The 70,185-nt window shown below is 51.9% G+C and overlaps 2 protein-coding genes across 2 annotated transcripts in view; one reads left to right on the top strand and one right to left on the bottom strand.

The window, feature by feature from the left end:
- The window catches only part of KCNG4 (potassium voltage-gated channel modifier subfamily G member 4), a 14,689-nt gene extending 9,405 nt beyond the window's left edge, over nucleotides 1-5,284 (bottom strand). The window contains exons 1-3 of the mRNA XM_032389854.1: nucleotides 4,827-5,284; nucleotides 4,230-4,436; nucleotides 2,447-3,209 (exon numbers count right to left, since the gene is read on the bottom strand). Of these exons, the coding sequence (XP_032245745.1) occupies nucleotides 2,447-3,209; nucleotides 4,230-4,231 (765 nt within the window). The 5' untranslated portion in view covers nucleotides 4,232-4,436; nucleotides 4,827-5,284. The remainder of the gene's footprint in view (nucleotides 1-2,446; nucleotides 3,210-4,229; nucleotides 4,437-4,826) is intronic.
- Nucleotides 5,285-40,933: 35,649 nt separating this feature from the next.
- On the top strand, nucleotides 40,934-67,387 carry WFDC1 (WAP four-disulfide core domain 1). The gene is made up of 8 exons (XM_032389913.1): nucleotides 40,934-41,019; nucleotides 41,444-41,633; nucleotides 54,530-54,713; nucleotides 58,903-58,986; nucleotides 59,614-59,754; nucleotides 63,907-63,948; nucleotides 65,455-65,525; nucleotides 66,922-67,387. The coding sequence occupies exons 2-7, from the start codon at nucleotides 41,478-41,480 to the stop codon at nucleotides 65,511-65,513; spliced, it is 666 nt and encodes a 221-aa protein (XP_032245804.1). The 5' UTR covers nucleotides 40,934-41,019; nucleotides 41,444-41,477; the 3' UTR covers nucleotides 65,514-65,525; nucleotides 66,922-67,387.
- The last annotated feature ends 2,798 nt before the right edge of the window (nucleotides 67,388-70,185 follow it).

Raw genomic sequence — 70,185 nt, 5'->3', positions numbered from 1 at the left:
TTTAGAAAGGGATAAAACTTGCCCGAGTCTCAGTTTCCTCGCCTGTAAAATGGGGGTGGTAGTAGTACCCACTTCCCAAGCTGTTGCAAGGACTAAGTCCATCCGTCAAATGCCAGCCTCGTGAAGGGCACGTAATAAGCCCCGGTTCTTTCCTCCCTTTGGGGATGAGCTCTTCCAAGGAAACCAGAAAAGGCTGGATGCACCTGGGAGGTGCTTAAGAATTTGGCATGGTCCTTCCTGTCTACACCGCCTCCTCCCTCCTCTATTTTAATTTACCAACCTCCAGTGCAGACCCTTCTCCCCAGCTGCCAAGTTTACTCCATGGGAGGTCACTGGAAGAAGGTAGAAGAAAAAGCAAAAGGAAAGCTGTCTCTGCCAACCAGCGTGGCACCGTGTCTGATGGGGGAGGTCTGTGGGTCCCAGCCCTGGCGTGTCTGTCCGCCCACGTGGCATTGATTCATCTGAGCAGATGCTGCTGGGCCCCCAGGCCGACATGGCCCCCAGGTCTCCTAGCTGGGCCTGTCCCCAGAAGCATCTGGCCAGCTGAACATCCCCAAGGGCAAATTCGAAATATCAGACACGCTTGGTGCTGGAGAGAACATTGTCTTTTTATGTAAATGAAAGACACAGTCTTGAAAGAATGAAGACCGCCTCCCCAGCCTCCTGGCTCTCTGAATTACCACCTAAACAGTTTTTTTAAGGGCAGCGTCTCCCAGCCTCTCTCCAGGCAGCAAGCACACACGAAGGTGGTTTCCACAAGGTGAAAACGCAGAGATGCACCCCGGGCGTGGGCATGGCCCCTTTTATCCTAGGGGCAATTGGCAGCCTGGCTCCTGAGCCCAGACTTGGGGCTGCTGGTCCTGCGGGCCTCCCAGCGACCTCTGATTTGATCTCCTGGGTCCCCTGTCAAACCAAGCCTGGGTTCAAATCTTGGGTAATTTTCAGAGCGTTAGGTTTTGAAAAGACCTTGTCCCTCTGCACAGTCTAAATCCTGGCTTCTGGGAAATCCCCGAGAAACAGGTTTATGGAAATCGAGGGGTCCTTCCTCAGCAGCTGGGATCAAGGGCACGCTTCTGGGGGCAGGGGACCGAAGCCACTTATTTTGTCCTAATTTTTTACTGCAGTGTCCAAGTGTAAACATTTCTGTGAACAAGCAGGCTCTTAAGTCACATGATTTGGTGCTAAAGGATAAAACAACGTCTGGATGTTTTGAGCTATAGTCCTCCCCCTTGGGGAAAAAAAGCTGTTCCAAAGTCGAAAGTCGAAATGTTTTGGTTGGTTTGCTTTAGGACAAAACATTTATAGGTTGCACAAGATACATTTTATTCAATAAATATTTATTGAGAGCCTACCCTGTGTAAGGCAGGGGCTGGCTCTCCATCTAAGTCCCTTCTTTCTGGAAAGTTCTCTGATCCTACCATATTGCCCTGGGATATATCCTTAGGGGAAGGGAACTTCTGTGGACTGACAACGATTATGGGCCATACACAGGGTTCATTATCTTATATATGTGTTCTATTTATCAGCTCCCTCCGTCTGCCATAATGTAAGTTCCATAATTAAGGTGATGGGGAGCAATGGAGGAACGTAGAGCAGGACAGGAGCAACATTTTCAAGTAGGAAACAAATCCAGTTCTCAGTTTGAAGCTCTCCAATAAACTTCCCAATGAAATATTAAGCTTTTATCTCATTTCTCAGACTCCCTGGCCCCTGGGGGTCTCCCACAACTTCCTGGAAAAAGAGGGCAGGAGTGGGCAAGAAAACCTTTCTTCTGTTGCTTCCTGGGGCAGAGTCACTTAGGAGTTAACTCATCTCTGAGTTCCCCATGCAGTGAGACTGGCTGGGAGGCTCAGGAGCCAAGTACCCAGCAGGAATCTTGGCCCTCATCTGCATCTTTGCTCTGTTAACTCCAAGAAAGCTGAAGGCCCTGTACCTCACTTTCTCCACCTGAACATGGAGCGGGGATGCCCACGAGAACGTTGGCTCAAGAAGGCAGAGATTTGAGCCAGGAACAGTGCATGGCACAGAGTAGCTGCTCAATAAACACACACTGGGTGTGTGAGCCCTTACCGCGATATTACCCATTTTACAGAGGAAGAACCTGAGGTTCAGAGGGGTGAAGCAATTTGCCCGTGGTCACAGAGCTGGGAGACGCAAGCCAGGCCCGCCTGGCGCATGAGCACCAGGGGGTAGCTTTGTTAATACCGAGTCCCCTATGAGGCAGAGCCACCTCATGACTTTTGTGGGCCCTCGGTCTTTTCCTCCAAAAAAAAAAAAATTAAAATTAAAAATTATCTTTCACAACTGCACTGATCTAAAAACGCATCCAATCCACGCTAGACAACAATCTCTTTTTCTGTTGTTTTAAAAGCTACTTAGACATTTTCACAGGCCCTAGGTCTCGGGGGCCCTGGGCCCGGCCTGGGGGGGTTCGGGGGCCACTCACCTTGTCCTCCTCGGCCCTCAGGTCGGGCATGGTGCTCACGCACAGGCTGACCGCGGTGGTGGCCACGAAGAGGATGGACAGACAAGCAAAGACCTTGCCAGGGAGCCCCGAGCGCGGGTTTTCCACGGTCTCGCGCAGCCAGTGCATGAAGACCCCCCAGCGCGAGGGGTCCCCCGCGGGGCGCCGCGCCTCCCGCAGCAGCGGCAGCGTCTCCCCGCGGTGCAGCTCGGCCAGTCCCTCCAGCTTGCGGAGCAGCTCGCCCAGGCAGCACTTCTCCAGGCGGGCCTCCTCGATGCCCCAGTAGACCAGCTCCTCCCGGAAGGACAGCGCGCACATCTCCCGCAGCAGGGCCAGCCTGCCGGCCGCCAGGAAGCTCACGATCATGCCGAAGGCGCTGGGGCTCCGGTCGAAGAAGAACTCCTGCTTGTCCTCATCATAGTCGTCGCAGAGCTGCGCGATCTCCTCGTGGTTCCGGCACAGCTTGAGCTTGCTCAGGCGGCTCAGGGGAAACTCGTCCAGCGTGCTCCAGGGCAGGACGTAGCGCCTGCCCCCGACGTTGACCAGGATCTCCTTCCTCAGGTCGGCGGCCGGGGAGGCGTCCAGGGCGCCCACCTTGCGGGCCCTGCGGTAATACAGCCCCTTGGCAGAGGACGGCGGCAGGCGGCCGGGCAGGAGCTGACTCAGGGGGCTGCAGGAGCCCCGGGGGCGGTGTCCGGGAGGCAGGCCCCTGGCTCTGGAGGGCATGGGCATCGCCGGAGATGTCCTAAAACGGGGCGGGGGGGCGTGGGTAGGAGAAGAGAGGGCAGGACAATGGGGAAAAAATTCACTCTCTTTCACTTTGCTGCAACTGCATCTGTATCCTTCATTTTTCACCTCTTCCACCCAACACAGATTTACTGAGCACCCATTATGCGCCTGGGATCTATCCGTGACCAAAAAGAGGATGGCATCCCTTCCCTGGTCAGAGCTGTGCCACTCCCAGGCTCTGTGGTCTCGGGCATGTGGCCTAACCTCTCTGATCTCAGCTTCATTCATGCCAATGACAAGACTTGTACCAATCTTACAAGGTACGGTTGGTAAAATAGAGCTTAGGAGTGTAGGAGTTTCTCAAGTTCACTGCCAGGTTCTGATCCCTTAGGGACTGCCGCCCCGGGTGGATTACTCAGCCCCTCTGAGCCCTTTGCTTCATCTGTGTGGGCTGGGGTCGTTTGGGAATCCACCTCACTGGGCACGGTGAAGGTTACATGTGGTAATATACATGAAGCGTTTATTTGGAACGCTTCTAGATGCTTCTGAGGTGCCAGGCACCAATCTACATGCTTCCCCTATATTAACTCACCTCAACACCTCCATGAGGTAAACATCAGTATCCCCACTTCACAGATGAGGAAACTGAGGCACAGAAAGGTTAAGTAACAAGGAACGTGACAGTGCTTGGCACAGCGTCTGGCTCTCAGGAGCAGCTCCACAATGATCTTATTTCCTTCCTCCTTTGGAGGACTTTGCTGTCCCCCGTGTTCACGGGGTGCTTGCCTCAGCCACCCTTGCTGTGTAACCTTGAGCCAGTTACTCCCCCTCTCTGGGCCTCGGTCTTGTTATCTGCAAAGTGAAGGGGCCTCTAATGCTCTCTCCGTTTCAGACCTCTTTGAGGCACCTGAGTGAGAATAAGAGTTTTAGATTTAGCCCATGCATTTAAGCCCCTGTCCTCCTCGGCACCCTGCAACCACTTCCTACGCTATTCATTCCAGCAGAGCTGTTTCCAGAGCATCTATTATAACCTTACATTCCAATAGGCACTCCAATCAACGGAAGAACTCGGCAGCTGAATGGAAATAAAAGTTCCTCTCAATTTCGGAGCCAGTTGGATTCCGGCAGGCAGCAAAGAGGTGAATCACAGCCTGTGCATTTCACGCTCGCTCACCACGCAGCGTTCTGGTACTCCGCATGCATGACTTCCTTTACAACGTATGGCCAGAGGAGGAGGAGCAGCCTGCAGAGAGAAGACTGTTTGGAAATCTGGGGAGTCCCTCCCAAGTGTTCTCATCTTCCGAGTGCAAGCCCCCAGACCCAGAGAGCTGAAGTGACTCCCCCAAGGTCACACAGCGAATCCAAATCCAACCCAGGACTCTGTCTCCCAGCCTGAGGCTCTTTCTAGAGCACGCCCCCCCCAAAAAAAACACCCTCTGCCCTGTCTGCATTCAATGCACAAACCCAACTTTGCGATCCGCTGTCCCCCTGAAACAGCCGGCACACAAAGCTCCCGTCCCGAGCACGGGAAAGGTGTGCATTCAAGACGGCACTTTGGACAAGCCTGTTCAGTGTCCTGCGAGCCCCCAGCCCTGCAGCAAACACTAACTTCTTCCCCGAAAGTTTAACTCACCTTCCTGTCTCAGGGAGCCCTTTTCTTGCTGTTTCTCTGCCGGGCCAGGGGAGCCCGTGTCTTGATGGCCAGGGAAGAGATAGGTTCGTGGTGGAGATGAAGGAGAAGAAAAGAAAAATTCCAAACACGGCAGTTTCTGGCAGAGTTAGTTTCCAACCTTTCTTCCCTTGCCTCCTCCTGAAAGCAGAGGTACATTCATTCCGCATCTCTCTCTCCAGCAGCTGCGGAACAGCCCTGGGGCACTGGGCTGGGGTTTGTACAAGGACCCGGAAGCCTCTTCCCCGGGGAGAGGTGACAGTCCAAGGGGTTCGTGCTGGGAGGGAGCCAGCCAGCTGTCCTGCCTCAGCAGCGGGCTCTGTGCTCCGAGCCCCAAGGGGACAGCCGGTGTGGTCCTGCCAGAGAAGCGGGGGCGGGGGGTTGGTGGTGGCTCAGAAATAATCTCTCCATCACCAGGCTGCTGCGAGCAGCCGCGGCAGCCGCTCTGCCAATGGCCTGGGAGGCAAGGAGAGTTGTCCTTCCCTCCCCTCCAAGGAGGAGCCTAACTCGGAAGGAGCAGAGGGCAACTTGGGGCCGGGACATCTGCAGCTACCTGTCCCCGCACCCTGGAGGCTCCCGGGGGTGGGGGGGGTGCCGATGATGGGGAGGTCCCGCTCAGGTAAAGGCTGTCGGAGGAGCTCTCCTGCTTCTCACCAGCCCGGGGACAGGCTCGGTCAGAGAAGCCCAGCATCCGAGCGCTGGCTGGGAGCTCCAGAGGCTGCGTGCTGGACTAGGAGGAAGGGTGAGTGTGGAGTCACACACACCCGGATCCCCTGCTCCCATGTGAATGGCTGGGTGACCTTGGGCAGGTGACTTAGTGCCTCTGAGCCTCAGTTTCCTTGTTTGTACGATGTGTAGGAATGAGAGGGGTTCGGAGAGGGCAGACCAGAAGCCAAGAAGAGGCTCCTACTGTGGGTTTGGCTTCCGGGTTGGTGAAGAGGAGGGGGCACGGTTCCGAGACCTGGGTCCTAGCCGCGGCTCCGCACCACCTTGCTGTGTGTCCTTGGTCAGGCCCCTCACCTCCCTGGGCCTCAGCCTTCTCACTGGTCAGATGAGGACAGTGGGGGCCGTGATGGCGCAGACCACAGAGCTGTCTTCCCCTGTAGGTGCTCCATGTACATCGGCTCTTCTTAATTTTCTTAAGAGGTTCTGGGGCCCTGTCTCTTGGCTTCCAAAGGTGAGTTATCATCAGTTCCATTTTGCAGACGAGGCCCAGAGGTCCAGGAGAGAGGTTCGCTCAAGGTCACCTTGCTAGTGGGAATCTGCGCATGACAGAGACTTCGAGTTCTGATGCAAGGGTTTAGGAGGGGGGACGGTCCGAGCGTGGGCCTTTCACAGCTGCCTGGAAGGGTGGCAGCAACCGGTGGCCTCAGTGGGCTCTCCGCGGCCCGGCCTGTGGGGATCAATCCGGGCGGGAGCAGAGGATCCAGAGGAATAGAGGTGGCCGAGGGTGGTGGCTTTCACATTGCATTGTGTGAAACCCAGGTGTTCTGCAGCAATGATCACGGGGTCTGGAACGAGGGTGACAAAGGGTAGGACATGGGGATAAGACTCCCTGCCTCAAAGTGGCGGCTTCTCTCTGGCTGGTTTCCCATAGTGAGTGTGACGCCAAAAATGCCAGGGCCCCACATGGCCCAGTCTTCACACACTCGGCCCACTCAGGGAGACCCCAGGGCACCTGTTAGTGATGGACATGCTCTACCCCCATCCCCTGGCTCCCCAGTTCTCTCAGACCCGAGGGCTGCTCCCATACCTCTCATAAACCAGACTCCAAAGTGATCTTTCCAGCTCATGTTGGTTTTTTTCCCTTCCTCTTTCTGTCTCCCTACCTCCTCTAGCTCTTTATTATTGATCTCACCTTAACCTCTGACTAATTGCCCCCAGCCTGTCAGTTCTCTTTGCATCTGGAGTGCGTGGGTTCAAATCAAGAATTTATTTATTTCATTTATTATTTTTTTTTTTAGAGAGGGAGGGGAGAGAGAGGAGAGGAGAGGGGCAGAGAGAGAGAATCTTAAGCCGGCTTCATGCCCAGTGCACTGTCTGATTCAGGGCTCGATCTCACAACCCTGAGATCATGACCTGATCAAGACCTGATCATGACCAAATCAAGAGTCAGATCCTTAACTGACTGAGCCACCCAGGCACCCCCAAATCAAGAATTTAATACTTCCCTGCTGGGTGACCTTGAGTAAGTTTTTTAACCTCTCTGTGCTTCAATTCCCTCTTCTGTGAAATGAAAATGGTAGCCCCCCCACCCCTCCCCCCACTGATTTGTCGTGCGGACTGAACAAGTGAATTTTCACTTATAAGGTGCTTACAAGAGTGCCTGGCGTGAAGGAAGTCCCATTTAAGCTCTTGCTCTTATTATGAGTATTATCTTAACTTCTGTCCAAGTCACACAGGAAAGATTTTGTTTGAAGACAGGAGTTTGAAAAGAAGTTTTAACTGCTGTTAAAAAGGTTTTTTAAAAGAACACCGGAGTACAAGCCCCTCAAATCTCATAGAGGGGACGAGGGGATCACTGTCTGAGCTCTCAGGGCAAGGGAATAGCAGAGCCAGGCTCAGTTAGGACTCACAGTCCAGTGCTCTTTCCACAGCCCCAGTGCCGTCTCTCAGGGCTGTCACTTTCCCAGGGCTAGAGGACTTTTAACTTTAGCCTGGTCCCCAAGCCCACCAGCCCCTGCCCCAGAGCACTTGCGGAGTCCTTCCATGTGGCTTGGTAAAGTTCCAGTCACCTTTTAACTTTAATGCCGCTGCCTTCCACCCCCTTGTTCCTCCCTTCTGTGTAACCAGGGAAGGTAGGCTGGCCCTGGCCTTTCCAGCATCCCGCCGGTCTTGGATATAGGACCGCCTATGCAGCCCGTCCTCTCTCTCTTCTGAAGGCCTGCGACCTGCCAATTTTTTTCTGATAAGGGATGACCCACAGTGGCCACGTGTGAGTGAGTCTCCCAGGGCTGCTGTAACAGAAAAGATAAGCACCGTGGCTTAAAACAACACAAACGTATTATCTTGCAATTCTGAGGACCAGAAGTCCAATATGGGCCTTCAGGGGCTAAAATCAAAGTGTTGTCAGGACTACATTCCTGCTGGGGGTGATGGGGGAGAATCCAGTCCCAGGGGCTGCCCACATTCCTCGGCTGGTGGCCGCCTCACTCAGACCTCTGCTTCTGTCCTCACGTCTCCCTCTCTGACCCTGCCACATCCCTCTGATAGGGACCCTTGTGATTACATTGAGCCCACTGGATAATCCAGGATCATCTCCAGATTTTAAGATCCTTAACTTAATCGCATGTGCTCAAGTTCCTTTTGCCATGTCAGTAACATATCTGCAGGTCCCGGGGATTAAAATGCAGCTATCTTCAACTCCAGCAACTGGTTCGCGTCCAGATCAGTGAAATCTGAATTTCAGTCTTTGGGGCCCTACTTGTAGGATGGCTTTGAAAGCTCCCCATGGTGATTTTATCATGCGGCCGGGGGTGGGAATGGGTGCCTGAAGTCGGGAGTGACATGATCAGGTGTGCATTTTCCAGAGCTCACTTGAGCTCACTCAGGTATTGCTAGAGGCAGTATAAATCGGGACAAGCCTCGTCAAGGGTAGTTTGGCCCTATTGATCAAAATAAGAAATGCAGGTGCCCCGTGACCTACAACCACTAGGATTTATTCGGCAGAGGGGCACGTGCAAAGATAGACGTATAAAGATATTTTACAGCACTGCTTATGGTAGCAAAGGATTGGAAGTGACCGAAATATCCCTCGTTGCGGGACTGGTTAGGTAGATGGTGATTGTGAAGGCAATAGAGAGCGCTGCAGATGTTATAAAGAACCTGGGGGGTCTGCACAAACCGACGTGGAAGGACCAGCGAGATGCGTAAAGTGCAAGGTGCAGAGCAGATCATACTGAAGGCGCTAGTTTGTGTAAAAATAGACAAGAGGAGCGTGTGTGTGCATAGAATATGTATTTCTCACAAGTGGGTAAAACACTGGAAACTGGGGTTGCTGCTGGAAAGGGAAACCGAAAGGTTTGGAGAAGGGATGAGAAGAAGAGGGGATTTCCTTTTCTCTCTATATCATTTTGTATTGTTTAATTTTTTTTTAAAAAAAGATTTTGTTTATTTGAGAGATTGAGAGCATGAGTGGGGGGAAGGGCAAAGAGAGGGAGAAGCAGGCTCCCCACTGAGCAGGGAACCGGACGAGGACGAGGGGCTTGATCCCAGGACCCTGGGATCATGACCTGAGCCGACAGCAGACGCTTAACTGACTGAGCCACCCAGATGCCCCTGTACTGTTTAATTTTTTAAATCGATGACATGTGTTGATTTAAAAAAAAAATTTTTTTTTAAGTTAAGAGGCATCCTGGTAACAGTGGGGGTTGGGGAGGAGCCAGCCTGGAGGAAATCATTTATTCGACCTGGCAGGAGGTGATAGGGGGGTGAATAAGGCAGTGGCTGTGGGGCTGGAGGAGGGGGAAGGCCAGGAGAGTAGCGAGAATAGACGATGGAATCACACGGAAGGTGCTGAACGAATGGCAGCTGATGGGCCCTACCCTGCCAGCAGCTGTCTCAGCCTCTGCCATACCCCATCAGGGAGATTTGGTTAGCGACCAAGGCCACGGACCCCATTGGAGTGACCTGATCACAGTCTCCGGGCCACTGAGGTCGTTCATCGTGACCTCACTGGGGAAACTGAGGCAGCTCAATATTTTCATGACAGACTTGAACTAAAAGCACACTCAGATCTTTTGCCACCAAGAGTCCCAACATCGAGGAGTCTCCAGGAGCGGGGTCGATGCCACAAGGCAGGCTGGCTGGGTGCTTTGGGGGAGCACAAACCCCCAACGCACGAAGGTGGAATGTGGGTTCAGTGCTGCGTATCTTTACATTTTGAAAGAAGAGCTGCAATCCTGATTTTTAGGCTAAATCTCTCAAATTCTAAATGGTACCAGCTGACTCAGAAGCTGATAAAGCACCACACAGCTGAACATGCACCTGTCTGATGATCCAGCAATTCCAATCCTAGGTGGATACCCACGAGAAACCTGCACACATGTTCTCCAAGTGGCACGGCGGGCTGGAACGCTGGTCACAGCCCTGTTACGGCAGGCACCGATCGGAACACCCAACCCCAGGAGGAAATAAAGCGTGGGTTCACATGATAGAATACCAGACCGCAACGAGAACACACAGACTATGACCCTTGGCAACCACTCGAAGAATCTCAAAGTCATCATGTTGAGTGAAAGACACAGAAAGAGCAGATCCAGCAGTGACTCCATTGATAGAAAATTCGAAAACGGGCAGAACTAATCTATGGTGATCCCAGTCAGCTCACTTACCTCCGGGGGTCTGGAGCGGATTCTGAGGGCCGGTCATGTCTCACGATCTGTTTCCCTCGGGGGCTGCGTACACATTGAGTTGAATCTGTGCAAGAGACCGCTGCACTTTAGTATGTGTATTGTGTTTAAATTGGAAAAGTGGTTTTGTTTTTGTTTTGAGCGCCCACAGCTGTGGCGGGCCCGGTAAGACAATGGACAGGCTGGATTCAGCCTCGGGCTCCCTGTTATGACCAGTTTGTCATAGAGAATGGCTTTGAAAGTGGCCGGGCTCCAGCCCCGGAACCGCCGATGCGCGCAGGTGCCCCCAGCTCTGTGCCTTTTACCCGGACAGTCCTGCCCTCCCGCCCTCCTGCCCTCCCTCCCTCCTGGAATCCTGAGATCCCGAGGATGGAGACAAGTCAGCGGTGAAGGTCGGCCTACCTCCTTCCACCTCCCTCTACCTCTTCTGGAAGGGACGAGAGAGATGGTTGGGCCATTTGCAGCCACTTCAGCTCTCTGTTTAAAAATATTGCTCAAGGGGCGCCTGGGTGGCTCAGTCGTTAAGCGTCTGCCTTCGGCTCAGGTCATGGTCCCAGGGTCCTGGGATCGAGCCCCGCATCGGGCTCCCTGCTCGGCAGGAAGCCTGCTTCTCCCTCCCCCACTCCCCCTGCTTGTGTTCCCTCTCTCGCTGTGTCTCTCTGTGAAATAAATAAATAAAATCTTTAAAAATAAAAAAAAAATTTGCTCATGATGTAATTATCCCCAGCAAACGATGCAAGCTACTGAGGGGTGTGCATGCCTGGCAGCTGAGCTCTGGCAGCTGAGGTCTTCCTGTTGGAGGAATGGTTGCCCGCCTCCCCCCACCCCGCTCCCCACCCCGGCCAGAGACGGAACATTATTGCAAGGTTACAGAGCAGAACGTGAACTGGGACCTCAGCCCCCCCACCCCGCCAAGGTGCTGGTTGCTTTTTGTTAGGACATTTTTCAAACAGGTGGAAAAATTGCAAGACGAGTTCTGCCTTGGCTCATAATTACTAGCATTTTGTCATGTTGACGTTATATATGAATGTATGGTTTTTTTCTGAAGCCTTTCGAAGTAAACTAGACACTATGACATTTCACCCTGAATTCTTCAGCACAGACATCCAGAAAAATAAAGGTAATTTTCTATGGAACCACAAAATCATTATCACATCAAACGCCAACTAACAAAAATGAACAATTCCCTAATGTCATCTGTGTCCCGTCCATCATCAGATTTCTGTGTTTCCAAAATGTGAGCTCTCGGTGCTCATGGACATGATTTTCACGGCTGAGAGACAGCAGGTCTAGCGGTTTCTCCTTCCAGGCTCAGACAGGACAAGACTGGGGCGTGGAGAATGGCCAGCACATCGTCACCGCCATTGATCCCTGAACTCTTTCTGTGTACCCCACGCTGAACCAAATACACATTCTCACCCTTCCAGCAGCCCAGAAATCAGGCAGATCCAGTTATTCTTCCATTTCAGAGATGGAAACACTGAGGTTTGAAGAGGTTAAGGAAACTGTCCTCGGCATCTGGGACTCCACACTTGGTCTGTCTGCTGCAAACCGCTCTGGGAGACCTCACCCTCATTTCACATTCCACCGAGACTAGCTTTTCTGGGGCTGCGTCCCTGCCTTGCAAGGGCAGAGGCCAGGAGGGGGGTTCAAGGTTGAGAAAGAAACTCAAGGTGAGGCCAGGTGAACGTTCACCTGTGTTTGGTAACCTTAAGGTTCCTCGGATCCTGCTTTTTACTGTTTAGTTAACCATTTTAAATCTTCATGTATCATTTTGAAACCTTTTTATGATAATAATGACCCGATCCAACAGATATTGGTGACTATAATGAAGTTATGATTTCATGTATGTTTTAGTCAGGACGGTTGGCTAGTGCCCTGGGCCTGTTGCAGAGACATCCGCACACATCTTGTGGAGATGCTCAGCTCCTGCCAGAGTTCTCGCCCTGCCCAGTTGTGCCCCAGGTGGAAGCTAAGGGATGCCAGGGGTGGGGGGATGGTGAATAAGACATAGTCGTAGCCTCAAGGACTGCACGTCAGGGAGACAGACACAACTTACTATAACAACAGCAGATTTAGATAAATATTCATGGGGTATAGCCATTGAGTTTTGGGAGTACAAGGAAATTTGAGATGGATTCTAATTGAGAGAATCCGAGGAAGATTTTTGTAGGCAGAGGCATTTGAGCTGGGTGTGGAAGTATGAGTAGGAGTTTGAGCTGGGTGTGGAAGTATGAGTAGGAGTTCGAACAGTGACTGAGAGGCTGAGAGGCGGGGGTGAGCTGGGTTTGGGCCTGAAGGGCATGGAAGTGGGCTGATCCCGGCATGTCCCCCATGGGACGGTGCAGCACTCATGTCTGGTCATGGGGGGCCAGGCCGGATCCTCTGCCTTGAAGAGCCGCCTGCAGTCCTGGTAGGGTGTCCCAGGGATGCTCAAGAGCAGCCTGGCTGAGAGTCTGTGGACCAGCAAATGAAACCCCCACAGGGTCACAGCACGTTTTAGGTCACAAATTATTTCCTGTAAAGTGTGAAGGGGGCCATAGAGGGTTCTCTCCTCCACACCCCCTCCCTTCCATGCCCCCCAGCCCAAGAAACATTTGTGCTTGCACAGTTGTCCTCAATGGCCTGTGGTCTGATGACCCTCCCTGGACATGTGGCCACAAGGTCTCTAAGGAAAAGGGTGTTATTCCAGGGCCGTTTGGGGTAAGTGGGTCAAGTGCGGCTCCCCGGGGTATCTGCTCAGCCCCACGAACAAGCCGATGTGCCAAATCTAGACCCAGGCTGGCTGGCTGGTTGCAGCGTCATTCCCCCCCCCCCCCCGCCCCAGCTTCCTGCCTCCTGGATGCCCCCTCGGGGACAGGCCCCCCTCTGCTCTCCATTGCTGAGGGGGCACCTGGGACAGGCCGTTCTGCGGGAGAAGGTCTGTCCAGGGATGAAGGTGGCAGAACGTGAAAATGCCACATGGCAGGAAATGGGACAGTTGAGGCCCAAGGCCTGCCTGTGATCTTGGCACTGGGAGGCTCCAGGGTGGGCACAGGGAGGGAGAGACGCCCATTGCTGGCCGGTCTTGCCTTTGGAGGCCGCATCTCAGGTGACATCCAACCTCCAGCATGCACCCTCACCCCACATCCAAGTGCTTTGCTTTGCAAAGATGTGGCAAGATGTTTATTATTGGGCTTTAGGAGCTCATTTAATTTGTGATCCGTAAGGCTCCTCCTCCGCGCATTCTGCACCTGCTGCAGACGGGTCTCTTCAAAATGAGACAACAAAGCCACAGTGTTTTTAAATGTAATGAAATATTTTGGCTGTGAAATTGGCCAACGAACAAATGGATATGTTAACCCTATTAATAGCAGTTGGCCTTTTCTCCTGATTTGGGTACTTTGTCTCCAGAATCATCCATCTTTTACTAGGTCTCTGAGGAGAGTGAGGGTCCCGGGGTCCTGGGGGCTAGAGTTGTCTAATGCAGGAAAGGGGGGCCGGGGGTGGACTGGGGGCCCTGGGGAACCAGGAGGGGCTGAGAGCCCGCATCTCTGGGCCAGTGGCTCCTGTCCAAGGTCAGGATGTTCCGAGGAAGGTGCTAGGGTCTGGGGCCACCTGGCAGCGTGTGGACAAGGTGGTAAGGGCTCCGCTGCCAGGATCCTCAACAGGGAAATGAGGAGAAACTTGAAAATAAGGCGAATGGATGCCTGCGTGTCCTTTCAATGTGACACCAGCCCTACTAGCAGGCTGGCGGGGAGTTATTTATACTTCATCCCCCAAGGAATCGTGCCATTGTTCGACTCCTCTTAACTATTCATTAGGGTCCCGATTCTGAAGTGAACATCGTTCACTGGCGAACTCGCGTCTGGCCCAGGTGCCCATGACTTCTGTCTGTTGGCAAAGAAAACCAGAGGCTGTGCTTTCTCTGCCCTCCCTGCAGGACCCTCCCCGGGTCTGTGTCTCACTCAGCCCCTTCCCCACCATTCCTGGGTGCCTGTAAGCAGGGGGGCCTCAGGCGCTCCTTGACCAGCTCCCACCACACCCGCTCCCTCCGTGAGGTGCACACTAGGTTTTTGGCACATGTTCATTCTATATTGGTGTGAGAGAATTAAAAAAAAAATCTTTAAAAAAATTACTTTTTGATGCCCGTTCATAGTCAAGCCTGCTCCTGGAGGCCCAGGGGGGGAAGGCCAATGGGGCCGTTGGTATTTTTGAGGGGATTTTGGTCTCCCGACATTTGCAATGCCTCAGAGGCAAGCAGAGCAATCCCCAAATGCAGCTCAAAGTTGGCTCAGGTCAGTCCCCATTCCCAGGCACCAAATTCTGGTCCAGGAATCTATTGCTGTTAAACAAATCGTCCCGAACTTACTATGGACAGAAAAAAAGAATCATGGATTCTGTGAGACAGGAATTTGGGCAGGGTGCAAGAAGGGCTTGGTGCACTCCTTGATGTCTAGAGCCTCTGCTGGAAGACCTGAAGTCTGGGGTGACTCCAACATCTGGGGCTGGAGGAGCCACTTCCAAGATGGTGGGGTGGGCAGAAGGCTGGGCTCAGCTTGGACAGGGGGCCAGAGCGCCTCCAGCTGGCCCCTCCAGCATGGTGGCCGCAGTGGGTGGCTGGACTTCTCTAACACGGCAGCTCAGTGCTCCTGTGAGCCAAGTGGGAGCTCCACGGTCTTTTATGACCCAACCTCAAAATTCACAGGGCATCACATCTGCTGTACTCTTTTGGTCCAAGCAGTCAGAAGCCTGCCTGCACCCCGGGGGGAGGGGCCACAGCCCCCCTGCCAATGGGAAGAGTGTCAAAGAATTTGCGGTCATGTCAAAGCTACTACTGCGCCTTTACGATGTCCTTCCTCTTTGGGCATTTCTGATGACTTCTAACAACCCACAGAAGTCAAGGCAAGAGCAGACCTCCACATGTGATCTTTGCTCCCAGTTTGTCTTTGGGGTTTTTATATAATCATGTTCCTTCTTTTTCTTGGTTCCTCCAATTCTGGGGGCAGGGGGAGTTGTAGAGCTTCCAGTAACATCTGCCCATGGAACTCAATACACAGCAGACAACAGGCCTATGTTGACGGGAGAGAGAGCTCATACTGCATTCAGTAAGTGAAGAAAACCAAGGAAAACTGAAACAGAAGAATATCAAGGTGCTAAGTGGTTATCTCTGGATAGAAGGTTTAGACATGAATTCTATCTTGTTGCTGCATATATAATTCTTCCTTTTTTTGTACAAAGCTCAAGTACCACATGGGGATTAAGTTTGCGGGCTTTAGAGTCACACTGCTTAGGTTCACAGATCAGTTCTTTCCATTCCTAACTTTGTAACCTTGGGAGTTAGTTTGATTCTCTGAAACTCAGTTTCCTCATCTGTAAAATGGGGCTATTAGGTCAACAGTACCTGCCTCCAAGTGAGGATTATTGTAAAGAATACGCAAGACAATGCAAAACAGTGCTGAGTATAATGTCCAGCAGAAAGTGAGCAACTGAAGTTAGGGATTAGTCTTAGTGGTATTATTCATAATAACTTTTTAAAGAGATGACTGATGGAAGGTTGTACAATTATACAAAAAAAAATAATAATAAAGGCAAACAAACCATAGAATTACCTAGAACCTTTAAAAGTCAAAAGAGAACAGAGTCTTAATTGTTTCTAATGTCCTGACAACAGCATTTTGTGTAGGTGTGTATGTATGTTTTATCAGAAGCATAAACCCCATTGTGTTGCTGGAAAAATCTCATAATTTGCTTTCACATCTTTTCAGGGCTGTTTGCTCCAGACATTCTGCTTTCATGAAGATTTTGAAAAATCTAGGGCAGTGATTTTCCTGAGAAGGGAGGGAGAAGGTCACCATGAGAGCGACTTGTCCTACGGATCCTCAGTCTTCTGGAGTAAGTACTCAATCAGGCAAGATGGAGAAGCTAAAAGCAATAGAATAATTGACCTGATTTTTTAAAAAGTACAAAAGCTTTGTTCTCTGCTGGAACACAGAAACATTTGTTACCCTAAAAGGAAACGTTTCTTTGACTTGCCTTGCTGTCAGCAGAAATTTTGGTGTTTGCATTCAACACCCTTCAAGGCTAAATAAATAGGAGGGACAGACAGCCCAGAGCAAGTCTGGACAAGGAAACAGTGGTGCAGAAGTAGGGCGATGGTCCCCTCAGCCAGCAAGAGGGAAGACTGGGACCCCGGTAGCACTGTGTCGGGGACCCAGGCTGGCCTGGGTCTAAGGAGGTGCACTTGAACCTACCTCGGTTGCGGAGCAGAAAGTTGGGCCAGAGCTGGAAGTCTGCCAGTTATGCCCCCGGCCCGGGGCCGACATGGGATGGGGTACAGTAAGCCCTGGATTGATGCATATGCAGAGGAATTGAATGGAGTGGGGGAAACTCTTGACCTCCGTCTCCAGGGAATCATGCTTAGATGCTAGGACCAGAATCCAAAGGAAAGGACACTTTTTGTTCATTTTTCTGCATCCCATGTAGGGCTTACCTGGCTAATGATGCGGATACTTATTAACGGCCCACCATCTCTCCCTTGGAGAGACAGTGCTGGGGGTTACAGGAAATAAGATTTATTTTCTTCCAAATAATTTTCCACATTTTCTAAATTTTCTACAATGAGCATATGTTGCTTTCATATATTTGTACAGAATATATCTATGTAAAAAAATCCAAATACACACCCTCCTCTCAAAAAAGAATCCATTCCCATCTTGTCATGCGTATCTCCAGACCTGTGTGGACACACTCCCTTCATAGTAAAGTCTTGAGGGCTTGCCGCACGCCTTTCATCACATCCTCAGCCCTCCCAACAACTGTGAGATATGATCCTACAGATGAAGGAAACACGCTCAGAGAGATTAAGCAACTTGTCCGAGGTCACACGGGGTGGGGTGAGTCTGACACCTGAGTCCTTGCCCTTAAATATCCTGCTATACTGCTCCATCCTTGTAAACATAATATAGCAAAATTAATTTGCAATTTTTTTTATGTTTTAAAAGATGAATGTGTTTGCTTTTGCTTGTGTGTTTTTTGCAAGTAAAGGTGAGGATTAGAGGCAGCTGATACGTGCAGAGGACCTGATGACTTCTTTTCTTTTGTCTGAAAATGGCAGGGAGCCATTTCGCAAACGGCAGAGACCACCTGCCCAGAGGGGCCTTCTGGAACACCCTGGAACTAGACTTTCATGATCACCATGGAAAACACAGAAAGCACAGAAATAAACATACTGGTGGGCCTTTGGGGCTGGGAAGACCAGGATGGCCACCTCTTCCAGAGACCCTGCTCTCCCTGGCACACCAGGCTATTTCTGTGCTTTGTCACCTCTGAGTCCAACCCTTCCTTTACTTCCTGGTGCCCTCTGTGGCCCGTCCAACCAAAAGGCACATGATGTCACACAGGGGCCCTTGGGCAGGGCCCTCTCCGGTGGCCAAGCCGGCAAGTGGAAAGAAGGTAAGGAAGGTTCTGGCTCAGCCCACTGCCCGGGCTCCAGAGGAATGCCCAACCCCGCCCCCAGCCCGCGCCCCGTCCCGCCCCCGTCCCTTGCCCCGCCCCGAGCCCCGCCCCACGCACAGCTCCGCCCCCATCCTGCCCCCCCCCCGCCCCCCCAGCCGGCCCAGGTGCAGCAGGGCGCCGACCTGGGCGCACTGGCTGAGGAGGTTGAAAGGCAGAAGAGTGGCACCTCCTTAAGTTTTGAAACCCAGGTCCAGCCCGTCCTCTCGGTCATTTGGATGGAGCTCCGTTCCAGGGGGTCAGTAATCATTTTGATACCTTCAGAAGCTATTTCCCAAGCTGTGCGGGTGGGATTTAATTTAGTTGTAGCAGGAATGTAATTGTGTTAAGTTGCACCGCCTTACTCCGACGGCAGGTGTTGAGGGCTTTGAAGATTAAAGTATGAAGAGAAATTAATTATTTAAGGAAAAGCCCTGGAACTGGAGACAGAATAAACCTAGATTAAAAACCAGGAGGTCCAAATGCTCTTCATGCTTGACAAAAGATGAGTAGCAGCTCACATCTGCGAAATGCGTTATAATTTACAAACTTGGACGATGTGTTTCAGTCTTACCTGATTTGGCAGGTCTCTGATACGGTGGTAGCACTTCAGTCTGGCAGATGAGGATGTCCAGGCCCAGAGAGGTTGAGTGCCCGGCCCCGGGTCACGCAGCTTCAAAAGACCAGAATAGAAAAATGGAACCCAAGTTCAAAGGTTCACTGTTTCTTTGAGGCCAGTTCAATAGAATAATATATTCGTAACTGCAGAAAGTGTTCAGTGAGGGTCTCCGTGACTCTGCTTTTCCTATTCATGATATATTGATTTGTGGTTGAGAAACAACAATTTGCCAATGTATTTAGAAAGAAAAATAAGCTATCAGGATTTGCACAGAAGACTTAACTATTGCTTTGGGTAGAACGTGGGCTATTCGTTATGGAGTCAACGGATGATAACAGCACCATAAAGAGGCAACCAGATGGTTTCCCACAGCCCAATTTTGATCCTGGGCGCACGGAGAAGCCAGATTTCCATCTGAGCTCAGAATCATCAAGCCCAATTGTCTTCCAGCCTCGAAGCTATTAAACGCCTGGGGTTGATGTAATTTTTAGAGGGTGAAATGGTAACTGTCTTTTAATGGGGTAGAATTTGCAACTGTGGTTAAGCACTGGATAATTGGACAGACCCACACAGAAAACTCTGCGGAGCCCCCTCCAGGAGGTATGGCTTCAGGAAGGACTCTTCCCTCCTGGGCTAAGCCTCCATCGCATGGTCCTCCCCTTGGGATGGTAGTAGTGTGGTAGGGGGAGGTCTGATGGGTGCCTCCTGGGTTCAGAGCAGGTGATCAGTTAACATTCAATGGCTGCTACTGTTGCCAAGGGCCCTGGGTTGTGTGAGCACGTGCTTGCACACACGTGTGTTTTAAGGCCATGACAACAACTAGAAATAAGGAATGAGATCCCAGAGACCTGATTTCTCATTTCAGCACAGCTCATGGAGGACTCTGAAACCCTGGGCACCTTGTTTATCTTCTTTGGTCTCCCAATTTCCCCATCTATAAAATGGACTTAATTGAGATTATCTGTAAATTTCTTGTCTATATAAGACATTCTTAGAATCTGTCATTCTTGTTACATCTCATATAGTTGGCAAAAACCTCACCAATGGGGAAGGGGCAAAAACCAACAATGGGCTGTGTGGGACTGGGAGGCGATAGGGAAGGGTGGGGATTGTGGTAAACTGAGGAGGGTGAGTCCCAGCTGAAGGGGTCGCCACTACTCCGAGCTGCCACGTGGAAGAGCAGGCTCCATCATGCCAGACTTTCTTGTTTGTTCAAGAGAACTGGAAAGACAGATTTTTATGTGAAATTTTGCATTTTTAAATGCTGGCAGCTAATTCAAATGAAAATCGAAAGACCTGACATCCCAAACAAAGCTGTCTGAGCATCAGGTTCAGAATCAGCCCGTATCTATGGTCTCTGAAACAGCCACATCTCCAGTCCAGCATCATGTCCAGGCAAGATCACCCTGAGGACTGGTGATCTTTTATTTTAACATTGTTTTATTTTAACATTAAGACCCACATTATAGCCTCAATAGCACCAAGGGGGAGACAAAAAAGGTCCCTGTTCTAGAAATCGTTCATCTGTTTTTAGCTCCTGGGCTCAGCGTGGTTGATGACATCATCCTGCAGGGTTGCTCCTCTATGCAGAGTGTTTCAGGGAAGCTGAAAGGTCCTGGTGCCCCTAAATATTCCTCAGACACCTGCATTTCCATGATTTGTGCTGGCACCTCCAACCTCCTTGGGTCCAGCCAGGGTCTCCCACCTCAGTCTGTTACCGGACATTTTTACATTAGTACTGATGAGTTTCAGAGTCCTTTGGGGCGCTTTAAAAAAATCATATAAAAATATATTTATAAATAGATATTTACAAAAAATATGCATAGCATAAAATTTACCATTTTCAACATTTTAAAGTGTATGGTTCTTTGGCATTAAGTACATTCACACTGTCGTGCAACCATCATCCCCATCATCTCCAGACTTTTTCACTTGCAAAACTGAAACTCTGGCCCCATTAAATTCCCCAGCCCCTGCCAGCCACCATTCTACCTTCTGTCTCTACAAATCTGATGACTCTAGGTACCTGCTGTGAGGGGAATTATACAGTATTTGTCTTTTTGTGACTGGCTTATTTCCCTTGGCATCATGTCCTCAAGGTTTATCCATGTTTTAGCAGGTGTCAGAATTTCCTGCCTTTTTTAAGCTGAATAGTACCCCACTGTATGTATAGACCACATTTTGTTTATTTGTTCATCTATCGCTGGCCAACTTGGGCTCTTTCCACCTTCTGGCTGCTGTGAGTAATGCAGCTATGAACATGGGTGTGCAAACATCAGTAGATGTTCCTGCTTTCAGGTCTTTTAGAGATAGACCTAAAAGGGGACATTCCTGGGATCCTAAGTAGTTCTATTTTTAATTATTTGAGGAGCGACCCTATTGTTTTCCATAGCACCGGCCCCATTTGACGTTATTTCCGGCAATGCACAGGGTTCCAATTTCTCCACATGCTCACCAACCCTTCGTATTTTCTGTTTTTCGTTTTTGTGAAAAAATAGTAGCCATCCTAATGAGTGTGGTGGGGTACCTTTTTTAAGGCTCAACATAAGGGGAAGAGGGAGAGACCATGAAGGCCATTAAAGAACCTTCTGTAAAGAAGTGCATAAGAGGAAGCGGTAGAAACCACTTGGTCACATGCAACAAGTGCTCCAGAGCTGTGTTGTCCAATAAATGCAACTAAAAATCCCGGTCCTGGATGGTACCAGTACATTTCAAGTGCTCAGTAGCCACGTGGTGGTGGGGGCGGTAAATGGGGCTGGTGGCTGCCATATTGGACAGTGCAGATCTAGAACATTCCATCATCACAGAAGGTTCTATTGGACAGTGCTGCTATGGAATTTGCAAGATGCATTCATGCAAATATGTCTCACTTTGATGCTTGAGAATCAATATTGGCCCTGTTTATAGGTGAGTGCACTGAGGCGTGGAAGGCACAGAGACTGAGCTAAGGCATGCCACGTCTGGGTGGCAGGATGGAAAGCAGAGTCCCCCAGATTCCTGGGCCAGCAGGCCATGTCCCCCCGCCCCCCCACCACCACCGCAAGCTCACGTGGAACATGGAGGCGGGTGAGGGGAGGGAGTAGGTTACAAAGGGTACAGGCTCCACGGCATTTCTCAGGATTTCTTTTTAAAGACGAGTAGCCTGTGTGGTGATTTCCTGTGTGCTGTGCCAATATTTCTTGTCTAGCGGTTTATTAAATGTAATGGACCAGATGTTCCAAGGATTATATCGCCCTCCTGGCTTGGTGGCGCTGACAGCCTTTAGCTTCAATCAGCTTCCTGACTGCAGCAGGCCCCGGAGATTTCATGACCTCCTGCAGCCAATTCTCTCTTCTTGCTCAGTAATGAAATGTCAGCTGGGTGCGTGGCCATGCAGAATAAAGACTACATTTCCCAGCCTCCCTTGCAGCTACATGTGGTCATGTGACCAAGTTCTGGGCCAATGGGATGTCAGTAGAGGGTCAACATGGCAGCACCTGGGAATCTATTTTAAGATGCGGCTGGAATGCAAGTGCCCTCCACCTCTCCCTTTCTCCGTACTGTTGTCTGCGGCTGTCACCGTGGCCCCTGAGGACGAGGTCAAAGGTTAGGGATGGAGGAATGGAGCAGAGCCACCACGAAGCCCAGAACTGCTGACATTTGACTTTTTATGTGAAAGAGAACCGAGCTGCTGTCTGGTTCAAGCCACTGTTACTTGGGGGCAGAGCCGGTCTTCCCTAATGAACAAGGTAGCAACAGCAGCTAACTATATATCGGGCCCTCTCTCGAAACTGTTAACATTCAGAATAACCTTAATAAAGTAGAGATCGTCAGCCGGGGATGATCTTGCCCCAAGGGGACATGAGGCAGCGTCTGGGGTCAGTTTTGCTGGTCCTGACCGAAGGGTGGGGTGTGTGCTAGGATACTTAGTGGCTGGACGCCCAGGAGGCTGCTCAGCGTCCTACCGTGCGCAGCACAGCCTGTCCTACAAGAATTGTGTGGTTCCAAATGCCAATAGTACTGAGGTTATAAAGCTCTGGTTTTTGTTTTGTTACAAATAAGGAAATTAAAGCCAAAGGGCTTAAGTCCTTTGCCTTTGGTGACATAGCTTGTGGATGGCAGAGTCAGGATTCAGACCAGGTGAAAGTTGGTGTGCACCATGAGCAGGGCATGGAATGCATTCAATAGGTTCCCCAAACACCCTGCATGTTCCCACCTCATGGCCAGGAGTCCAGCATACCCTTGTCTTTTTGGGACTGGCTTATTTCCCTTGGCATCATGTCCTCAAGGTTTATCCATGTTTTAGCAGGTGTCAGAATTTCCTGCCTTTTTTAAGCTCAATAGTACCCCACTGTATGTATAGACCACATTTTGTTTATCCGTTCATCTATCGCTGGCCAGCTTGGGCTCTTTCCACCTTCTGGCTGCTGTGAGTAACGTGGCTATGAACACGGGTGTGCAGGTCCTGGCTCTGCTGATCCCAGGAAGACTGACTTTGAGCTGGTTACCTCCCCTCCGGCCCCCCAGTTACTTCCACTCTATCAATGGGGATGGTCAAGCCCACATCCCTGTTGAGAGTATTGGTGAGCTCAACAACATGGCACTGACCAATCAGTGGATCCAGTGGGCCGTAGGGTCCCAGAGGCTCTTTCTGTCCAGGGTGAGCCCTTCTGTTCCCATGGGGAACCTGAGGGGCGGGATCATGGAGGCTGGAGTGGGGGGCACATGGGGATGGAGGGGGATGGGCGGTATGCTAATTGATATGGAAAGATTTCAGTACTTTATTTTTTTTTAAGATTTTATTTATTTATTTGAGAGAAAGAATGAGAGACAGAGAGCACGAGAGGGAAGAGGGCAGAGGGAGAAGCAGACCCCCTGCTGAGCAGGGAGCCCGATGTGGGACTCGATCCCGGGACTCCAGGATCATGACCTGAGCCGAAGGCAGTTGCTTAACCAACTGAGCCACCCAGGCGCCCCAGATTTCAGTACTTTAATCACCTGTATGGTGGTTCTGGTATGCATGGGCCACATTTCAGCTTGAGTAGGGAGATGTAGAAATTGCTCACATTGGGAAGGTTTGGAGGAATGGGTCTGCAGAGCCAGCCTCCTTTACCTCCAAGTTCTCCCCCTGCTGTGAGTTTAAAGAAATAAAACACAGGCACCAGTCAGATGAAAGATGAAGGGCGAGAGATGATGCCTGATGAGCCCCACCTTAGACGAGGGGCTATGGCACTCACTGAGTTCCCTCGGCTCTCCTGGGATGGGGGTTTATTATTTGCTTTCATTTTGCAGATGAGGAAACAGCGACCAGAGGGACTGGTACCACTTTCAGGATTTTGGAGCCGGTAAGTGAACTCAGGCATTTAAGCACCCACCCTGTCAGAAGGCAGGGGAGTAGGATTGGGGGTCTGAGGCCATCTGGGATTTGTGCAGTTAGGCAGCCTTTACGGTACCTCAGGAAAAATGGGGAAAGGATCTGGCCTCAGGGCGCCTTTGGCTCAGTAAGCATGTTCAATAGGCTTGGCACCTAGAGTTCACCAGGGCAGAGACAGATGCTTCGGGACCTTGACCCCAGGGCCCACCTGCCCCATCTGCACTCCCAGACTGGCTCCCTGGGTCAGCACCAGCTTTAGGGTCTTCATGCTCCTTTTCCACACTCCCTGGCAGGGTTGAGCCGCCTTTGGATTAGGAAGGTGCTAATGATTTGATATCTCAGCCCAGGGATTTAATTGATCCTTTAAGCTCAGCTGGAAAAATTCCCTCCCTCAAATAGCTGTTTCATCTTCCGGCCCTTGTCACCACTTTAATTATACTAAGTTCTCATCAGATGCCTCCAACGAGAGGGAATTAAAAAAAGGAAAGAAAAAAACAAGCTGTCATCGGGCAGGCTGGGTTTCCTTTCTAGACCATTTGGAACAGGATTGCTTGTTATCACCCTCCAATCAGCAGCTTTCACCTGGAGATTAAAAGGCGTTCCCCCTGAGACCACTTGAGATGAACAATGAGGCGCACGGGAGCTTAATCTTCTCGGTGGTCGTGAAACTCATGTTTTATGGGATATTGCAGCCTCCAGCCTCCCATTTCCTTTAGCAGGCTATCAGTCCCTGTGGCAAAAACGGTGCTCTGGGAAAATTCATGCCTCTACAAAGTGGTTAATGGTGCATGAAATCATTTCAAAATGTAACTAGAAAACCATTTCCAACATTAACCTTCTGTAGAAGGACACTGTGGACACGACTCAGGGCTTTGCAGGTTCCCAAAACTGGAGGGTGAATGCCTTTGTTTTCTTTTTGGTGTTTGATGTTAATGTAAACTTGACTTTAATAAAATTAAAGAGTTGCTTTTTTTTTTTTTGCTTTTAGCATAAATTAAAATTTTTATGATTGACTTGGACCTTAGTAAAATTGGAAAACAACAAGTTGAAACAACAGATGTGTGATTCAGAAGTTTCGAGACGGAACTCATGATTCACGGAACTCCTCTGTAAGTGGCATGGGTTTACCAGAACTCAGCCATCCAAATGCAGTTCCTCGGCATTTGGAGGAACATGATGGGGCCTGACCTTGGACGGGTTGATATTATAACTTAGCCCTGTGAGTTCTTCAATAAGAAGTGTCAGCAGCCAGTGTTTACCAGTGGGCATGGGTTTTGATGGAAGGGGACGGACTCAGAGTGAGACGTCCTGGTGGGCAGGAGCGGCGGTGGCAGCAATGACAAATCCCATCTATTAAGCGCTCAGGTGCTTTCCAAGCAGCATTCCACCTGATCCTCCCAACAACCCCATGTAAGGGTGGTGTTATTGCCCCATCTTACAGATGAGCACATTGAGGTTTGGAGGGTCGAACAACGTGCCTGTGAACGCGGTGTTATTAAAACACAATGTGCATGAAGTGGAATTTGGAACAAACATTGTGAAAACCTGTGTGGCAGTATCTACTAAGCCGAGCATATGCCCACCCCATGACTGCCACCTCCTTACTCAGCACAGTGAATACTCTGACCAACAGACACGTCCAGAAGAACGTCCATGGCAGCTCTCCTGGGAGTAGCTCCAACACAGATGTGCCCAAACGCCCAGCCACATGGATAAGTGGATTATTGTGTGTTTATACAATGGAGTACTCTGCAGCCGTGAAGGTGGACCCTCAGCCAGATCCCCACAGGGGTGAATCTCTCCATTGCCAAGTGATAGAAGCCAGACATGACGGAACACATGCTGAATGATCTCATTCGTGGGAAGGACTAGAACAGGCAAAACTGGCATACTGTTCAAGGTCAGGATTATGATTACCTTTTAAGGGGGGGGGGGAGAGTGCAGAAGATGAGCTGGAGCATCAGGGGGCGATTTGGGCTGCTGGCAAGGTTCTGCCACTAAGCCGAGGGGCGGGTAGTGGATGCACTTACTCTGTGAAAATCCATCGAGCTCCGTCCTTTTTCTTCCATATCCTTTTCATTTTTCGAACAGCTTTGTTGAGATGGAACTCACCTACTATACAGTCCACCTACTTACAGTGTAAGATTTCGTGGGTTTCCGTGTATTTGTAGGGTTGTGTAACCACCTCCACATCCTGCTTTGGAACATTTTCAGCACCTGCTAGTCATCGCTCCCCATTTACCCCCACGCCCCCAACCCCGGGTGATCACTAATCTACTGTATGAGTTAGATGCTTTGGATGTGTATCTGTAGGGTAAATCTAGCTTTACGACGTACTGAGACGACCACAGGATTGCACCATGCTCCTAACTTCTATGTCGTGCGCTTGGCTGTGTGGCATAATCACCCGCCTGGCCCTGTAGCCATTCAAAACTCTGACTTCTGGAATAGATGATCTTGAGAGTGTTTTCCAATGGGAATATCCCTTTTTTTCCTCATTTCTCCTGCGTGGGAGCAGGTCTGAGTCAAATCATCCTTTAATTTAGAGAGTTCAGTGAGGATACGTTTTAGAGCCAGATGCTGACGTGGGTCTGTCTCCTGCACCCAAGCCGTGGGTTTCCCTGGACAGTGGATGTGCACTGGATGGCGTCATTTCTCTGGACTCCTTCCCTGGCCCCCCAGGGCCCGCTGCTCTGGGTGAGTGGAAGACATCTGTCCCCATCCCCATCCCCATGTGCCTGGCCGGGACAGCCCAGCACCAGGCAGGACACAGAAGGACAAGGCAGGGAAGGGAACAGAGAGTTGTGCGTCTGGGCAATTTGGGCACATAAGAGTAGCCTGGACATGGGTTAGAAGGAACAGTTGTTCTCTTGGCTGATCCAAAGTGAAAAACTGGCAACCAACAACCGACCATCTTCATTTGCGAGGTACTTTCACTTAATCCTCATATCACACCCCAAAGGTAGGAATCAGTATCCCCTTTTTCCTGAGAAGGTAAGGCCTCCTCTGGGGTGGCTCTAGAGTCAAGGGGCTAAGAGGGGGACTCTGGGGTCAGACTCTCTGTTGGATTCTGGTCCCAATTTCTGTTGCCAAGACCTTGAACCAATCACTTGAGCTCTCTGCCTCAGTATCCTCACCTGTAAAATGGGGAGAACATTTATCCCTGCTTCATAGAGTTGGGCCGGCGGGATATGCCTGTAAAGCATTTAGCACTCTGGCACATAGACATTCTCCAATGTTAGCTGTCGTAACCAGTATTCTGGTTAACATGACATTGATGATGTGATGTTGTTGAGGAAGATTATCCAGGCTAAGACGGGTAGGAAAGAGTGTTCTGAGCAGAGGGAATAGCCTCTGCTAACACCAGTAGCTGAGAGAACCTGAAGCCTAGGAGGAATTAAAAGGAAGCCAACGTAGCAACAGGCAGAATTTGGGGGGATGGTGGTCACACACTGGTGGGGTAGGCATGGGGTAGACCAAAAAGCCCTTGTGGGGTAAGGAAAGGTTTAGGGGTTTTGTTCTAAGGGTAGCAGTGGCCTGCTGGCACCAGGTTAAGGCTCTGTTGGGGTCTGGCTGGTTGACTGCAGCGGGGCTGAGTGGACAGAGCCAGGATGGGGATGGGGCAGTGAGTGTGGGGGCCTCTGCCTCATCTGGGTCAGGGGGAAGAGACCTGGTGGTGGCAGAGAGGGTGGGAGCTGGGGGGCTTGGGTACTGCAGGAGCTAGGGCAGCTGACACTTGGCATTTATTGGGGGTAAGAAGGATGAGGGAAAGGCTGGTGTGGATCCTCCTGGGTCTCTGGTCTGGGGGACGGGATCGGATTGTCCTGATGGATAAGTGTGTATAGGTGCTTGGAGGCCTGGGGCAGCAGGGTCTGTTCTCAGATTAGGAATCTCATATGGTGGCAACTGAGAAATGGGGCTGGGGAGGTGGGCGAGGGCCAGGATGTGAAGGACTTTGAAGGCCCCGGAATTTGTACCTGTCCTGTGAACCGCAGATTGCTCCCCGGGGTTGCCAGCAGAGAAGTGATGTGAGCAGCGTTTTTGTTTTTGTTTTGGAAGAAGGCCAGAGCATGGAGGGACCCTGCTGGTGGTGGGAGGAGTTAGTGCTAATGCTTTGAACTGGGATTATCAAGCACTGTGATAAAGCAGCTAAATCAATGGCTGGGTGTGGGGAGCCAGGCATCAGGTGGGGAGTTCATTAAATATAGATATTTGCTGATGAGTTAAGACGATTATGGAGTCTGATTCAGAAGATTAGGGGCACAAACAGCCTGTTGACTTCTGTCACTTGGCAAAAGAAGTCCCCATCAGAAAGGTATAGAGCAACCAGGCCCCTTCAAACACAGATAGGAGGTGTTTAGCGTCAGCCATATCAGCTCAGTCTGGTAACCACCTCTTGGGGGATTTTACATCTCTCCTCCTTCCATCCATTTACCCATCCTCCATTTACCCATCCAACATCCTATCCATTCTTCCATCTTTCCTTCCATCCACCAGTTTTCTGCCCATCCATCCTTCTATCCAGCTATCTATCCATGCTTACATCTCTCCATCCATCCATCCATCCATCCATCCATCCATCCATCCTTTCATCCATCCATCCTTTCATCCATCCAGTCATCCATCCATTAATATATGGATGTGTACGGTATTCCAAGTTCTTTTCTAGCTATCAGTGTGCAAGATAGACAAGGTCTTCTCTCATGCAGCTCATCTTCTTGAGCAGGAGACAGGCAACACACAAAATAAAAACGAAAATGTGTGAGTGATAGGTGTGGCAGGATAATTAAAATATAGCCGTGAAAGTGATGGGTGGCTGCTTTCGCTAGGGTGAGCAGGAATTCCTCTCTCTCTCTGAAGGGGTGACATTTGAACCGAAGCTTAAATGATAAGGGGTCAAAGAGGCAAACACTTTTTTTTTTTTGGTAGGGGAAGAAGAGCGTTCTGGGTGGAGGGAATAGCAAATGAAAACGACTGGTCCAGAAATGGTTTTGGTTGTTTGAGGGACAACAAGGCCAGTGTGACTGGGAAGGTGATGGGCTGGAGGAGGATGGAACCAGGGCTAAGGGCACCACTAAAACGAGACCCTTCGACATGTCAATTACAGTAAGCCAAACTGGTGTTCTCCTCAGGGCCTTTGCACCTGCTGTGTCCCTGGCCTGGGAATATGCCTTGACCTTCTTTCTGCACGGGTGATTCTTTTTCATCACTCCCATCTTGACTAGGATGTCACGTGTTCAGAGACATCTTCCACATTTTCCTATGCACACATGCATAAAAATACACTTTTTTTGGCAAAAGCTGAAATATGCATTCTGTTGTATAACTCTTTTATATGTCTTAGCAATATGTTATAAACATTTTCTCTCATTTTTTTTTTCTTTTTCAAGTCGGTGGAGGTACACACCACTTTAGTAGAGGCATGGAATTCCACTGCCTAAATATATGGAGGTGATAGATAAAAGATAGACTGGCGCTAGCCAAGTTAAGACAAATTTCATTTTATTAAGGTAGGAAATTAGTTAACCAGGCCCTCTAGCTTGGAACAAGTGCTAATGGGCTGTTAGTGTGAATACCCACTCCTTTCTTCAGCAGTGGCTGGCTGCTTCCAGCAGGTGGTGTCGTGAGCCAGCCCCGCCTCAGTCCTTGACACCTGCTGCCAGCTCCGTAATTAATGGTTGGTTCCTGTCCCCACCGGGTATTACCTGGGGCCGCTAGATTTCTCGGCAACTCCAACTCAGATAAATCTCCTTCCTCCCTTCCTCCCTTCCTTCTCTTTCTCTTATTCTTCCTGCAAATTCAATTGTGCTCACTTACTCTACCCAACTTGGACCAATTTTCCCAGACTTCTGTTGGACACATTTGTCAAGAATCAGAGATGTTTCTCCTTGATCGCTAGGGGACTTTAAAAACCCACACGGTGAATTAAATAAGGTAATATAAATGCCTCGAACAGTGGCTGATTCATGGAAACTCTATTAAAAAATACATGAGGCTGTTTTTAATTACTAAGATTGTCCCCCAAAAGTTATGAAAACTGCCCAGTTTCCTCCAGGGGTGGGACGTGCTGGATGCGGGTGGCTTGGTGCTTGCCCTGGGAGGGTCCTTGCTCAGTGAACAGGTGACACTGGACGGAGGTGATTGCACAGCTGCTCTGGTTGAAGGAAAGGGTTTCATGGTTCATGACTGAGGGCCTCACCTACTTGTCCTCCAGGAGCTGCCATGTCCTTTCCTCAACCCTAAAAGGCCCCGGGCCCTGACGACGGGGAGTAGGATTTAGTGAGGAGCAGGGAAGGGCACCAGCGAAAGCAAATTGGTGGGAGTGTGCCTGGCACACAACACACACTGAGACTTCACCTCGAAGATGCGCAGCGAGGGTCCGGGTTCCCTTGCGGTCCTCGGGGAGCAGAGCAGGGGTGGGCCCTTCTGCCAGCCTCTGGGAGAGAAAGTTCTCCTCAGCTAGGCCAGGCTGGCCCCAGGGCCTGGGCGGTTGTGTTGAAGTGGGGTCCTTGTTTCAGGGAATCCTGGGCTCAGGGGACCAGAGGTACCTGTGTGAGTGTGCGTGCGTGCACGTGCATGCGTGCGTGCTCAGAGTGGGGGTGTGTGTGGATTGTCCAGGTCTTGGGCCATCATGTGACTTGGGGCTCGTCTCCAAGGTGAGATGTCAGGGCAGGTGAGAGAGGGATTCTAATCATAATGGAGCCAGCTCATTCATTAAGCAGATGGGTGACCTTGGGCAAGCCACCTCTGAGCCTCAGTTTCTCCATCCGTGAAATGGGGATAATAGCAGTGCCTGCTTCTTCGAGTTTTCATATGGACTGAGTGAGTGTGTGGAGTTTTTGGTTTAGAGAAAGACTAAGTGTGATTATTATTTTTATGACTAGAATTAGTTATTATTATAATCCTCCTCCTCCTCTGCCCTGCCCCCAGCCCCCAGCCCCCAGCCCCCAGTGGATGCAGAATTCACAACTTCCTTTCAGGGGAACAAGAGGTGGTGGGGACTTCTCACGTTTTCTATCAGCTTGGAGGGCCCCGGGGGCCCCACCTGCCACCTGCCCTCCTCATGAGGGTGGGGGTCGGGCACCCTCGGCTCAGCTGCTGTTCGCTCGTGGTGCTGAAGCGTTCTGCTTTGCTGGGGGCTACCTTTGATGTTGACACACACGTCTCTTTGTCCCAGACATGTTTGTCACTCACCCCCGCCTGAGGCCCGTTCCTTCTGGCTGATCTGCAGGCATGAGATCACTCCTCGGCCTTTGATTTTCCCAGTGTCCTCAGTGAGTCACTGTGCGCCCCCAAATCACAAGCACAATGAAAGTCCGTTATCTAGACTCTCTTTAGAGCTTCCTGTGAGGACACCACCACGATTTACACTAACAGAAGTACCATGTGCCGTGTTCTATGCAGAGGACTCCGTGGGGTTTCTGTTCGATCTTGCGTGGCCGTCCTACGGGGCAGGTGCCATCATCGTGCCGTTTGCTGGAGTGGGAGATGAGCTCAGAGCTCAGGGCATGTTTTTGGAAAGTGGCAGAGCCGGGATTTGAACCCATGGCCATCCATTTTCTGAGTAATACTTGATCCACTGTAGACAAATCAGAAACTACAGGTAAGATTCAATGCCCCCCTGTTCTACCATCCAGAAAAAGTCACCATGAGCATTTCTGATGGGAGATCCAAGGGTATAAATGGTATCCGCTGTGTATCTTGCTTGCGGCCTGCTTCCTGCCCACTTGATGTGTCGCACGTTGTTCTGGCCGGTGGAGCTGGGTGCCCGCTAACACCACAACTCTCAAACCCACCCCTTAGCAGTTTGCATTTGTTAATGTAGTTGAGAAGGCTCTGCTATTTTGGTTGAAAGAAGAGAGACAAGAGTCTCTGGCAGGAAGACAAAGGGCCTGAGTGTCTGGAAGGACAGGCCTGGTGTGTGGTCCCCTTGAGCCTCAAGCCTAGCTTCCTCTCCAGGAGAACTCTGAGCTCGGTGTGAGCTTGGAGTTTGCACAGGCCTGGACAGGATTTTATAACAAAGTGTCCTGGTATTATACGGTGTGAAGCAGGGAGATTCCACATGACACCATGAAGATGTTTCCTGTTTATGCACCATTAAGTTGAGACGCTCTGACAATGTCAATTACGTTATGATTCTTGCACAGCCCACCTAGTGTTCACCCCAGGACCTTTGCACCTGCTGTACCCCCTCCCTGGAATATGCCTTGACCTTCTCTCTGTACAGGTGATTTATTTTCATCACTCCAGTCTTGGCTAGGATGTCATCTGCTCAGGGACATCTTCCTGCCCACCACCTTAGCCAGCTCATTCTCACTGCTCATCACCGTTTTACTTTCTTCACAGTGCCCACCACTCTGGGATTATTTTGTTCATTCATTTGCTTCTTGTTTGTAGTTTGTCACTCCCCACTCCTCCAGTTAGAATGCAAGCTCCCCAGATCCCATGGCCTAGAAGACTGTCTAGCGCCTAGTAGTTGCTCAGTGAATAAGTGTTGAACAAATGAATGGAAAATTTCCACCATCACTCTGGGTTCTATCAGCCTTTGATCTCATTAAAGGGAGGAAGAGAGGGAGGGGAAGGGAGAGAATGCAGTCACCTGTGTGTGTGGCAGGGTGGCTGGGTGGCTGAGAGTGTGACCACCTGTGCTAGGCCTGGGCCTCTCTGCTCCTGGATCCACCCTCCTCGCCCACTCTGGGGGACGTTCCCAGGGGACTGACTCCTCAGGCAGCTTGTCCCTTGCTCTCATGTCACTGGGCTCAGCCTGTAGGAGGCCCTGACAGGAGGCTGGAGGGCAGAAGGAAGGAAGAAGCCTGGGTGTTTCTCCCCTGTCTCTGGGAGGTGGCTGAGTCTCCTCTGTGGCTCCAGTGTCCCCATGCAGCCTTCCTGTGCTTCACATTCTTTGGGATGACCCCAGGTCCGGGGCCCAAGAAACACCACCCCCTCTCTTTGCCCCCCGCCCCACACTGCGAGCTGCTTTCTGCTCTGTGTAATAGAGGTCCTGCAGGAATCCCTTTGTTGTAAATACCCGCTGTCGTTTCTACTTTCCCATGGATCCAAAACCTGTGCCTTTGTAATATGAACGATAGGTGAACAAAAGTTAGTAAAGCTGCTGATTGTCGAGGAACGGATGAAGAAGACGGTTGGACAGTGGGCGCGGGGGCTGGGCTGTCACCTTTCCCTCCTGCCCACCAGGACTGGGGCCCTGCATGCTCAGCCAGGCAGAAATCACTTTCTGAATTTATGTGCCCGTCACATGGTGACTTATGGCGGGACGGCTTGTGTTGGCCAAGTGATAGATTTATTCACACCAGGCACTGAATAATAAGGGTCAAGGATTCTTGCTTTCTCTTCTTTTCCCACATTCCTGCCAAGCTAAAGCATTCTCCAGGGTCCCTGCCAGGAAGGGCGGCAAGAAGCTCAGGGCATCCTGGGGCGCCTGGGTGGCTCAGTCGGTTAAGCGTCCGACTCTTGATTTCGGCTCAGGTCATGATCTTACGATCGTGAGATCGAGCCCTGCGTTGCGCCCGGCCTCAGGCTCTGCACTCAGCAGTGGGGAGTCTGCTTGAGATTCTTGCCCTCTGCCCCTTCCCCCACTTGTGTGCTCACGTTTCTCTCTCTCTGTCTCTCAAATAAATAAATTAAAAAAAAAAAAAAGGAAGCAGCTCAGGGTGTCCTACTGTCCCCGTTGACCACTCCTGGCCAAGGGGCCTGACTCGTTGACCCCAGGGAGGAAGAAGGAAGAAGGAAGGGTCCACATGGAATTATTACGTGGGTCGTGACAGCGGTGTCTCGGCCGTCAGATGGGACCCAGTCAAGTTCCCCGCCTCTCTTGGTGGACTCCTGGCTCTGGGAACTGCTGGCCATTGGGCAGATCAGCATATTTTTAGGTGATGACATGTTGGCAGACAACAGTGTTCGGCTCAGGCTGAGGCCCCTCCCCTGCTGGGGCAGCAGGGTTGCACCTCTGGAAAGGGGCTGGCCACGTGCCGAGGCAGACCTGGTTCAAGTCCTGGTCCCGCACCTTGGAATCAGGCAAGTGTCTTCACCTTTCAGCCTGTTTCCTTTTCTCTTTAAGTGGAGATAATTGGGTGGTAGCTGCCTCGAAGGGCTGACCTGAAGTTTAAGGTGGGACCTAGGTAACGTGCCTGGCGTGCAGCAGGTGCTCAAGAAAGGCCACTTTCCTCTACTCTTTCCCCTGCAGCCTCTGCTTTCATGGATGCTCGTCAGCCAGGCTGGACGTGAACTTGGTGTATATCAGTCAGGATGTATTTGGCAGTCAGTAACAAAAAGCTCCAACTCAATCAACTTACTTAACCCTAAGCAAGATGAGTTTGTCCCATGTAGCGCGAAGCCCAGGTGGGATGACTCCAGGACTGGCCTCATTTGGCAGTTCAGCAAAGTCAGCAAGGACTCAAGAATTTTTCCCCCATGCTGCCATCTTCGTATTGGCCTCCCTCTCCCAAATGTCTTCTTATGGTGGTAAAGTGGCTGCTGGAGATCCTGGCATTGCATCCTAACTGGGTCAAGTCCAGATGCACAGAGGAAACATCACTTTCCTGCATGTCTGCCAGGTGTGAAGACCATCTTCCCAGAAGTATCGCACCTGACTTCCCTTGACACCTCATTGGTCCAGACCAGACAGCCTACCCATTCCTGAATGGATCACCAGTAAGAGGGTGGGTGGGATACATGATTGACTCAGGCCTGTGGGGGAGTCAGGCACCCTCACTCCTAGATGACTTTCCCTTGCAAATCTGCTCCCACCACCCCTTCCTCCACCTCCTCCCCTAATCTCTGGACGCAGTGAGAGCTTCCCCCTGCCCCTCAGACCCCCATGAGTTTACGGTGCAGTGGTTTTGGGGCCAGAAGCAGGTGGCCCCTGCCTGGAGGATTCTTCCCAGCACACCCTCCCCCTCAACTTGCCAGGCTCCTTCTCATCTCTGGGTTTAGATGTCACCCCTTGGATGCTGCTCCTTTCCACCCTCTCTAAAGGGGGTTCCCCATCTGACATGGTGGCTGCCTGGGTGTCTCAGTCAGTTAAGCATCTGACTCTGGATATGCGCTCAGGTCCTGATGTCAGGGTCGTGAGATCGAGCCCCACGTTGGGCTCCACACTGAGCATGGAGTCTGCTTAAGATTCTCTCTCTCCCTCTCCCCCTCCTCCCACACTGCTCAAGCTCTCTCTAAAAAAATTTTTTAACCATTTTAAAGTGTTTTTTTAGTGGCATTTAGCACATTCACATAGTTGTGCAACCAGCGTCTCCATGCAGTTCCAAAACCTCTTCATCACCCCCAAAGGGGACCCCATCCCCATTAGCCATCACGCTCCATCCCCCTGTACTCCCACCCCCGGAAACCACCAGTCTGCTTTCTGTCTGTAGATTTGTCCATCCTGGATATTCCTTCACTTGGCATCTTCTCAAGGCTCATCTGTGTTCTGGCGCAAATCAGTACTTCATTCTTTTTTATAGCTGAGTTTCCACTTTTTGGCTTTTGTAAATGGTGCTATGAATATTTGTTTACAAGTTTTTATTTGAACACCTGTTTTCAGTTATTTTGGGTATTTATGTAGGAGTGAAATTGGCGGGTCATATGGTAATTTTGTGTTTGCTTTTTTTTTTTTTTAAAGATTTTATTTATTTATTTGACAGAGAGAGACACAGCGAGAGAGGGAACACAAGCAGGGGGAGTGGGAGAGGGAGAAGCAGGCTTCCCGCGGAGCAGGGAGCCCGATGCGGGGCTCGATCCCAGGACCCTGGGATCATGACCTGAGCCGAAGGCAGATGCTCAACGACTGAGCCACCCAGGCGCCCCTGTGTTTACCTTTTTGGAGGAACCGCCGGATGTTTGCACAGAGGATGCTCCATTCTCACCAGCGATGTGCACGGGTTCTATCTTTCCACATCCTCACCAAGACTTGCTGTTTGCTGTTTTCTACGTGTGTGTGCACGCGTGGTGCTCGCCGTCCCAGTGGGCGGGAGGGGATGTCTCACTGTGGCTTTGATTTGCACTCATCTGGTGACTAGTGATGCTGCACATCTTTCCGTGTGCCTGTTAGCATCCGTACACGTTCTTCAGAGACATGTCTGTTCAAATTCTTGGACCATTTTTAAAATTGGGTTTATTTTTTTTTAAGATTTTATTTATTTGACAGAGAGAGACAGCGAGAGAGGGAACACAAGCAGGGGGAGTGGGAGAGGGAGAGGCAGGCTCCCCGCTGAGCAGGGAGCCCGATGCGGGGCTCGATCCGAGGACCCTGAGACTATGTCCTGAGCCCAAGGCAGACGCTTAACGACTGAGCCACCCAGGCGCCCCTTAAATTGGGTTTGAATTGTCTTCTTGTTGAGTTGCAAGAACTCTTTATATATTCTGCCCTTTTAATTTTTTAGACCTCTTTATCTTGATGTCAGTCAAACTGAGACGTGAGAATACTACAGGAAATGTTGACACACCCTTCACCCGAATCCGCCAACAGCTCACATCTGGTCCCATTTGTGTCCTCGTCATCTGCTCTGCTTGAATGTCACATCTGTGTAACTCTATAACTGCTGGTGGCAGGGGTGCTAAGTGGCACTTGCACCCCGCTGTGAGCTCAGTAACCCAGGGCCGAGGGGCCGCTGTGGTCTCCGCTGTGGACGAGGAGCCGAGACCCGGGGAGGACAGGGTCTCGCTGCGGTCACCGGCCACAGCAGGAGCAGAAGCTCAGGCAGAGCCCCTAACCTCGGCTCATGTTTGCTGCCGAGTTTATTACTGGGTGCTGCTTTTTGTGTTTTTCTTTTAATTGTGAGTGTGTGTGTGTGAGTGTGTGTGTGTGTGTGTGTGTGTGTGTGAGTGATTTGTACAGACAGACATACGTGCACGGTTCGGCAATCTCTGTAAGCCAACGTCCCGACTCCACTCTGTTCTGCGCTCGGCTCCAGTGATGCAGGCATTCAACCTGGGAGCGATTTGGCTCCCAGACTAGGCGGCATTTGGTAATGTCTGGTGGGAGGAAGACCACCACTGGCATCTCGTGGGGCGAGGCTAAGTGTCTGTCAGTGCACGGGGCGGTCTCCATGACAGGATGAGCCAGCCCCGAACGTCAAGGACGCCGAGCAGCCTTCCGGCCTGGCTGGCAGAGAGGGACAGAGGTGTCCCCAGCTCCTAGGACGCCGTCTAGCACAGGTAGTGGCTGGGGCAGGATGACACTTTGGGGACAGGTGTGGCTGCAGGGGTTCACATCCGTCCAATCAGCTCAGGGGGCTTCGGTGCCAGGCGGTGGGGGGTGGTGGGTGGCTCTGGGGACACTGACTGCCATTAGGAAGTCCCAGCAAAGTCACCTGGGCAGGAGCCCTGGGTGGGGCGTGGGAGCATCCCTTTAGCCACGCAGTGAGTGTTCGCTGAGCTCCTACTATGTGCTGTGGGCCTGGGAGGTGAGAAAGAAAAAGACCCAAACCATGAAGAGACGATCCCTGCCCTCAGGGTACTCACTACCTATTGGGAGAGTCAGGCATGGTCACAAGAAACGTCACTTCTGTCCTGTCGCATGGGTCCTGTCCAGCAGAGGCACGTGGTCCATGAAAGCCTGTTCTCGGGGAACCAAGCTGACTTGGAGCTCTGGGAACATTCCTGGGAGGAAGCAACCCAGTGTTTTGATGAGAGTGGAGATGTGCGGAAGCCTGAACCAGTTTCCTCAGCAAAGACAACAGGTAAGGGTCTCAGGGAGAGGGACCAGCGCATGCAAAGGCCCTAGAGCAAAGGGGCAGGCGAGCAGCCTGTGGCCGAGGCCAGGCTGCTGCAGCAGGGAGGCCGGAGGGAGCCTGGAGGTGGGGCCGGGGGCCCATCCGGGAGACGCCAGGTGCGTCAGGGCTCCTGGCCCCGGCTGCTCACTGGAATCAGCCAGGGACCTTTGGAAACCACTTGTTCTGATCTCACTGACCTGGGTTCTGACTTCTTTGGTCTGGGCTTGACCCGGGTGTGGGGCTGGTTCAACCCCCCTCCTGCAGGAGATGGTAACGTGCGGCCAGGTTGAGCGAGTCCAGATTGGACCTACAAGGCCTGTGGGGTTGCACCTGTTTGTCCTTGACCTAACGGGGCCAGGCCATGGTTTGGGGCCTAGGAGGTGGGCCGTGGAGGGGTTTCACAATCAGATTTGCTTTGGAGGGAGAAACAAAAACACGTGGCCGAGTCACACAGGTGTGACCGCCTGGCCCAGCAGCTAGAGAGGCGCTGAGAGGACCAGAGCGTCGGCCGGGGGTCAAGGGTGCAGAGAGCCAGGCGGGCCTTCAAACCTGACCTTTTGACCCTCGTACATTGGCTTCAGGTCTTCCTACTGCCTGAAAGGGGACACTTTCTCCTGCAGCCATGCTGAATGGAGAGGAAGCGGGGGAGTTCCCATCGGCCAGAGCCAAGGGGTCAGCTCCTGGGAGGTCTGGCCCTGGGGCCACCGGTCACTCTGGGGCAGGGGCAGGGGGAGGAGGCGAGCAGGCTTGCTGGAGCAGGGACAGAAGCTGGGAGTTCCCTAACAGGGAGGGCGTCAGCAGTGAGTGGAGGGGGAGACAGACAGTGAGTGGAGGTCAGTAACGGGGCGGGGGGGGCGGTGAACGGAGGCCCGAGTCTAGCTATCCAAGAACAAGCAGCTCAGGGGACATCTGTTTTCATTCAGAGCCGGCAGCAGAGCTGGGCGGGGCCGTGCTCACAGCTGACTGCCCCCTTGAGGCCCTCTTCCGCTCGGGGCGCCCTGGCTTTCAGAGGACGTGGTCAGGAGGGGCTAGCACAGACCGGGCACCTCCCAGGCGCCCAGTGGGCTCATCCACACCACGCAACTCCCTGGCTCAGAGAGTGCAGAGGCTTGCCCCACGTCACACGGCGCTGTTTGGCCCCAGGGCCATTCTCAGGCACGCTGCCTAGGGTCCAGGAGACTTTTAGGGGCTCAGGAAAGTGTCTTAATTTCTCTTAAAATCAGAACAAACAAACAAACAAACAAAGAATATATTCCAGCTTGGGTTCTATTTGTCTTTTCACCGATGCAGTTGTAATAGATCCTTGATACTTATTTATTTTACATAGAGGGCGGGCCCCACAGCAGCACGCTCTAACGGAGTCCATCTGTCCAGCCTCATCCTCCAGTGCTCAGGTGTGTGACCGCTTCCACAGGGAGCCCCACAAGGACTCCTCTGTCTAACACCCCCCCACCTCCTCACCTGCAGCTTGGCTCCCCTGTGAGCATATTGAGCACAGGCTATGAGAGCGAACGTCTGGGAGTGACTCCCAACTCTGCCAGTTGTCCGTGCTGTATATTCAGGCAAGCTGTTCATGCCTCTGACCCTCAGTTTCCCTGTCTGTAACATGGGGATAGTAAGCGTACCCAACTCACAGAGTTCGGGTAGTTTAAATGAGTAAATATTTTTAAAGCCCTCAAAGCCATGCCTGGCACTGAAAAGTGTCCTCTAACTGTTGATGGAAATCACGGTTTGATTAATACTTGACTTCTCCACTGGGCAGGAAGCCCCAGAAGGGCAGAGGTTGGGCCTGGTTTTACTGTCCCCGGTTTCCCAGACCAGGCACATGGTAGGGGCTCAAATGTTTGAATGGATGAATGAATGTATCCTGGTCCTCTTTCTTGTGCCTCTATATTTCTTTCTGCTGCAAGTCATTCACACTTTAGTATGATTTATGGATGAATGCCACTCTGGCCCCTTTCCTAGAGCATTTACTTTCTTGATCTGATCAGCATGGAAAACATGCTCTGCCTTCCATGGAAAGCCTCAGTGATCGGGTGGGGGGTTTTATCAGGGGTGGTGGGGCAGGATTTCTTCCTAGACCCTGCAACTGTGATTCCTGTCCTCTGCTCTGGAGAGGGAGGCCCCTACACACTTGCGCCCTTTATGTTTCTAAAGGATACTGTTTCCTCTTTTTCCAGAGGGAGAGAAGCCCTTGGCAGGCAGCCGTGATCAGACCCCAGTGGGCCCCTCACTCAGAGCAGACTTGATAAATGCCTCCCCCGCTCCAAGGCTTTCCCAGAGGAAACCTCCCCGCCCCCGATCTGCAGGAAGTCACACTCATGGGTCGGTGAGTCCTGGGACGACAGCCCGCGAAGCTCGGGATCAAATCCAGGTCTCCAGAGCTCAGATAAACTAGAAAGACCTCCGCCGGCTGGAACATAAAGTTCTGAGGCCTGGCCGAAACCCGGGTGGAGCTGATGGCCCCGCAGTCCCTGCAGGCCGCAGACCCTGGCTGGTTTCGTGGGCGCCCGCAGGGCCATCCAGCCTGGCTGTCAGGCCAGGATCCCGCCTCGTATCTGATCAAAGGAAAGCGGCTGGTCTCCTGGGCAGGTTTGTTCAATGTTTACTTCTCTCCTCAGAGCCTGTCTCCTTCCATATCAAACCTGGAGCACATGTGTCACCAGGTGTCACCCCTCCTGTCCTGAAGGCTTTGAAAGGTCATTCTTGTAAGTTAATCGCTGCAAGAAATGAACGGACGGGTCCCAGCTCGGCGCCTGGGTCCCTGGGATCCGAATGCTGCTGCGGAGCTGGTTTCTCAGCTGAAGAACATGTATTGAGCACCTGTTGTGCCAGGCCTGTGTCTTGTACTGGGACTGACTTTTGCCCTCCATCTCTCATCGGTAGACGAGGCATACTTCCTTGCAGGGTCGTCCTGATGGCTAAACGTACTCCGTGCCCCGAGCCAGGACTTGCTGAGGGCGGATGCCGGCCAGGCCCTGTGCAGACAGTAAGAGATGCCTGACCTTGCAGAGCTCACATCCCCCTTGGGGGTGTCGGAGCTCCTCCTGCCACCGTAGCTAAGACCACAAACCTAGTGTCACGGATGAAAGAACTAGGGGAGGCTTTCCCAGCACCACACAGACACGGCTGAGCTGGGATGCCGCCCAGGCGTGGCTAAGTCTGGGGCCCGGGTCCCTTTTGCTTTCCTGACGGTAGGTCACAGTGGTCAGACGGGCCTGGGGCCGAGCCCCAACTCGGCTACCTGCTGCCTGACCTCAGGCAAGTATTTGTAGATTTGTACCTCTGTTTCCCCATCTGTGAAATGGGCATCACAGTAGGGGTTGCTTCGAGCAGGCGGCAGAATATTAGATACTGAGCATAGCACTTTATGTATGTGTACAGAACACACACAGGCCGACACAACACACTCACGATGTGTGTGACCCGGGTCACAGTCAGAACGTCACTGAACTCTCCCTAGGAACACATGACGTAACTGTGGGCACGCACACACGAGGGAGGAGGACAGCAGGGTTCAAGGGGGTGAGTCTTCTTCCCACGGCCACGTGCTCAGCCAGTCCCCATCCAGCACCGGTCTCCCGAAGAAGCTTCTACGGGCAGACGGTTTGTGAGCTCAGCTCAAAACTTGGACGAGGTAGAAACCGCGAACCCCCACCCACCCTGCTGGGCTGGTTCCCCTGCGTGCCCGCCCCCACCCGGCCCCCGCCAAGCCCCGCAGCCAGCACACCTCCTCGGGGAGGAGAGACCGCCCCAGCCTGCCAGGAAGTGCTCATTATCCCAGTGGGACAGGGCCACTCCCGGCCACGTCTCCAAGCCAGCCCGGTGCCCCCTCCTTTTGCCTCCACCATCTGAACTGCCTGGGCTGCAGACGTCTATGGTGGAGCCTCTGGGGCCAGATGTTATAGGGGCCAGCTAAAAATAACCGGGCGGGCCAGCCACCATCGGGGGTGGGGTAGGGGTGGGGGCACGTGCTGGGCGCTGACACATGATCCCAGCGACCCGGCTGAGTGGAGCTAAGAGTCCGGCGGACCGTGCACACTTTGGCTCCCCACTTACAGGACCCACCCGGCCAGAGGGCCCTTTTCCCTGAACATGTGGGAGGAAATGCCTTTTTCCAGCCGCGGGATGGGCAGCGGCAGAAGGAAGGTCATCTGGGCTCTGTGCTTCCTGCTGCTTCTCCTTGAAGCTGTCTCTGCCAAGGATCTCTGGAGACGGGCATTGTACACTAGGCTGGCCGAGAAGTCCCGCGTAAGTGCCCGGGAGGGAGAGGCGGGGAGGGGCTGGCTAGGCGACCCCCAGATGCTGTATGTTCTGCAGGTGCTCCCCCCAAACTCAGGCAGGGCAGCGTCTTTATGGGACTGTGCCGGGGGCGGGGGGGGGGGGGTTGGCAGATGAACTCACCGCCCTCAGAAGGCTCCTTGTCTCTAAGTAGACAAGCAAAGGGTGCACCAAAAATGTGCAGGGGGATTGGGACATGCTTTCGCCTACCAAATAGACTTTCTCCTGACAGCACCCGATTTAAGACTCCAGGGACTTGAAACTGAGTGTTTTGTCTCAACAATCAATAACCAAATGTTTATGAAATATAATTAGACATTCATGAGGTTATTTACTCATTCAGTAAACGGTGGAAACTGCTCCAGGCCAGGCACTGTGTGCGGTCCTGTGGGGACGAGATGGAGATACCAGCTCCCACCCTCGGGGGTGACATAGTCGAGTGGAGAAGGCAGTCGGGTGACACGTGGTGGTGGTATGAAGGGACGGCGCAGTGTAGCGAGTGGCAAGAAGCATGCACCTTAGAGGCAGGTGTCTGCTGCTCACCAGCTGTGTGACTTTGCGTGAGGTGCTTGACATCTCTGAGCACCAGTGATCTCATCTGAAAAAGAAGAGCAGTGCGTTCCCTTTGACAAATGTGTTTGATCACCGCTGTTGACCAGGCACCGTCCTAGGCTGTGGGCACACGGAGCGCAGATCCCTCCTGCTGCGGGGAATTCGTGATTTAGTGAGAGAGGCAGAGAGTGAGTAAGGAATAAGGAAAACATAGTGTGTTTGGTGACAAGTGCCAAGGAGAGGACTAAAGCAGGGAGGGGACTAGGAGAGAGAGCGGGGGGAGGGAGGGCGTAATTTTAGCGTCCTCCCCTCCCGCACAGGGAGCACAGAGGCATGGAGGGTTCAAGGAATGGACTCTGGTGCTCTTAGGGTGAAATGACTCACGATGCATGAAGCACTTAACACCTAGCAAGTGCTCAGAGCATCTTGGTGACTTCATTAAATCATCCTGAGATTGGCTAGTGCTTGCCTCCGCAGGTGGAATGTAGGCTCCTCAGGGTGAGGCCTGATTTTGTCTCATTCAGTGCAGGGTTCCTGGTGCCATGCCAGGTGCCTGCCATTAGCTTGGTGCTCAGTACATTCATGTGAGTAAAGTATGGGCAAATGCATTGGAAGCACAGAAGAATGGGTTCAGCTTGGGACGGTTTATTTAACAGCAATAGATTCCTGGACCAGAATTTGGTGCCTGGGAATGGGGACTGACCTGAGCCAACTTTGAGCTGCATTCAGGGATTACTCTGCTTGCCTCTGAGGCATTGCAAGTGTCGGGAGACCAAAAACCCCTCAAAAATACCAACGGCCCCATTGGCCTTCTCTCCTTGGGCTTTCAGGATTTTGGAGCCGGCAAGTGAACTCCAGGCATTTATGCAAGAGTCAGGGAGGGTTTTCCAGGGTTGGGGGGCATTCAGCATTGGGCTTTGCAGGATGAATAGGAGTTTGCCAGATAAGTGGGAAAGGGGAATGTTTAATGACTGCTGCCGTGGTGACATGCATGAAACTGTATTGAGACAAATCTTAGCCCCCTAGGCTCACATTCTGCAGGTCAGGCAGGCAGCCGCTGGGAGTGGTAGCAAGTGAAATGATGGTAGTTGTTTGGAGAAGGGAGAGCTTGTATGGGGCAGTGTAATCACAGAAGGCTTCCTGGAGGAGGTGAGACCCTGGCCAGATGTTGAAGAACTTTTAAGAATTAGGAGGAGGAAGGACATTCCTGGAAGAAGATTCAATGTGGGCAGAGGTACTGAGGCAAAAACAGTGCATCTGGGAGCCCCTGAGAGGGCAGTCCTCACTACAGGAGAGGGTTTGTTTGTGCAAGGAGGGAGAGAGACCCTTCTCGGGTTTGACACCCCCATGCTCTTTGCTGGCCCGACAGGACTATTTAGTCCTCCAGGGTAGTTAGCACTTTGGTTCTAGGACCACAAAGGGATTTTCAATACCTCATCTGGTCTGATCCCTGCTTTGTCCCAGCATGTCATAGAAGCAGATGCTGTGGCATCTGTCTAGGAGGAATGGGGAGGTGGGGCGGTTGGGGACAATGTGCATGGGGGCTGGGGAAGTGGGCTTCAGAAACCACACTGCTTCTAGCCACCATTTGCCAGAACACAAGTGCTTCGTGTTTGCCCCTCCCCGGATTGGAGCTCTCCCCGGTTATCAGCAGACACCAGCGCCCCTCCCCAGTGCTTGGACACAGGAGAGGTTTGTGCCAAAAACCGGCCTCAGGAAAAGCACCTGGGGAAGGATACAGGCTGTTGACTTGTGGGCACCAGGCCCAGGGATTCATCTCCGTGACATCTCTAATGAGCTGTGCAGCCTTGGGCCACTCACTGCCCCTCTCTGGTCATTACCTGCGAAATGAAGGCAGAGGACCAGATGACCTCCAGGGCCCTTGCAAATGTCCAACAGGGAAATTAGGAATATAGGAAACAGCTCCCCCACACTCAGAAGCATGACTTTCGCATGCAGCACCCACCGCCCCCACCCCAGACTGAGGCAGGTCTGCAGCCTTGGCCGTGGCCCCTGGAGGGCTGTGGGGCAGGTGTCCGGCTGTGTGCTGAAGCCAGCTCGTACCCACTCTGGAGAGTTCAACAGTGCCCTTATTAAAATTAAATCCTGTGAGCTTATCATTATATAATTTATATTAAAAAGGAAGTAGGTGCTCCTTATTAGAACTGTATCACCTGCTCGTGGTTGTGCTACTTCTTACCATTCTGTCTGCTCTCGTGGTTATTAGTGTCTGTCTGTCTGTCTGTGTGCTGAAGCCCCGTGCACGGAGGGGCTGCTGCACGGCCCCGCCCTGCTCCTGGCCCCCCCCCCCCGCACTCACGGGGGGCGCTCTCAGCACAGGGGGACAGCGAGGCTGGTCGTCCAGCCCTGGGCTCTTCCCGAACCCTGCATCCGTCTCACTGCCCGAGGACTTCGAGACACAGCAGCATGTCACTGTGGCTGAGTCTGCTTTATCCCCTCAGCTAGAAACGGCTGGGCAGTTTGCACCCTGCCCCAGAGGGCCTGCCCAGCAGAAGGGGCCTTGAGGGGCTGCAGCAGCAGGATGCTTTGTGAGGCGTGCTGCCCCACCAGGACCCCTTCGCGTGCGCGGGCAACTCTGGGCCCCATAGGAGCCGGCCACCTATCCCTGCCCTGCGACCCGGCTTCCTCAGTCTCCCCAAGCTGGTTCTCTTTCCCCTTGTTACTTCTGGGAGCTCCAGAACCTTCTATCGCATCTCTTATTTTTTGTTCAGTTAACAAGAGTCGTCGGAAGACCGTATCTCTCCAGTGGGGGGGGGCTCGCCCAGCTTGCACCCAGGACAGGCCAAGACGCTGGGGGGGTTTACACCGTGGGAGCAAATGGAACTGAAGGACAGACCCCAGCGCCTTATCCTTGGGTGGGACACCTCTGAGGAGCGGTCTGTCCAGTTTCTCAGAGTTTTCCCTTGGGTCTGAGCTCCAGGCGCCCCCTCCAGTCTCCTGTGTACTAACCCTCCCTGGGTGGGCCCTGCCCCTTCCCTGACCCTTCCCTGACCCTTCCCTGCCCCTACCCTGCCTTACTTTCCCGCCTGCTGGAGCTTCCTGGGACCCCTCCCAAGGGCATGCCCTGCACTAGAGTCCTAGTCTCAGCTCTGTGTGCTGGGTCTGTGTCCCTCAAAAGTGACATGTTCAAATCCTAACCCCTGGTACCTGTAAACGTGACCTTATTTGGAAACAGTGTTGGTTGTTGTAAAGGATGAGGACGTATGGGAGTAAGGGGGGCCCTCCCTTAATCCAATGCGGCTGGTGAGAAGAGAGGAAAAGAGACACAGAAGCAGACACATGGGGGGAAGGCCAGGTGAAGACAGGGGCAGAGATCGGAGGGGTGTGTCCTTAGGCCAAGGGATGTCAGGTCGCCGGGAGCCACCAGAAGCCAGCAGACAGGTGTGACACAGATTCTCCCACAGAGCTTCCAGAAGAAACCAACCCTGCCAACACCTTGATTTCAGACTTCTGGCCTCCAGAGCTGCAAGAGTACGTTTCTGTTGTTTTCAGCCCCTGGCTTGTGGTGCTTTGTTAGAGCAGCCCTGGGATACTCCTACAGCCTGCTTCTGGGCACCACCATAGTCGGCTGCTGCGGCTTACAACTAGCACCCCGATGATGGACATTTCCGGATGAGGAAATGGAGGCCCTGGGGAGGAGTGTCCTGGCTGGGGACTTCCCTTGCTCCTTCAAAGATGTGAGATCACTCCCCTGCGGGACCCCATCAACAGGACCTCTAGGATGCCTCCACCTAGGGGTGCAGGGGCCACACCTGGGCCCTGGGTTGTTCCTGGCCAAGGCCCCGTGGCTCCTCCCTGGGGCGGGGGAGGGGACGAGGCCTGCGGAGTGAGACAACCCCACTGTAGGCTTGGCCATGGCCTAGTGTCTAGCACAGAGCCTAGCACAGCACAGGCATGCAGAAACATTTTAAGAATGGGGTGGGGGAGGGGTGAGCTGGCGGCCTGGGTGAGTGGGTAGATGGAAGGAAAGAAGAAAGAGTAACTGGATAGTGTGATTTTGGGGGTGACCTTGGGCAAATCACTTTCTCCTCTCTGGACCCGGCTCCCGCAACTGAGGTTCCAGTCCTGAAATTAATCCCAGGTGGAAATGAGCAAGGGAAGAAGCATCCAGGCCGTGTGTGGTTATAATCTGGGAGTGTGCGTGCAAGAGGGAGTCAGGCAGGCGAGCAGAGGGAAAGTGCGTGACTGTTCGAGCAGCACTAGTCAAGACAGCCAAAGCTGGAAACAGCCCAAAGGTCCAGAAGCTCCAAATGAGGAAACGAAATATGACCTCTCCACGCGGTGGAATATTATCCAGCCATGAAAATGGGAATGAAGTATTAACACCTGCGACAGGATGGATGAGCCCTGGAAACATGCTGAGTGAAAGAAGCCAGTCACAGAAGGCCACATGCCGTATGATCCATCTCTACGAAACGTCCAGAAGAGGCAAATCCATAGAGATGGTAGACTAGGGGTGCTATAGGGGCCAGGGGCAGGGAATGAGGAGGAACTGCTTGATGAGAACAGGATCTCTGTTCGGGTGATGTAAACATCAACGTCTTACAATATAGTGAATGTTGCCCAATATTGTGAATTAATGCCACTGAATTGTACACTTAAAAATGGTTAAAATGCCAAATTTTATATTACATCTGTTTTACCACATTCATTCTAAAGAAAGGGTACATTGGAAACCCAAGGTACAACATCTTAGGGATTCTGAAGGTCCACGGTATCCATGTGGCCAGGGCCCTGGACCCTGTCCCCGCTGTCCCCAGCATGCCAGGCAAGCGTTCCCAGTGCTTGCTCCAGGCACCCACCCTGGTCATAATTGGTCTTAGCTTCACGCTCTTCTCAGAAGGCCGTTCCCTTACACGTTTGCATATTGTCCCGACCTCTTCATAGCATTTAGCTCCATTACTATTATCTGCATGATTATTATTATTTTTTTTTACTGTGGCTTTAGTTTTTCATTAACTACTTCTGCAGATGACCAAAAGAAACAAACCAAAAAAAAAAGCAATTTATTTGCTTTATCTGTGTGAGGTCTGGTTTGGGGTCGGTCACTCGTCCTGGAACTGAGCCATGTGAGGGCAGGGACATCTTCTGGTCCAGCTCAGCTGCCCTCGGAGCTAGCCCAGTGCCTGGCATTCCCAGTGCCTCGGCCTGGGAACTATGAATGTACCATGAAGTGAAGGAATAAATTACGCTAAAACCTCCCAGAACAGGATAGGAGGGGACGGAAAGTTCCAGAAGACTTCCTGTGCACAGCAGGGCGCGTAGACGCTGGCTTGCTCTGGTCATGCACTGCGATGGGGTCATCCCTGGCGTGAGATCCGGGTTTTTGAGTACCTCCCTGAGGAAGTCCCCTTAGCGGTGCACCCAGTTCCGCTCCCTGCGCCCAGCGCTGAGGTCCCAGGGCGTCAGGAAATGGCATTCATCAAGGCACACTGAACTCGAAGCCTCTGTTCCAAGGAGAGACATATTTTTAGAACTTTGACGTCCAAATTCCAGAGGAAGAGCGAGTAATGCTTAGAGGAAAATTGGCTTTCTTCCGGCACCAAGCACATCAGTCCTGGGGTGCACTTTTATTGGTCTGGCCGCTAAGTCACTGGAACATTCCAAAGAAGGGTAAAGCTCTTGCACGCGGAATGAAGGGGGTGGAGAGCACAGAGGGAGGGATACGGGTAAATTGGGGCAGCTTTGGAGATTGGATTCTTTCTCCTTAAATGGAAGTGGTGCAAAATTGTTTCCTTGTTATAAAAATAATGTTTACTGTAAAAGAAAGTCAGACAATACAGAAAGTTATAACCACGTAAGAAGAATCTAAATTCTTCCTCCAAGACATAAGCTCTGTTGACATTTTGGCGTGTGTGTGCCTAGACTTTTCCAGGAAACAGACTCACACATTTTTTCCTTAATGGTATTTATTCCTACTGTTGAAAAAAATTTTTATTGGGATGAAATTCACATAATGTAAAATTAACCATCTTAAAGTGTACAATTCTGTGACATGGAGCACATTCACGATGTTGTGCGACCACCACCTCTATCTAGTGCCAAAGCATTTCCATCACCCTGAAAGGAAGCCCGGTCTCCACTAATAGGGGTTCCCCTTCCCCTCTCCCCCAGCCTCTGGCAGCTGCAAGTCTGTTCTCTGTCTCTGTGGATTTGTCTGTTCTGGACACTTCGTGTAAACGCAATCCTCCACTCTCTGGAATTTGTGTCTGGTTTATTGGTACTGTTTTCTACCTTGTGTTTTTCACTGAACAGTATATGTTGATATATTGTTCCTTATGTTGATCCGGTAGCTCTGTGTCCTCTTTTTAAAGGCTTCTGTGGCGTTCCACGGTACAGATGGGCAATTATTCCTTTATCCAGCCTCCTTTGGTTGGACACCAGGCTGTTTGCCTCAGTAGAAGCCAGACTTGAACTTGAAGAATTGGGCTTTCCACTGAAAGAGTCCACACCTGGTGTCTCCTTAACGTGCTTCCTGAGGGTATCAGCAGCAGAATGGCAATGCAGACCCACAGAGGCCTCCAGAACGATCTCCCTGAGGGGTGAAAAAAACATAGCCACCCGGTGGGAAACCTTAAGGGAGTCATTTTTATCCAGGTAAGGCATACAGAACTGGAAACTTACTGTCTACACTGTACCGTAAATGTGTTTGGACAGCAGCTGTTTGGACATGGACTTGCGATACCCTCCCTTAGCGGGAATGAAAATAAGAGATGGAAATCACAGGTTGCCCTGGCATTTTCATGAAGGATGTTGTCAGTCTGGGCTGAGCCCCCTCGTTTGTCCGGGGGACTTGACATGCCATTATTTTATTTTCCGCTGAGTGGCCAGGGAGGGCAGGGCTGACGGGGTTGCAGAGGATGAGGGCTAGGATGAGTTCTTTCTAGAATGTGTACCTGGGGGAGGTGGTTCTATGACTGCGTCCTGAGCTGGGGCTGGCCCACAGGCGGGCAGGTGGTGGGGGCGTATGTGGGGGGCCCCCCCCGAGCTGACCAAGCAGGAGGGGACTCACAGGCAAGGGTGGGAAGCTGCTCCTCAGGTCCAGACTCCCAGCGCAGGACAGACCCAGGTGTGACTCCTGTCTCTGCTGCTCACCAGCTGGGTGGCCTGGGGCAAGTGACCGTCATGTTTCTGTGCCTCCATTTCCTCATCTGTCAAGTGTGTTAATAACAGAAGCAGCCTTGGAGGCTTGTGTGAGGATTCAGTGAGATTTAGTATGTGAACACCTAGCTCAGCTCAGCGTTGGCGCACAGTAGGAGCTTCGTAAATGCTGCCTACCCTGCTGTTATTATGGATCAGACGCCCAGGTTCCGGGCCTGGCCACACCTTCCGGGGTGGTGACTGTGTGCCTCAGTTCCCCCACCTGTACAATGGGGACGGTGATCGTAACTACAGAGTGGGGGTGGACGCTACTTCAGGGCATCCCCGGCGCTGGGCAAGGCTGTTCCCACATGCTCCCTTCCTTTTAGGAATTCTGCCGGTTGTTTGCCCTCGTCTGACAAAGACACGACGAGGCTGCCAAGTGCCACATGGCGTTGTTGCTTGAGCATCTCCTGGAGGGGTGTCTTCAGTTCGCAGCTAGGTCCAGACTCCTCGGGGGGCAGGGACAAGCTCTCAGGTTTCTTTAGCATCTGCCTCAGCCTCAGACCTAAACCATCCTGTGAGTGTTGGAGGGCAGGAAGGAGGCAGGAAGAAAGGAAGACCTGGGGAGGTGAAAGACCAAAGCTACCCTGAGCGGACAGACCCCTGGCTGTGGCGCAGGAGGCTTCCAAGGCTGCCAAGTCGACAATAAGAAAAGTAAGCCTACTTCCAACAGGTTGGTGTTGCCGGTGGCACAGGTTCGAGCTCATGGGCTCCCACCACAAACGCGTGCAGCAGGTGTGACTTTCGTGCCCATTTTGCAGATGAGGGAAACCGAGGCTCAGATAAATCAGTGGTTTTCCTGATCCCAGACTTGGATGAGAGACCACCTCACGCCAGTCAGAATGGCTCAAAATAACAAGTCAGGAAACGACAGACGTTGGTGGGGATGCGGAGAAAGGGGAACCCTCCTACACTGTTGGTGGGAATGCAAGCTGGTGCAGCCACTCTGGAAAACAGTATGGAGGTTCCTCAAAAAGTTAAAAATTGAGCTACCCTTCGACCCAGGAGTTGCACTGCTAGGTATTTATCCAAAGATACAAACATAGTGATTTGAAGGGGCACCTGCACCCCAGTGTTTATAGCAGCAATGTCCACAATAGCCAAACTATGGAAAGAGCCCAGATGTCCATCGACAGATGAATGGATAAAGAAGATGTGGTATATATATACAATGGAATACTACTCAGCCATCAAAAAATGAAATCTTGCCATTTGCAAGGACGTGGATGGAACTAGAGGGTATTACGCTAAGTGAAAAAAGTCAGAGAAAGACAAATACCATATGATTTCACTCATGTGGAATTTCAGAAACAAAACAGATGAACATAAGGGAAGGGAAGGAAAATAAAATAAGACAAAAACAGAGAGGGAGGCAAACCGTGAGACTCTTAACTCCAGGAAACTGAGGTTTGCTGGAGAGGAGGTGGCTGGGGGGATGCGGTAACTGGGTGATGGGCAGTAAGGAGGGCACGTGATGGAATGAGCTCTGGGGTTGTATGCAACTGATGAATCACTGCACTCTACCTCTGAAACTAACAATACAGTATATGTTAACTAAATTGAATTTAAATAAATTAAAAACAAAAACAAAAAACTCCAAACAAGCGCAGACTTGTCTAGTTCCTAAGCCTGAGTTAGATCCCTGCTGAACTGTTTATGAGCCACGGGCTTAGCCCCATCCATCTGGGTACTTTTCGAACATCAGATGCAGCTCCTAAGTTCTTGCTCCAAAGGAGGAGGAGGCTTCAGCTGGGGAAAGTTGGCGAGGGGAGGGAACAGTGTGTGGAAGGGCCAGGAGGAGTAAGGGGTCTGAGCAAACTTCAGAAATCAAGGCCACTGATTCTAGATTTATATTTGGGATCCATTACTTGGGCTTCGGGACAGAGGAATGGAATCCTTAGGCTCATGACCCTTCTCAGCCTATGGCCTTGGGCAGACCTTTCATTCTCTGGGCCTCAGGGGCCTCACCCTCAGTGTGGATAGTAAATAGGACCTACCCATGCTGGCCTCACGTGACCAGAGGAGGGTGCCGATGCTAGGTAAGAGGTGCCACATGGATCCGATACAAAGGGACGGCTCCCAGTGAGTGAAGGCCACCCGGACAGGAGCGCCTACCACACAGGGCCGCTGTGCATACGGATTGATCAGTCCGACACAGAAGCCCTTAGAGGGAGGCCTGGGAAACCACCAGCAAGCGGCGGCCTCGTCTTCAACAACGTCATCCCCAGGGTCACAGGTGGGAACAAAACTCAGGTGGAGGGGAACGGGCAGTGCAGGGGGAGGGCACGTGTTAGTAGAGACCTGGGCGAAGTGAGGTCAGAGCCAGGCTGGTGTCTCTGGCAGGAGACACAGCCCGTGCAAAGGCCCAGAGGTGGGACTGTTCCAGGGACCTCAGAGAGGCCAAGACGGCCGAACCGGGAATGAGCAAGGGAGGGGGTGAGTCTAGGAAGTGGAGGGGCTGGGGGTGGGGGGGCCAGCCAGCTCCATCTGACCTTTAACCCTTTGTCCTCCCCGGGCTGGGACACCATGGGGTGGTGTGGGAGGGTGATCTATTTATCTCGCTGATAAAAGTTAGATCTTCCTCAGAACTCCGGGAAACATCTTTTTTTCAGGACCCTCTTTGAGCATCACCTTGCATGACATGAAATATTTTCCCAAACATTTAATCCTTTAATCTGGGCCCCTCGGTGAAATCAGTTCTTTATCACCCACGACCATCTGTTGTTTGGGCCGCACCATAAATAACTCTGGAGATTTGACTTCTAAGGCGCTTATCTCTTTTGTTCTCTCCAAATTCTGGGAGACGAACGTTTGAATTTTCCTGGGAGAGGAGAGCAAGGCCACATCTAAAATTAATCTCTCTGCACCCCCACCCCCCACCCCGTGGGCCTCCTAATGTCCCTGGACCAGGAAGCCAGACTGGGAGGCGCGGGGAGGGGGGCTGAGGGGAGAAACAGTGTTTCACTTCTGATCTGCAGGCTCCAGTGAGGTCTGTAAATGAGGCCTCGTGTACAAACAGGCTAGCCGGAAAATCCCACCGGGCCTCCTGACCACATGCACACCGGCCTCATCACCTTCCCGAGGAGGCCGGGATAGCTGTCACATTCGATTAGGATGAAAATGGTCGGGCCCCAACATGAGTCCAATTTTGTTAATTCTGAAGAAAATGAACTAAGAGCTAATGGTGTGGGATTATGTCCCCTGCTTGCAGCTTGAAAATTATTCATGATGATACAGGAATTATAAGGACTGGTCTGAGCAGGGGGTGGTGAAAAGGCTGAACCAGCTTGAAAATCTAGGCTCTGGTCTCCCCTTTGTTTTGGGGGAGAACCACCAATCTCCTGAAGCCTTCGTTTCCTTAGAAGCCAATTCTTGGCTTTGTGTTCGTTTTTACATTTCACAAATTAAATGACCGACATATCTATGGGAGAAAACATGAATTCTCTGGGAGAAGCTGGGGTGGGGCCATGAGCCCCATCCCCCCCAGGCTGCCCCTGCCCCACTTGGTCACTGCTTTCTTCCCTCTCTTGCCCTCCCTCTAAGCCCACTGGGCTCCCTGGGAGGTAGTTTGAAAACCCGCTGGTCCTTGTGCTTACACAAATTCCAAGATGCACCTGGTCTGGTACTTGTCCTCGGTGACCCGACGCCCCCTACAGGGCACTGGGAGCAGCGCATGGACTTGGCAGCCACCGTTAACAGCTGTAGGGTAGCGGGGGGCTGGGGGAGGACGTCGACACATCTTTGACCTTCCCTCTCTTTACTCCCTTGAGGTCAGAGGGCATATGCCATTTTGTTCCTTGCTCTTTTTTTGTTTTAACTAACACAAGTGTTTTTCCTGTCATCAAAAATTCTTCAGAAGTACTTGTTTTTAAAATTTTTGGTTGCCTTCTTTAAATTGAAAAAAGAGTGTGTGCGTGGCAAAAATCATACTGAAGCAGGGCAAATGAGTAGGCAATGAAGAGAAATCCTTCTTGGCTTCAGAACTGAATGCTCCTCTCTAAAGGCAATCTGTGATAACAGTGTCTCGTGTATTCTTGTGATATCCTTCCAAAAATGTTCTAGGCAAACCCTATACGTATTACATGAGTGTGCATATGCTTACTTTAAAACATCGTTAAGTGTGTAGCATACAAACTGTTCTGCACCTTAATATTCCTCAGCCACCACTGTATCTTGGTAATTTTTCAGAAGCGGGCTCAGGGCACAGGATTCCAGTGTGTAGATGAGCATCACTTACTTGTACAGGAGGGCAGGAATTTGAAATACGGATACATTTGCAGGGGCGCGGGGTAGAGGGTAGGTAGGGATTTAGATGACAGGAGCACTTTAGGCACAGGCCAGGAGGCGGGCAAGCCAGGGTGTTTTTCTCCCAATGAACCTCGTGTGTGTGTGTGTGTGTGTGTGTGTGTGTGTGTAAGACCTGCCCTCCACACAGCCCACTTTCAAATCCAGAAGCAGAACGGTGTCCCCAGCATGGACGGGGTCTGGTGTCAGAGGGACCCAGTGTGAGTTGCCTGGTGTGACAGAGGTCCCCGACCTCACCTCTAAAATGCTTATTTTATTGGTCATGTGCCCATATTTCCTACTTGTTAAGTACTGTATCTGATTTTTAACTTTTTATTGAAAAAAATATCAAAAAGTGGGAAAAGCTCGTGTCCAGCTTCCCACAAAGTGAACACACCAGTGTAGCCAGCTGACCCAGATCAGGAAGCAGAACCCAGCCGGCCCCCAGAGACCCGAGGTGCCGCTCCTGGTCCCCACCCACCAGGTGACCACTCTGCTGACTTCTCACACCAGACGTCACCTTTGCCTGTGTTTGAACTTAAAGTATAGATGGAATCACACTGTGTGTTCTCTTTTGAGCTGGCCTGTTTTTCCTTCCGCTCAGCATCCTGTGTGTGATTTTTCTCCAAGTGGTGTGGTTTTATCCATCGTCTCTGTGATCTGGAAACGCCCAAGCTCCGCGCAAACACAGGGATTGTAAGAGATACCCGGAGAAAGCTGCGTGCCCATGTGTCCAGGCGCGCACACGCAGACCCGAGCGTGCACGTCTGCACCTGCAGGGGCGCGGGGCAGACGGGCGCGCGCTCCCCGCCGGCGGGCGGCCCCGTGTCCCCGGTCCCCGCCGCTGACGCGCGCTCTCCCCGCAGGCCGAGGAGGCGGCGGGCCCCCGGCAGCCCCGCGCCGACCGCTGCCCGCCGCCGCCGCGCTCGCTGCCCCCCGGCGCCTGCCAGGCGGCGCGCTGCCAGGCCGACTCCGAGTGCCCGCGGCACCGGCGCTGCTGCTACAACGGCTGTGCCTACGCCTGCCTGGAGGCCGTGCCGCCCCCGCCAGGTAGGCGCCCGGGCCCCGCGGGGCGAGGGGGGGCGGGGGTGGGGGGCCCCCGGAGAACGGGGCTGGGCCGCTGCGTGCCAGAGGGGCCCGCGGAACTGGCACCGCGCTGAGCGCGCACAGCCCGGGAGGGGCCCATTCCGGGGAAGATGCCCCCTCCTGAGAAGAGGGGGGCGACTTCTCATTTAAAAAAAAAAAAAAAAATCCAGGTCTCCGGCTTTTCTTAGAAACCCTGGACCGCATTCCCTGGGCCACCATCTGCTGGGACCCCAGGTGCCCCTAGATGGCAGCGGGTCCTCCAGTTTCCCCCGGACCCCACCAGGCCCACTTCCCTCGCGATCCTGGCCCCGGGAGTATTTGAGGTGGAGACCTGGGACCTCAGCAGTCGGGATGCGGTGTGCCCCCGAGAGGCAGTGGGGGCGCAGGCTCCTGGGTTCAAGTCCACTGGCCAGCTGGTGTGTCTCCCTCCCCCCCCGCACCCCCCCTCCCCCCCGTGAAATGCCCCCAGCTGTAAAACAGGACTGAAATGAGACCGTGCAGCTCCTGGAGGGCTCTGAACACTCGCTGTGTTGGCAGGGAGCAGATAATCAATAAGATGTCTGTTGAATCTTAATGGCAATTTCTTTGGGAGAAACAGCCCTCAGGGACTCTCTTTGAAGGGAAGGAGTTTTAGATCCCTTCTGGAGGGGTTTTTTTTGGGGGGGGAGGGAGCCTGTGGGGATACTGAGGAGAGGGTGGGCAATGCATCCCCCGGGGTGGAGAAAAGGTGCCCCTAAGTGGGTAGGATGGGGGCAGTAAAGTCTCCTCCCCTCTCAGTTCTGCTTGGGGCTGAGCCTTTAGGTGACAACAGCCTGCTTGGACCTCATCTCTCAGGGCGAGGCCTCTAGGGGCCCTGGGCTAAATTGCTGGAGGCCGCTTGAGAAGGCAGGCCCAACCCCTCCTCCCAAGGCCGAAGCAAGAATGACTGCACTTTGTTTTCTTTGGGGTGAGGTCACAGTGGTGACAAGGTAGTCAACACCTTCAATAATGATCGTAATTACAGTCTACTTGCGTTTGAGCACTGTCTCTTGGCCAGGGACTAGGCGGGGCCAGGAAGGCTTCTATAGGGCCCTTTATAAAAAATGACAACATGGCACCCCCTCCTGGTGGAGGAAGCACATAAAGGTACTTCCCTCTGGGTGGGTAAGTCAAAAAAGGTGCCCCTTCCTTTGGACTGTGACAGTGAGCAAGGATTCTAGCCTTACTTGCCACCTACGCCAGCAGATTTTGAGCAGTGCACAAACTATACAGCTGTTCATGACATTCCCAATAGCCTTTCCCTACATCATCTCATTGAATGCTCACACAGCCCTATGGTGTGGAGACTGTTACCAGCCCTATTTTACAGCTAAAGACACAGAAGCTCAGAGAAGCAGAGTTGCTTGCCCAAGATCACACAATAGGCAAAGCTGGTATTTCAATCCCGTCTCCTGACTGTGGAGAAGTGTCCAGTGCTTTAGGCCCTGACTGCAGGGACGTGGGGTTCTACTCTTGCATCTGGGCCCATAGATGGGCTTCCCTCACTGCCTGGAACATCTTTCCCCAAACACCCACACAGCTCACTTCCTCACGGACTTCAGATCTTTGCCCAGAGGTGGTCACTTTTTCAGGGAAGATTTCCCTCTCTAAATGGCAAACTCTCCTGTAGTTGTTCCTTACCCTCCTTGCCCTGCTTAATTTCTCTTTATAGTACAATCTAGAACATTGTGTTTTATTTGTTCATTGACTATTCTCCCCACTTGCAGGTCAGCCCCCATAAGGCAGAGTTTGGTCCCTTTCACTGCTGGATGCCCACCATCTGAACTAGTCTCTAGGCACCTGAAAAGTACTCAATGAATATTGAATGAATCAATGAATCGGTGAACGCCTAGCTATTGCTGGCCAGGCAGAGCAGTCCAGCTCTTCGTTAGTCATAGTAACAATTATAATAATAACATCTAACACAGGGTTTCTCACCCTTGGCATCCTGGACATTTGGGGTTGGATAATTCTAGTTTGGGGTGGGGTGGAGGCTGACCTGGGCACCGTGGGGGTGTGGAGTAGCATCCCTGGACCTCCCCCCATGAGATGCCAGTAGTCCCCACACCCCACACTGTGACAACCAAAAGTATCTCTAGACTTTGCTGTATGTTCCGTGAGGACAAAATCACCCCAAATTGAGAACCACTGATCTAATGTGAGCAGATGACCTGAAATGCACCAGGCCCTGCTGTAAGCAGCTTACACACTTCATTGCAATTTTCAGGTAGGTTCCCTCCAAAGCAGACCTTGAGATAAGGACTTGGGTGCAGGGGGTTCATTTAACAGGTGATCCCAGGAAGTTCTACTGAGGCACGGAGAGGGGAGACCCTGAGCCTCCAGGCCTTTAGGCATCTGCAAGTTAAGGGGAGACCTTGACCAAGTTTCAGTTTCTAAAAATGCAGCAAACTGTGTATGTACATCTCCCGCTACCCAGGAGCCTTTGACCAAGGCAAAGAATACAAACAGGAAATAGTAATAGTTTCCTATTTGGTAAAAACTCACACTGAAAACATTTTCTATCACGGGGTCCAAGGTGGTAGGAAGGAGGGGGGAAGAAGCAGAAGACTGGAAATCAGCCTGCAGAAACTCCTCACGTCATCCCTCCAATTGGAAGCTGCAAACTGCTCATTTGCTCCTCTGTTCCAGTTTGCATGCTGTGAGCAACTGTCTTACAATCATCTTGCGCTCTTTTATTTATTTATTTTTATTTATTTTTTTTTTTTTAAGATTTTATTTATTTATTTGACAGAGAGAGACACAGCAAGAGAGGGAACACAAGCAGGGGGAGTGGGAGAGGGAGAAGCAGGCTTCCCGCCGAGCAGGGAGCCCGATGTGGGACTCGATCCCAGGATCCTGGGATCATGACCTGAGCCGAAGGCAGACGCTTAACGACTGAGCCACCCAGGCGCCCTCATCTTGCGCTCTTTTAAAGAAAAGGCTAACCAGCATTTTTACCAAAATCCACCTATGTACCTTCAAAAGCGCTAGACAGCACACCAACCTCTTTATTTTTGTCATATTTTGGAGTCCAACAAAAGCAGAGGTCATAAATAAATGTGATCCCAGACCAGTTTTATTTGATCTACATAATGCATAAAACTATTTTTAAGGGGGGGGCAGGGGCAGAGGGAGAGGGAAAGAAAGAATCCCAAGCAGGCTCCCTACTCAGCATAGAGCCTGACCTGGGGCTCGATATCACCACCCTGAGATCATGACCTGAGCCAAAATCAAGAGCCGGACACTTAACTGACTGAGCCACCCAGGCGCCCCGTAGTGCATAAAATTTTTTAAAATTGCCAACACTTAATACAACCAGGAGTTTGTATTTTAAAAAATATCTACAAAGTTTAAAAAAAAAAAAAATACAAGCTCTAGGAACATGGGGAATGGCTGGCCAGAGCTGACCAGCAGCTGACCCACTGAGGCAGGGTCTGTCTCCAGTTTGCCATGGTCCTACGGGACCTGCTTTTCTTATATATGTTACCTACCTGCTCCCTGGAAACATTTGGGCTCTCCACCCCTGCTTTGGGATTTTGAAACGCTTTACAGTCTACCATGTGGGTTGCTCTTTTTGTTAAAAATATATTGGCCACAGAGCAGACTATGCTGCTATGACGCAAAGACCCACGAAGCCAGGGGTCCAACGTATCAGGCATTTACTCCTCTCTTGGTTAATAGGCCAGCGTAGACGGGTGGTTCATGGCGGGTATGTGGCTCCACTCCAGTCATCCAGGTACCCAGGTTCCTTCCATCTTGTTGCTCTGCATGATCAAAGCGGCTCCCCAGCTGCAGGAAGAGGGAAAGCCAGAGGGAGGAGAGCAAACAGGCATCCATGCGTGGGCAAGACAGGAAGTTGTGTCATCACCTTGGCTCACATCCCATTGGCTAGAATTCAGTCATGTGGCCGTACCTAGCTGCAAGGAAAGCTGGGAAATGTAGTCTCCAGCTTGGCCACCCAGTGCCTAGAGGAAACTCAAAGTTCTGTTACTGAAAGGCAGGGCGAATATATGGCAGGCAGCCTCTGTGTTCTTCATGAAGTGTAGGCTCCCCCACTCCCAGAGACTGGGGCATTTCTCGGCTGCTTGACCGGGGCGAGGGGAGGGCTCAATTTAACCATGTATTATTTTGTTAGTTTTAGATTGGCTAGTGCAGCCGAAACCTCGATGGCTTGGTGGCAACGGCTGGCTTCTGGATGGCCCTGAGGAGGTGTTGCAAGGTACCTGCAGGGTGAAGCCCAACCTGACGTCTGAGCCAGGGTCCCTCCTTCTCAGGCTGCCTCTGCTCCAGCAGGCGGTCTGCTCTCAAATACCTCGATATGTAGAAGGGTGGAGGCTGGGGCTTGGCCCGGCTCTCACAATCCCCAGAACAGTATAGGGCTTGACGCTCCCTGCAAATGGGGCCTCCCCGTCCCCCACCACGCCGGGATGGCGACTTGAGAGGGAAGGGATTGGGGTTGGTTTTCAAATCTCTAAAATCCTAATAAGGGGTTCACTGCTCCCTGAGGATGAGGTCTTCTGTGGGTGGGTGGGGAGCAGGCAGGCAGCCCCGGGGTCTAGAGAACTGGAGGGTACGAGTGTGTGCACTTGTGTATGCGTGGCTCTCGCCGTGACCCTGCACACATCCGTGGGCACGACCGCCTCTGGGAGCGTGTGCGGCTGTGCGTGCACCCGTGGGGCTGTTCTTGTGCTGTGTGAATGTGCACCTGCGTGCGTGCAAACGTGTGTGATTGTAGGTGTGCATGTGTGTGCATGAACACGCCGCTGTGAGTGAGACCCGAGACACAGCCTGGAAGGTGGGGTGCAGATGGGAGGCAGACCCTCTGGTTCACGTGTCTGTCCCACAGCCGAGGCCTGCAGCACCACAGAGGATGGGGCGGAACCCCTCCTCTGCCCCTCAGGCTACGAGTGTCACATCCTGAGCCCTGGGGACGTAGCCGAGGGCATCCCCAACCGCGGGCAGTGTGTCAAGCAGCGCCGGCAGGCAGGTGAGTGGGGGCGCCCAAGCCATGCTCCTGGCCCCTGCCCCCCTCTCCCTAGAACACCTGTCCCAGAGACAACCGCCAGCACCCCCAAACCTGGCCAAGAGCTCCTCCTGTCCTCCTACTCCCGTGCTTCTCCCTTTGAGTCTTCCATCCTTCCCCTCATCGCCTGCATGGGACACAGGTCTTCGAGCCCTGCCACCTCCTAGCTGGGATCAGTTGCTTCAAATCTCTGAGCCTCAGTATTCTCATCTATGAAATGGGGCCACTGTGTGCTGTTATGGGAATTCATTTAAATCATACGTGTAAAGCCCTCAGAGCAGAGCCAAGCAATAATAGGTGCTCAGTAAACATCAGATATATTATATCCATCTATATATCTATTTTTTAAATTGTCTGAGAACCCTTGACTTCCCAGGGTCTCTGCTAGGAGCATTCAGTGTGACTTAATTCATGTTTGTCCCTGGAGGTGAATAGTATACAGCAAATCGATCAGGGAAGGCCGTGAATGGCATTGCTTTAGTTTGCGTGATTTTTCCCAAGGAGAGCCAGGGCCACAGAGCACAGACTGCTGGTGATACCTAACTAAAGCCCCCCGAGCCTCAGGCAAGGTGTAAGGTCCACAGGACTTGGAAGAAATGCATGGCAAGCGAAGAATCTGGAATTTCAGGGACATGTGAATTGGCCTTGTCACAGCTGAGCTCATGGGACTCTGAGAGCCCAGACTCGGGGCCCAGTCCCCCCTTCAGCATCTCTCAGCCGTGAGAGTGGGGCTGGCACCCTCGGCCAACACTGAGGCCCAAAGAACACAACAGGGCACGTGATCTGCCAGAGCATTTCTTTTCCTGAATGGAGAATGTATTTCCCGGAAGTGTTTCAGGAAGGACACACTTCGTGCCATGCAGTTAGCATCATTATCACTGCAAGTAACACGATATGAGACATTACTACTATCTCAAGAAGCCTGGTTCCTGGAATGCTGAGCTTTGAAAAAATTGCCCATAAAAGGGGGCACCTGGGTGGCTCAGTCGGTTAAGCGTCCTACTCTTGATTTAGGCTCAGGTCGTGATCTCTGGGTGGTGAGATCGAGCCCTGCATCAGGCTCTGTGCTGGGCATGAAGCCTGCTTAACGTTCTCTCTCTCCCTCTCCCTCTGCCCCTCTCCTGCCATTCAAGCTCTGTTTCTCTCTCTCTCAAAAAAATTGCCCATAGTAGGCATCTTGGTGGTTTCTCCTACGTTCCACCTGCTCTTTGGGGTTAAGAGCCTGTTCTCTAGCCAGGCAGCCTGGGCTCTGGTGGTCCCTTGGCCCCTCACTGCTGCGTATGGCAAATAGCCTAGCCTTTTTGGGTTTCATTTTCCTTACCTGTAAAATGGGCTCATAATAGTTAGGCTACTTCATGCTGTCATCTGTCTTAGGGAAGAGGAACTTGCCTATAGCGTGCACAGCTAACAAGGAGCAGAGGGGGAGTTCTGAGCCTGTCCATGGCCTGGAGGGCCTGTGGGTACGTGTGGGTGTGTGTGTTCTGCCCTCCCCGCCCAGGAATGATCAGAGCCCTCCAGATGGAAATGTAAGCGAAATTCCTCCTAGCCTTGCTCCCAGGGGCTGTCAGGGAGCAACAATTGTTGGTAATTATATGGGAGTTTGGACATGTCTTGATCTCCAACAACTTCCCTTGAACGGTAGCCTCGGGGAGGAACAGGGGCACTCGTCCCAGGTTAAGCACAAAGAAGCCTCTTATTTAAGTTTTATCTTTTTAAACTCCATATTTGAAATAATTTCAGACTTCAGGGGCGCCTGGGTGGCTCAGTCGGTTAAGCGGCTGCCTTTGGCTCAGATCATGATCCCAGGGTCCTGGGATCGAGTCCCGCGTCGGGCTCCCTGCTCTGCGGGGAGCCTGCTCCTCCCTCTGCCTCTGCCTCTCCCCCTGCTTGTGTGCTCTCTCTCTCTGTCAAATAAATAAATAAAATCTTTAAAAAAATTTTTAAAAATCAGTAATTTCAGACTTCAGAAAAGAGGCAAAATTAGGACCTTGAACCCTCCACCCCGATGACCTATCAGTTATTAAAATATGGTCACATTTGCTTTACCATTCTCTCTCTTCCTCTCCCTAGTCCCCACTGTCTCTCCGTATAAATCTGCATATTTATTTTGGGGACTATTTGAGAATAAGTTGCGGATCTCATGCCCACCCCTTAGGACGCCAGTCTCCTCCCAGATCCGGCGTTTGGAGGGTGCCAGGGATTGTTCGGGTTTTACAGTCCATCAGCTTGGAACCCAGCATTTGCGGGGTTCATGTCTTTCCCAAGAGGAAGATGAACATTGACACAGGCAGTAAATCTGCCTCTTTGGAGAGCAGGGTCCGGGGAGTCAGTGCATTTCTCTGAGTGGGTTTGAGGTCACTCAGGCGGAGCGTCCCGTGTCCCGCAGGCTTGCCTCTGACAGAATGCCATGGCTGATGCTGCATGCGAAGGACAGAGGATCGTGCAGCCTTGAGCAGGGAAATCTATTTTGTTAAAATGACCCGTGATCGTGTTTGGTAAACGTGGAGGCGTGAGGGGGGTGACCAGCTCCGCAAAGACCTCTGACTCCTTCCTGTGGCGCCAGCGTTGGTCCCCGAGGAGAAGGAAGGCACAGGAATGCTTCATCGACGCCAGCCTGGAAAAACCCAGCCATTTGCTTGAGAAAATAGTTGTGGCCGGAGTTGCTGATAAGTTATCAACCCGAGGGTGTGGATCGGCTCTGCTGGGTTCTGTCACCTCATACTATAAATGTCAGTGCTGGCCCCAAACACCCTGATCCTTTTTAGGATGACCACAACACAAAGGGAAACAAAATGTCTAGCTATTGCACAAATGTGATCTTTACAATTTAGACATAACTGATCTATAACCTTCTATGAGTTTCCGGTGCATAAGTGTGCTTTGTTGACGAGGCTGACGTGCTGTGGTGAAGGAGTGAGCTCACCCCTGGCAGTGTTGCCCAGAGAAACTTCTGTGTGACCTGGCCAGACTTCTCAGGCACAAATCGTTCACCGCCATAATAGGCTGGGGGCCGAGGGGAGGGGGGCGGCATGGGGTCGATGACAACCAACAGTGGGAATCCTTAGTAATTCCAGATGTTTCAAGGTCCCAAGAGTCGACCACTTTTCACATACAAAAATGGCAGTTTCGTGTAGTTCCTCCTATTATTTGCATATCTGTGGTTTAAATGAAATTATTTTCGTCCTCACAATAACTTTATGAGGTGCTAATTTTTAAAGATTTATTTGAGAGAGAGCACGAGCAGGGGGAGGGGCAGAGGGAGAGAGAGAATCTCAAGCAGACTCCCTGCTGAGCACAGAGCCAATGATAACAACATGGGGCTCGATCCCAGGACCCTGAGATCATGACCTGAGCCAAAACCAAGAGTCAGGCGCTTAACCAACTGAACCACCCAGGCACCCCACGTGGTGCTAATTTTATGCTCATTTCCAGGTGGGCAAACTGAGGCCCAGAGAGGATTAGGGAAGCAGTGCAAGGAGATAGTTACTCCTTACTTGGTCACACGCAGTAAGGACATTCAAGACTCCTATGAGCAGACTCAGAAAAGTACCATGTGTTGCCCATGTGAATTACAAAGCTTGAAATCACACTCGCTGAATAATACGTTCAAATTCTGCTTCCGGTTCATCTGTTAAGACGGTGGTTCCTAAACTTTTTGGCCTCAGGACCCCCTTACACTCCAAAAACATTGAGGACCCCAGAGAGCTCTCCTTTGTGTGGCTAAATTAGGCTATTAGAAACTAAAGCCGAGGCATTAAAAATATTTATGTGTTAATTCATTTAAGAATGGCAATGATCAACTCATTATGCATTAAACAGAAAGAACGTTCCTTTTACAAGTAATTATACTTTCCAACACACACAAAAATGGAAGACTGGCACTGGTTTACATTTTCGCAGTTCTAATATGCGCGTGAAGAGAAGAGAGTTCGATTCTCACGCCCGCTTCTGCATCCCATCAGCCGTGACATCACGTGTCTCACAGCCTCTGCAGACTCCATGCGCACCTGGGCGGGAGTGAGAATGAAAACACAAACAATTCCTTGGTGTTATTATGAAATGGTTTTGGCTGTACGAACTCACTGAAGGAGTTTAATCCTCTCATGTGTTTTCCAGATGGGCGGTTCCTCCAACACAAATTTTACAAAGAATACCCAGGTAAGAGAAGAAACCACTCTTCCTTTGCAGAGGGTGCTAAAAGGAACAGTAAGGATTTCTTGGGTGAAAAAGAAAAATAGAATCCCGTTGATTCTGTTTGATCTGTTGATTCCTGTTGATGACTGTTTTGAGAGCTACAGTCTGAAGCTGCTGTGAAGGGAAATGCCCATACGCTTCCTAGTTACCTTTATGCCATCAGATGGCCCTTTGGGGGTGAGGTGGCGGGAGGCCAAGATGCTTCTGGTGTGAAAACCTCTGCTCCATCCTGAGCAGCCCTCTAGGTGGCATCTGACATGGGCAGGAGCCATTCTAGGCTGCAGCCTAGGGATGTCTCATGGGGGATAAAATGAGAACTAGGATTGGAAAATAAAGTAGAAGCCCTGTTGCCTGATGGTGAGCAGAGGAGGTGGGAGCCAAAGAGGGGCTCATGGAAGAAAAATGGCTTTATGTTAAATCTTAGAATTTGGGACTGGATATGCTTAAGTCCTTCCTACTTTCATTCAGGGGATTGAAAATATGGCTGACACTATTCTTCTATCCAGTCATTCATTGATCCATCGATCCAGCCTTCTAATCTTCCATCTATCCATCCTTCCATCCATCCATTCATCCAATATTCCATTCTTCCATCCATCTTTCCACCCATCTATCAATCCAGTCTTCCATCTATCCATTCTTCCATCCATCCTTCAATCATCCATCCATCCAATATTCCGTTCTTCCATCAATCTTCCCATCCATCCATCCATTCTTCTCTCCATCTATCCATCTATTCATCCATCTATCCAATATTCTATTCTTCCTTCCATCTTTCCATCCTTCCATCCATCCCTCCATCCACCCATCCTTCTATCCATCCGTCCATCCATTCTTCCATCCATCATATCTTTATTAAGAATTTACAGCACATATTTATCAAGCATTACTCTTTATTTTGTGCTAGAAGTTAGGGCTACATTTGTGATCATGGCAGACCCAATCCCTGCCCTCCTGCAGCTAATATCAAGCAGGAAATAACAGACATGAATAGCCTCCAAGGAGTTATTTAGTAATAATAGGGATTAGGGTGATTGAGGTCACATACAGGACACTATGAAAAGGACACCTAAGACTTGGATGTCAAGGAAGGCTTCCTAAGGAGGGAACATTTAAGCTCAGCCTAGAGAATAAGAAATAGTTGGCAGAGGAATAGCCACTGTGAAAATCCTGAGGTTGGAAGCAACTTGGCCTTCACTGCTGCTGGTGTGTAGTGAGCAAGGCGGGGATGGCAGTAGATTGGGCCAGAAACGCCAGCAGGACCACACCGCACAGGAGAGGAGGTGTGGCCGTGGTGAGGAGAGGGGAGAGGCTGCAGGTTGGGATTGGGTGACCTCCTTTGGGGGAGAAGAGGGGACAGGGCCAGGGCACCTGGTATTTGGACGTCATTTGGGGCAGTGGCTGGTGAGCCAGGGGCAGTTGAGCAGCAGAAGACATGCCTGCCCTCACACAGCCCTGGTCTTTTTGCAGAGGGTGATTCCAAGAATGTGGCGGAGCCTGGGAAAGGGCCCCAGAGGCACTTTCAATAAGTCTGCGGGCCGGTAAGTGGGAGGAGTGGTGGCCAATGGCAGGGGGAGGGTTTGCACAGCCGGGTGTCCTGGGAGCTTTAATCACCAACTTGACCAGTGGGAGGGGCGACTGGGGCTTTACCTGGGGGTAGAATTTTAAAATTCTCTTACAATATCAAAGTAAGTAATATGAGAACTTGGTGTGTAGCCAGAAGTGGAAGTTTCTATACCACGTGGACCTAAATCCAAACACTAGACTGGGTTGCAACTTTCCTTTCCATTCTTGTCTTAATGCCTCAGTGAAGAGCAGATAAGTCCTCCGTTGTGCCCTGAAGTCCATCCCTCTGTCTCTCCCTCTGTCACACGATCCTCTCAAGTACCAACTTGTGCTTCTAGGGGCTTACCTCCTTCCGGGAGGCTAAGTAAGTCAACAAGGAAATCAGCCTGCAGTAAGTGTTGTCAAGGAACCGGACAGGGGCGTGAGGAAGAGTAGCCAGGTTGGGGAGGGGCTGTGCAGAGGTCACATCTGAGCCAAGATCTGCAAGGAGAAGCAGCTGCCTTGGGAAGACCTGGGGAGCAGGTGCCCGTGCAGAAGAAGCTGGAAGAGCAAAAGCCCCCGGGGCAGGAGAGATCTTGGCTTCGAGGAGCCACCGGGAGGCTGCTGGGGTAGGAACAGAATGATGGTGGTGAGGCTGGCACCAGAGGGGGATCCCAGGGAAGGCATGGGCCCTGCTCTCAGACGCTCTCCGGGGCCAGATGCGTGCCTGTGGATGCCAAGGACTGGGAGCATCTCTGCCAGTAAAACCCGAATGCCCCGCCCACCCCTGCGAAAGTCAGATGTCTGCACAGGGCAAACAAAGGCCCTTGAAAGCAGCTGATTTCCCCAGAATGCCCTTGAAAGGCAAACATCGGGTTTCAGATTCCAGAATATTCTGGTGCAAGTCCCTCTGGGAAAGTCTTGAGTCCTTGGGGATGGGTGCCAGTGTGTCTATTACCTGCTGATGACAGGACCGGTCCTTGGAGTGGGTCTGACCCACCGAGGACAGCGAGCTCCCAGGGGGAAGCGCTGGGGGCCGGCGGGGGAGAGCGGGCCGTGAGAGGCAGTTTGTGGTGGTGTCTGGGAGCAGCCGGCCGGCCCGAACTGGGCTTAAATTCTTGACCCACCACATGTGACCTTAGGCAAATGACTTCAACTCTCCACGTCCCAGTTTTCTTATCTATAAAATGGGAATGATGGGGAGGGATGTGTTAGTAACTAAACAAGAGGATAGCCAGAGAGACTGAAAGTAAGTTAAGAATTCAGTCTTAGGGAAACTGAAATCTTACTGGTGTATGTGGGGGGTGACAAGGAAGAAGACGACGCGGACTGTGACCTCATGTTCTGCCCCAGCAGCGGCTCACGTTCCTTCCTTCTCTGCTTCTCTTCCAGCCAATGGTGAGAACATGCCTCCAGTTTTCTGCTAAGTCTTGGAAACAGTTGGATAAAACAGGATTTGACCCCCGGAGGTCATGCCCAGCTTGACAGAGCATGACCCCAAAACTACTTAGAGGCAAGACAGCTGGCTCTCAATGCCAGCATGACGCAACTGGCTGGGTGACTTTGTGGGAGCCCCTTGCCAACCCCGGGTCCCCGTCTTATCGTCCTGAAGGTACAGCACACCGAGCAGTCCCACTTGACCTGACGGCCCCACAGACCCCACCTTGGGAGGAGGTCACTGCCTTGGTGAGCTGTATGAAGCCCCTTTCTCAGAGAGAGTTCAACCTCTTGTTTACTACACATTTCTTCCAGATTTGTCTCTGGGAGCCATGTACCTATCCCAGACGTTCTCAAAATAAATTGCTCCTTACAAAATGGAAATGAACTTAGCCACTCAGGTGGGAGTCATAGTTTTAACCCCCACTGATCTTAAATTGCATGTGCTGAAGCCCTTGAGCCCTGGGCGGGTGTGGGGGGGGGGGGCGGGTGTTGAGGATACTGGGACAAGGTGTCAGCTCAGCTCTGCTTCTGGGACCGTGGAATATTCAGCCACGTGTGCACTGCTCTGGGTCGGATCCCTCTGAGGCAGACCTGGGAGGAGGATTTGTTGAAAGTGATTTGTTAGGAAAGTTCCTAACTTTCCTGGGGGAAAGGTAGGGAAGTGGGGAGGAGAGGTTGGGGTGGGGAGGAGGAGTAGGAGGTCAGACAAGGTGAAACGTCAATGTCCCACAGAGGGTGACTTTGGTGAGATCCCCCAGGGCGGGCTCCAGGGGCAGTTGCTCAGAGGGGCCCACACTTAGCTTTAATGAAAATCTTAGCAATTGTCCACCAAGGGGCCCACGTGTTCATTTTGCAAATAGTGTAGGCAGCCCTGAGTCACACTGTGGAAGTGGCCCCCCTGGGGGGCATGGGAGCCAAGTCTCTGTGGGGCTCTGGCGCCCTTCAGTGACAAGGTAAGGGCTGCCCCTAGGGGAGGGGTGGCCACTTGCAGGGGCAGCCCACCTCTGCCAGGGAGGTGAGCCCATGGGGCTGTGGGAAGAGGCCTGGAGCATCGTTACACACATCTCAACAGCAGTTGTACGATGCAGGCTCATGGAGAGAAATGGCTCCACTTACCAATAACTCATCCCTCTCACAAGAGCCCGAGGTGATTGGTACTGATCAGTCCTGTGGAAGGCTCGACCTTCCAAATTCCAAAGTGGGCTTATGTGAAGACAACATCCACGTTCCCATATTTCAAAAAACAAGCAGTTCCCACTCCCCACCCTGGGCCCCTGCACCTCCCCGACCACGGACGCACCCTTTCTCCCATAAAATCCACACTCTCTTAGAAAACACTCCAAGCCCACTTTAAAGTGGAGACAGGTGACGGACGGGTCTCAGTGCATCCAGGTTGCTGAAGGACTACTTTGGTTTTTGTTTTGGTTTGTTTTGTTTTTGTGTGTGGAACGTGAAAGAGAAAGAGTCCAGCGATTCATACACAAGCTGTATAAAGTGTGCCTTTGTTACACCATACGGGGGGTGGGGGGGTGGAGGTTGTGACCTTCCCACAGAAGGACTAGAAAGACGACTTTCTCCAAGAATGTCAAGCCCGACAAGAGACAGATCTGGTTTCCATTTTGGGGAGTGAGGATCATGTCTGTCCATGCCAGGCACGAGCCACCTTGTGAGATTTATGCCCATGATTACAGGGGTCGCAGCTTGGGTCACCCGTGAAATCCCCAGTAGCCCCCCGGTTCCTGGAGGGTTGATCTCACTGGGCTGGAAGGGAGCTGGGCCTGAGGTTGGCTGAAGCCTCTGGGGGTGGGGGGTCCACTGAACAGCCAGACTGCTCAGGACTGAGGGCACAGCACTGAGGGACTGTCCACTCCATGCCGGCTGCATACAGTGGAAGCAAACGGGTACAACCAGCAGAGACCTGTGTGTGCCCGGCACTTCCTCCATCTGTAAATTGCACCGGCGCGCTGCCCCTCCGGTGCAGGGAAACTCACCAACTTCCCCACTGCCTCGTCCCTCCTTCATTCCCTCCTTCACACATCCATTCTGGCAAGAAATATTTACCAAGCATTAAGCACACTTGCCTGGTGAATCCAAGATGCCCTCTTTTTCCACCTTTCCATGTCCCTGAAGTTGGGGTGTGTCATAGTCGTGGCCTCCAGGCAGCGGGCGTCATTGCCCACACACGAGTATGTCGAAACAGGTGAGACATAAGCAAGCTTGGTGGAAACTTCCAGGAACAACGGAGGAACGGCCTTCTGGGAAATTCTGTGTCACCAGCACTCTCGGGGTTGCACAGGACCGTACTGGCAGAAGGACTCGGACGCTGGCAACCCGGAGTGGAAGAGCGATTGGATTCGGAAGAGTTGGATCCATACGTGATGACCTCCTAGGAAATACCTTATTCCATCCATTTCACTTTTATTTCCTTTGTGAGGTATGCATAAGAATGCATAAGTACGTGACGGCTCTGACACTTGCTGGCTGCATGACCCTGCCCAGGTCATTCGCTGTGCCTCAGTTTCCCCATCTGTAAAAGGGGGGTGAAGTTACCTCTTGATACTGCTAGGAGGGGTAAAAGCGTTAGTACCTATGCGGCTTTCAGCGCCTGGCTCGCAGTACGTATGTGTAGTGCTCCCTGCTATTGTTGTTACTATTATTGCCTCTAAGGAAGATCTGACGGCCCCCCTTGGGAAGACAGGGCCTCACCTGGGCTTGAGGGGCGGCAGGACCCAGGCATAGAGTCTCCCAGTTCTCTCTGTCTTCTCTGAGTAGAGTGACTGTCTTCCCCATGATGTGAGATGTGGCCCCGGCAGCTCCAGACTCCATCCTGCACACCCTGCCCCCCCCAGCCCCCAGCCTGCCACCCCTCTGGCACCCTGGGGAAGGCACCCATTTCTGGGCCCATCAACCGAGGCCAAGGGAAGGCTGAAGAAAGAACTGGCAGCTCTGCCATTAGCAATAGCAATGAGCGGAGCGGTGGGATGGTGCACCAGGAGGGGGTCCCGGGAAAACGCACACGTCAGGGGCGGGCAGACAGTCTCCTAGATGTCCACACCAGAGACCTCAGTTTACAAAGGAGGACAGCAGATCGCAGAATGTCTTGTGACTTGTCCAAGGTCGTACACAGCCAGGCAGTGATAGGTGGGCAATTAATCCTCAGGAGGAACTCCTTCTGCTCCTAGCCCTTGCCCTACGTTATAACATTACTCCTCACGG

This window comes from Phoca vitulina, unplaced genomic scaffold (assembly GCF_004348235.1).
Source record: "Phoca vitulina isolate PV1807 unplaced genomic scaffold, GSC_HSeal_1.0 scaffold56, whole genome shotgun sequence".
NCBI classification, from domain to species: Eukaryota; Metazoa; Chordata; class Mammalia; order Carnivora; family Phocidae; genus Phoca; species Phoca vitulina.
Note: the sequence above shows the minus strand (reverse complement) of the source record. Positions and strands in the feature narration are given on the sequence as shown.

Bases quoted from the DNA above. Each gene is read 5' to 3' on its own strand.
- WFDC1 (XM_032389913.1), top strand. From the start codon at position 41,478: ATGTGGGAGGAAATGCCTTTTTCCAGCCGCGGGATGGGCAGCGGCAGA. The intron at 41,634-54,529 runs GTAAGTGCCCGG...CTCTCCCCGCAG, and splicing joins GGCTGGCCGAGAAGTCCCGC to GCCGAGGAGGCGGCGGGCCC. The intron at 59,755-63,906 runs GTGAGTGGGGGC...TGTGTTTTCCAG, and splicing joins CAAGCAGCGCCGGCAGGCAG to ATGGGCGGTTCCTCCAACAC.